General features: G+C 40.3%; 3 protein-coding genes across 3 annotated transcripts; 2 read left to right on the forward strand and 1 right to left on the reverse strand.

Annotated features, from left to right (window-relative positions):
- Positions 1 to 6,324: 6,324 nt before the first annotated feature.
- LOC308339268 (olfactory receptor 10C1-like) lies at positions 6,325 to 7,287 on the forward strand (the record flags this gene model as incomplete). Its single annotated transcript, XM_080797751.1, has 1 exon — positions 6,325 to 7,287. The coding sequence occupies one exon, from the start codon at positions 6,325 to 6,327 to the stop codon at positions 7,285 to 7,287; it is 963 nt and encodes a 320-aa protein (XP_080653877.1).
- A 29,044-nt stretch (positions 7,288 to 36,331) lies between these two features.
- LOC308339270 (olfactory receptor 2B6-like) lies at positions 36,332 to 37,276 on the forward strand (the record flags this gene model as incomplete). Its single annotated transcript, XM_080797753.1, has 1 exon — positions 36,332 to 37,276. One exon carries the CDS (start codon positions 36,332 to 36,334, stop codon positions 37,274 to 37,276), a length of 945 nt encoding a protein of 314 aa, XP_080653879.1.
- A 16,966-nt stretch (positions 37,277 to 54,242) lies between these two features.
- LOC308339020 (olfactory receptor 2H2-like) lies at positions 54,243 to 55,187 on the reverse strand (the record flags this gene model as incomplete). Its single annotated transcript, XM_080797376.1, has 1 exon — positions 54,243 to 55,187. The coding sequence occupies one exon, from the start codon at positions 55,185 to 55,187 to the stop codon at positions 54,243 to 54,245; it is 945 nt and encodes a 314-aa protein (XP_080653502.1).
- Positions 55,188 to 72,089: the final 16,902 nt, after the last annotated feature.

Consider the following 72,089-nt stretch of genomic DNA (forward strand, 5'->3'; position numbering starts at 1 on the left):
CCTGGCAATTGCACTACTGCATATTTACCCCCAAGATATAGATAGAGTGAAAAGAAGGGCCAACTATACCCCAATGTTCATAGCAGCAATGTCCACAATAGCCAAACTGTAGAAAGAGACAAGATGACTTTCAACAGATGAATGGATAAAGAAGATATGGTCTATATATACAATGGCATATTACTCAGCCATCAGAAAGGATGAACTCTCAATTTTTGCATCATTATAGATGGGACTGGAGGGGATTATGCTGGGTGAAATAAGTCAAACAGAGAAAGTCAATTATCATATGGTTTCACTTATTTGTGGAACATAAGGAATAGCATGGAGGATGTTAGGCAAAGGAAGGGAAAAGTGAATTTGGGGAAACTGGAGGGGGAGATGAACCACAAGAGACTGTGGACTCCGAGAAACAAACTGAAGGTTTTAGAGGGGAGAGGGGTGGGGGGATGAATGAGCCTAGTGATAGGTATTAAGGAGGGCACAGGTTGCATGGAGCACTGGGTGTTATATGTAAACAATGAACCTTGGAACATTGAATAGAAAATTGATGATGTACTGTACTAACATAACACAATAAAAACACAATAAAAAATCATATTCATATTCAAGCATTCAGGCTCTAATTCAGGAGAACTAAAAGCTAAAAGTATAAGCCAGAATATATACAGTTGGATCAATAAGCTCTTTATGTGGAATTCCAAAGAAGCTATTATACACATTTCATTTGAGGGGCTAGCAATAAGGGGAAATTTTTACCTAAATAACACTTTCTTCTTTCTTCTCTCCCCTTCACCTTTGTAGCATGACAATAATGAGTATATAGTACCTTACTCACTGTTTTGTATCACTTAAATAATAAGCATCACTTAAATAATAAGCATTCAGTACCTTACAGTTTTTTCCACTGTCTTAATATATACCCTTTGACTTTTGACCATTTTATTATTAGTTTTGATAGAAAACAGTAGGTACTTTATCAAACTCATGTGTAACTAAAAGATTATTATGACTTATTAAAAGACTGTTATGACCTATTACTTGAGTATTTTATAATAAGAAGAATAAATAATAATTGCATCAATATAATATGATATGAAAGTTACTGATGTACTTTTCATAACTGTATGTCTTGATATGGTTCACAAATTGTGCAATAAATTTTCTTTGTTTAATCAGACAACAAATTTAAAATCTGAAGCTTTCATATTAATAATTTAGAGTCACCAAAGATTTGGTTGCAACAATGCACTTTATTGTATTGATACCATACTCTGTACAAAGACTGTAATAGCAGTTACCTGTAATATAAGCTATTCATTATATTTAACTATTGAGTTTTCAGTCCTTTACATTCACTTCCGTTGCCCTAAATGTTAGCATTCACCAACAGAGAAAGACCTGCCCATGAAAATTCCTAAGAGACAGAATCAAACTTCCTGACACTCTCCAGTGAGAAGGAAATGTGCCTCCTGGGGGAGGGGGAAAGGGAGGGTACAGATCCAGAACAAGAAGAATTAAAATATAACATGTTCATACTCCACTGTTAGTTAAGAAAGAGGAGGGCTCAACTATATCACCCTGTGATTGGCCCAGCCTTCCATGCTTTTTGTGGGGGGAGTGGGGAGATTTGCGTGTATGGCTTCAGGGACGTGATGCTCTCCCATGAGACATACAGGCTTCCTGAGACCAGATGTGGCCCTGACTACCACAAAAGCTTCTGGGTACACAGTCTTAGAGGACTGGCGGACTTCCATCATCTGGAGTTGGAGAGGCTGTAAGGTAGGGGGAGGGTGCAGAGAAAATCAGGGAGTGGCTCATCAGAAGCAACAACCATCCAGTTTTTCCCTCAAATGTTATGATTACAGGTACGTGGCACAGTGGCTGTCTTAAGAAATGAGGGCTGTAAAAGACAGTGGATTACAATGGAGACATGGATAGCCAAACTCAAAGCATTCTTCGCTGCTGACCACAACTTTAATCAGTGGTTTTCTTCCTACTCTGAAGAGTATAACTTACTCAGTTTACCAGTATTCCTATCATAAGATTCCTGTGAGTTGTTCTAAATTAATTATTTCAAAGGAAATATCTATTACTGTTGGGGAACGAAATATCTGGATTCTCTAGCATACCTGAGTCTGATCAAATGATAAAATAGTTTCTGCTGTGCCATGTTAAGGCATCACCTTGTTATCAGGTCCTCGGTACGGTGACTGCAGGGAAATTGTGGAAAGCAATGAGTAAACATCTCTATAATCCATGAGCCATTTACATAAATGCTGTCTCCTATTAAGAGATTCAGAAATGAAAATTTCATAATAATGAGGACTAATATTTACTAAATGTCTCTTGTACCCCAGGCACTCAGAATTCTAAGTGTTTCAGATACAATATCTAGTAACATAGAACATGTTTTCCTTTGGTTGATAGGAAGAAAAGAAACATTTTGTTATGAAAACAGAGATTCAGAAGAGGCTGAGTCAGTCAAGGAATATTTCTAACTATGTGGAGATGACCCAAAATGAATCAATCACTTATGCTGGGTTATTTCCAAACCAGAATGGCATACTGAGAGCTTGTCTTGGCTCTGAGGTCTGGGCAAGGCAGCACGTGAAGCTGAGCCAGTAAAATTGCCTTATTTCCCTCCCAATTCTCTCATATATGCAACTGACACTCAAAGTGCACCTCGATACTTAAAGCTTCAGAATCTCATCGGTATTTAGGGCCACTTAATCTTTATTACATTGGAAAGGAATCTACAAATAAAATTTCTCACTGGGCATGAAACTCCTATATCTTCAGGTTATATGACAGTACCATTTGCTTAGTCATGGACTCTTGATAGGACAATTCTTTCTTTATTTTTTCAGTGTCCCAAGATTCATTGTTTATGCACCACACCCAGTGCCCCATGTAATACGTGCCCTCCCTAATATGCACCACTAGGCTCAAATAACCCCCCAACCCCTCTACCCTCCCAAACCCTCAGTGTGCTCATCACAACATGTGCCCTTCTTAATGCCAATTACCTGGCTACCACTTTGCCCCACCCACCTCCCCTTTGAAGCCCTCAGTTTATTTCCCAGAGTCCACAGTCTCTCGTGGTTTTTCTCCCTCTCTGAACCCCCCCAACTCCAGTTTTCTCTCCTTTTGCCTATGGTCCTCTGTGCTATTGCTTATGTCCCACGTATGAATGAGACCATATAACATGATGTTTAAAAAAACAAGAAGTTTTGACGCTGATAAATTGCATTTTAACACCATTTCTTACTTTTTTATTCATGGTTTGCCTCTACAGTGTTTGCATTTTTAACTCAAAACAACACAGTAGGAAAGATAGGAAGGGCTTTGTCATCCTTCCTTTACATGGAAATGATGAATCAGAAATATTAAGTCAAGAAACTGTGTCAGGGGAGAGACAGAAGCAATATTCAAACCCAGTGTTTCTACTGGCTTGATGTTCTTTCTGCAGACACCTGGCACCTGCTTTGAGTATCTCACTCTTTCCATAGTAGTGATTACAATAAAATGTTCTTCCTATGTACATGAAGCTGGACTCTACTATGTGGACCTCAGGGTTCCCGGGCTAAGGTCCTTGGAGAGTAACTCCTGAAAGCAATAGGAAGTATGATTTTTAAAAACTGGATTTTGCCTGTTTCAGTATCAAACCAAGTGACAAGGGGGAGAAGAGATCTGACTATTGAAGAGTCAGGATGTTTAAGAAAATCTTGTGGGTCAAAAAAAAAAAAAAAGATAAGTAACTATTGTCTGTTTTCTTTGCTTCAGCCTTAACTGATATACATTACTCCATGGGATCTATACGTATTAATTACAGTGCAAGTAGAATGCTTACAAATGCTTTAATATACATGTAAATACATTATAATAGACTACCTGATGTATGAGCAACTTTTCAATAGTCACATGCATTGGGACTCTGTCACTTTGCAGAGTTGTTATTTCATATTTCCCAGGTTTGAATTGGTCCATTTGTTCCCATCCTTAACTTGGGGCAATTTTGCAAGCAGCAGATTAAAATGATCCATAATGCAAGGGTTTTATCTCAAGACATAATTTTCATGTGTCTATGTCTGTCTGTATATATTTTCTACTGTTCTTCTCTCCATCATGGCAGGTGCAAAGCAAAACATGAGAAGGGAATGAAAATAATGAATCAGGAGAGATGGTTAAAGATTGGGATAAAAGATTCCCCAAGAGGGATTATATGAAGGAAATCTATGGTAACATAAACATGGACACAGGCATGATGATGACCAATACTTACTGCATACTGAGTCACTTTTCTAAGTGCTTTTATAGGAATTAACTCACTTAATCCTCATAGCAACACCATTAGGGACATACCAGTATCACCTCCTTTTTTAAGTGGAAAAACTGAAGAAACAGGTAGTTTAAGTAAAGTTAACTTTGATCCAGCATTAGATGGCTGTATTTGGATTTGAACCCAGATAGAATATCCCCAAAATACTCTTAATCCCTATGCTACTCAGTATGGAATTGAATGTGTGTGTTTCTGTGTGGAGGTACAGATGTATGTGCAAATGCAATTTTTTTGTACATATATTTTTGTGAATACACCTAATACATTTGTCTACTCTAGTAACTTGGAACCTCAAAAAGCATACTTTTGTGTTTTACATATACTGGCACCAAATGTTACTGTGGAATAAACAGTGATATGTTCTGAGCAAATGTAGGATAAACATGGTCTCCAGTTTTGCTAATAAACAGATGGCATCCAGAGCAATGGACACCCAACCTCCTCCTTATTCTGCCCTTTTCATGGCAAACATTGTGTAGAATCTTGCTTGATGACATTCCAAAAGAACAAGCCAAATGGCAGTACACCCACAAAAAGAACAATGAATGCTTTGTCAAGAATGTATTAGGTTGAAAGACAAATAACTCTCTCATTTGGGACATCTGACAGAGATGAGCTTTATCACACTTAACTTCAGAAAGTAGCCTCAGCACCCCTGGGCAGGTGTTCCAGCAGCCAGAGTAAAGCTTAGCATTCCAGCATTTCCTTGTTACAAAAGAACTTACTCACTGGTAATGGTGGTGGGTATAATGGTAAGAAAAGGTAAAAAATACAATTCTGATCTCTGTGTCTGTGTCTGAGGCTATGCTCAGGAAGAAATGAGCAATTGATTGTCCTCGAGAGGTGTGAGTGTGCTCATGGACGTTACCAAATTGTGGGAACACGCCGGGGGCATGCCCACACATAGTATGGGGACAAGGCAGAGCAGGCGTGGGGAAGACGTTTCCAGGAAGGAGAAGATGCCATCCTGCAATCTGAGTGCACTGGGCAGGTGACTGTGTGGACAATCAGGGAGGCAGATGTCAAGTCCCTGCAAGAAAAAGAGCACAAAGAGAAGGAACTCTGTGCAGGCATGACACACTCTGGAGGCTGCTAGTGTGTGTGTAGTTGGAAATACTCTAACATGAAGTCCTTTGTTAAGGGGTAAGATCAAAGTTTCATCAATAATCAGTGAGTCAATCCATGGATTTTCATGAATTACATAAATACATTTGAATTTGAACTTGAAGACAATGGTAATTTCCCGTTAGCAAAGAACCCCATGATGGGGAAAGGCTGGCATATGAGAAGTATTAAAGGTAAAGAAGCTTGTCATCTTGAGCAGTGAAATCAGCATGCAGTGTAGACATGGTGTGAGTGGATGTGGGGATCCTCACATCCGGGCTCCTGTTTCTCTGTGCTCCAAGCCCCCTTCCAACACCCAGTCCCCAGGACACACCTGGCTTTAATACTTTGCATTAGAGCCATTCTTTATTCATTGAATACCCATTTAATTTCTGCTTTCTTTCAGTAAATAAGTTTCATTTGGGGAGAAATGGTGTGTTTTTATGGGTTTTTGTTGTTATTGTTGTTGTGAAATCTCGGGACTCACAGCAGTAAATGCAGAGTACTCTGTGCTCAATAAGCATCTGCTGAATGAATTCAGTGACAACAGCAACAGGAAGAAAAAGACATGTGTGAGAGGACCTTCGTCTGGCAGTATTTGATGACTGATTAAAGGAAGAAATGAAGACAGAATTGAGCTGATGTTAATTTTTTTTCAATTTTATGCTTCGTGACTAGGTGTGTTTTTTATTGGATCCCCTGGCTTTGTGAACACAGAACAGGATTTGGTTGGTAAAGGCATGAGGACGTATGTTTTGAATTTTAAACTTGCAGGTAAGAAGTGTGTCTCTCTGGCTTACTAGAGCTCATTAAAAGCAATATAGAGATTTGCATTTATAGCTGAATGGCATTTTCCTTGCTGTCCTCTTCCCCAGGTCATGAACCTCAGCTGCTCCTCGTGGCAGGACAACAGCCTGTCTGTCAAGTACTTCGTGTTTGCCAAGTTCTCTGAGGTCAGAGAACAGTGTTTCCTTTTATTCACCCTCATCCTCCTCATGTTTTTATCCTCCCTCATGGGAAATGCCCTCATAGCCCTTGCCATCTGGACCAACTCAGTCCTCCACACACCCATGTACTTCTTCCTGGCCAACCTGTCTCTCTTAGAGATTGGCTACACATGCTCAGTCATACCCAAGATGCTGCAGAGCCTCGTGAGTGAGGCCCGGGGGATCTCCCGGGAGGGGTGTGCTACACAGATGTTTTTCTTCACATTATTTGCTATCAGCGAGTGCTGTCTTTTGGCAGCCATGGCTTTTGACCGCTACATGGCCATATGCTCCCCACTCCACTATGCAACACGAATGAGCCGTGGGGTGTGTGCCCAGTTGGCAGTCATTTCCTGGGGAGTGGGTTGCATGGTAGGCGTGGGCCAGACCAACTACATTTTCTCCTTGAACTTCTGTGGCCCCTGTGAAATAGACCACTTCTTCTGTGACCTTCCCCCTATCCTGGCTCTTGCCTGTGGTGATACATCCCATAATGAGGCTGCAGTTTTTGTTGTGGCCATTCTTTGCATTTCCAGTCCATTTTTACTAATCATTGCTTCCTATGGCAGAATCCTAGCTGCTGTGCTGATCATGCCCTCCCCTGAGGGCCGCCGTAAAGCTCTTTCCACCTGTTCTTCCCACCTGCTTGTCGTGACGCTCTTCTATGGCTCTGGGTCTGTCACCTACTTGAGACCCAAGGCCAGCCATTCACCAGGAATAGATAAACTCCTAGCTCTGTTCTACACAGTGGTGACATCCATGCTCAATCCCATCATCTACAGTTTACGTAACAAGGAGGTCAAGGCAGCTCTCCAGAGAACGCTGGGTAAGAAGAAAGTTTTGACTCATGGGTAGATCCCACAGGACCATGAAAATCTGCTTTTTTAAAAGATGCACACACAACCCAGGAGTAAAGAAAGAAAACAAAACTGATCTCTGCAGTATGCTCTCTGCAACCTATTTTGTGAGGACCTTCTTTAATAATAGTATCTGTAATTTTGGAGACATCTCTATAGTCACAGTCAAACTGCTGATTGCCAAATTCTGGAAGGAAGTTGGCTACCAAAGAATTTTGATAGGTGAGTCCAATACTAGACAGGTTTTCCAAAATACGTCAGTCTAGGCTTGATGTATACATTGCCAAATTATATCTTAGAAGTCTGGCAAATTCTCATTCTTTATTCTTAGGCATTTTCTAGCCCCTGAGTGTCTCCTGTGAATCTTCCCTGGTCTCTGGAGGCAGTGTTCCCACATATGTCCGTCCCACATGACTCTCAATTCCCTAATAACATGGAGCACATTATTTCTTTCCACAAAAAAAAAAGTTTTAGACGCTTCTACCTTAATTATCATTACAATGATATAGAATTAATTCTGTGAGTTGCATGTACTATAAAAATATTTAAATGTGAGGAAAAAAAGCAAACACATTCCAGAGGCATTTGTTGCAGAAAATTAAAAGAAAAAAGTGGGAAATTTTTATCAAAAGTCTCCATGGTGAAAATCTTTTTAAAGGAAAATCATATTTTAAATTCAAGAAGGAGAAAAATGAACCAAAAATAATTAACATATATAATTAAAAGATTTTATGTAATTTATAAAATTTGCATATATGCAAATGAAATCTGGCTCCATATATTTGGAAATCTTCCATACACTTGCTCTGAAGGGAAATGAGCTGTAAGCATCTAGAGAGGCATTGCCTGGAATGTGAGCACCTAGTTCTCAGGGAGGTGCTGTGGGTTGTGAGGAGTTGGTAACTGCTCACGTAGTAGCTGTAATGGGACAGAACAGAGGTCTATGACTTAATCACTGTGTACAATGGACAGTCCTGAATGTGATGGACAGCTTGGTCCCCTAGTTAGCAATGCTCTATGTACTCCTGATGTGTGCTGAGAGAGTAGATCTTAAGTGTTCTCACCACACACATAATCTCTGTGAGGAAAGGGGTGTGTTAATATAATCACTTCACAACACATGTGCATATCAAATCATCATATTATACGCTGTAAAGACATGCAGTTTTGTTTGAGATCTAAATATCAATTAGCAGGAAAAGATCAAAAGATGTGATGATTCTATTGGGGGTAATGGTGATATTAACTAATGACCACGATGTGCATTTTGCCAGATATCCCTATTTTACCAAGAACTACCCAATTCATTCAAACACATAATTTATGTATAATATAAATGTTAAAATATTTGTGGACATTTCTATTAAAACAAATATAATATAATACATGCTCTTCAGAGCAAATGTATAAAACATATAAAAATGTACAAATTAAACTTTAATTCATTTATATTCCTTCCATGCAATAATAACCAATGTAAATATTTCATTTATTTAATTTAGCCTTTTTCTTTCTGCCACCCACACATGCACACACACGCACTGAAGTCCCTTCTCATGACAGATTATGTTGAAAATATAAAAGGTATGAAAAATGCATCTTCTAGAACATTTAATGTTTGTTTTAAACATCTACATTGTCATGAATTAATTTATCCTCCATATTTTCTGTATTAAATCCTCCTGAATATTGATAAGGGAGAAATTCTTTGCTAACTTTGATTGTCAAACCCTGTGCCATCTATTTCCAAGAGGCCTTGGAGTGCATTCTCCTGAGCACCAGCTCTGACAGCAGCACCGACCATAGGATAACCACCATTTACTGGATTCTGAATACATGAAAGGGCAGCTCAGACTCCTTTAATGTTTGTCTAATATTTGACCTTGAAAACCACCCAGGTACTACTGTTCTCATTTTACCCTCGTGGAGCACAAGGAAGAGAGGTAAAAGCTGCTCGCCCCCAGGAGTCGGTAAGGACTAACATTGGTTACAGAAGGTCTGATGCAAGATCCATGGTTCTTGGCCACAGTTCCAGGAGAGTTTATTCCATTAATTTGGACTCCCTGTGTACGCTGTCCCCAGGATAAGTAAGAGTGAAAAGACCATAGAATGTCTCTGCTGATAAGGGACAGCCCTGGTGTTCAGCCTTCTTTCTAACTTGTGAGATTTTTTTTTGGAGGAGTGATATTCTTTTTCTTTTTTGAAAGCCTATTTTTTGGTTTTAATCAGCATATGCAGTATAAACAGTAACTTCTGATTTGTATATTTTTTAAAAGATTTTATTTATTTACTTGACAGACAGAGATTGCAAGTAGGCAGAGAGGCAGGCAGAGAGAGAGAGAGAGGAGGAAGCAGGCTCCCCGCTGAGCAGAGAGCCAGATGCGGGGCTCGATCCCAGGACCCCGGGATCACGACCCAAGCCGAAGGCAGTGGCTTTAACCCACTGAGCCACCCAGGTGACCCTCTTCTGATTTATATTTAACAATAATCCCAAAGAAAACCTAAATATATATGCCTACTATCTTGAAAGTGCACACATTACTGTTTAGCTCCTGTTTACATGAAAATCCAGTCACAAGCATGTTTTCTTAGAGCAAAATTCTCAAATAGATTTTTAGAATGTGCTAAAAAGTTTATTTGATTCAATAATGGATGAACCAGCAGAAGATCAAAGCCAGGTAGCCCAAGGCCGAACAATAAGGAAATACAGGCCGAGAGAGAGAGTTTGAAAAAGAATTTATTAATTTTATAACTCTTAGAGTTATTTTCTATAACAAGTTGCAAAATCATAACTTACCATCAGCCCCTCTAGGTCAGCCTGTCTCCTTACAGAATGGCCAAGCCGGGCTTGGTTTGCCAATTGTCAGCAGTGGACCAGACCTGACCTGGCACTTGCTTGTATAAATAAGGTGTAATTGAAGCCCAACCATCCCTCACTAACAAACTGCCTAGGGGCTGCTTTCCTGCATTTCCTGCTTTCCTGCCTGCAGAGTGCAGTGCTAGCTTCAGAGATCACAGACACCATGGACCTACCCCTTACAGGATACCTCCACACATAACAAACATACCAACAAAATGCAAGGTGTGGAAATTTGTGGATCCTGATTTGAACAAACCAAAGATAAAAAAGACATTTTTAAGACAGATAAGAAAGCAGAAACATGGGCTGATGGATTATAATTAGGAAGTATTGTTCATTTTCATTCTAAGTTACTTACATTTGCAATAATATGATGTCTGGGATTTACTTTTAAAAATTACAGCAAAAAAAAAAAAAAACTATGGGAGGAAATATTTGAAACAAAATTGGTGTGATGTTGATAATTGTTCATGTTTCCCTGCTGTATCCCTGGGTTTATCTCATGTTATCCTACTTCTGTTTACTATGCCTGAAATGTTCACACATGAAGAACAGTCATACTTTGTCCATTATGTGTTACTGATTTTATCTTGATTTCACTTTTCTCAGATAAAATGCTTGTATGCATTTAACTCCAAAATGCGTTCAGACTTGCTTTGTCATTCACTACATGGCCAGCCTATTGTGGAGGTTCTGTGTGTGAGTGAGAAATGACCATGTATGCTTTTTAGCTGTGGTGTTCTCTCTGTACTTGTGAGGTGAAGTCTGCTGTGTTGGTCATACTTCCTGCATACTCCCTCACTCCTGTGTGTGTCTTTTCTACAAGTGATTCATCCAATTCTGGCTGTGGATTTCTCTAGTGCCTTCATTAATTGTCAGCTTTTGCTTTGTATTCAAAGCTATGTTACAGGATGTATATAAGTCCAGGAGTATTTTAATTTCCAGGTAATTAAATATTTTAGCAGGATGAAACTTCCTCCTTATTCCTGGTAATAGTTCCTTCCTTAAGCTCTCCTACGTCCAGTAGTAGCATGCCTGTACCAGCTTTCTTTTGGCCCCGATCAAGGGCGTGTCTTTTTGTATTCTTTTTTTTTTTTATTAAATTTTTTATTTATTTTCAGCATAACAGTATTCATTGTTTTTTCACCACACCCAGTGCTCCATGCAATCTGTGCCCTCCCCAATACCCACCACCTGGTTCCCCCAACCTCCCACCCCCCGCCCCTTCAAAACCCTCAGGTTGTTTTTCAGAGTCCATAGTCTCTCATGGTTCACCTCCCCTTCCAATTTCCCTCAACTCCCTTCTCCTCTCCATCTACCCTTGTCCTCTATATTATTTGTTATGTTCCACAAATAAGTGAAACCATATGATACTTTTTGTATTCTTTATGCTGAATCCTCAAATGATGTTTTTATCTCAGTCTCCAAAAAAAAAGAAATATGAAAATGTTTATATTTCTTTGGATGGTTTGGGCCATTTACATTTATATAATTTATACAATATAATTTAAATACATAATTTATATAATTTCTGGAGTTGATAGCCACTATTTTTCTATGTGATTTCTATTTTATTTATTGCTTGACTTTTCTTCTATTGTAATTACATTTTTATAATTAATCAAATAGTTTTATGTGACACTTCCTCACCTTCAAGTTTTAGCAATACAATAGTATATTATTCTTTTAGTGGTTATCTCAGACATTCCAAGATATATCTTTGATCTGTGATAGGCTGAAGTAAGTTGGTGTTTTTCCCATGGGTTTTCTCCATGAAATGAGTTTGAGTGATTTCCAATCTAAGCTCTTAAATTAAAAAAACAAGCCTTAAGATAGATGGGGCAAATCTTTCAGAACTACTGGGTGAAAATGACAAAAAATTATTTTAAAGGACTTTTCTCAGATTATAGTCATGATCACATAGAGTAAAATAATAAATCAATAACAATATAATAGGCATATCATTCATAAAATCATAGTCAAACATCCCATGAGTTTGGATTCTACAAATCATATTCCTAAATAATTTCAAGTTACAGAATCAATAGAAATTAAATTTGCAAAGCATTTATAACTAAACTTCAACAAAAACATACATAAAAATGTATGGCTTGCAACAGTTCTTAAAGGGAGATTATAGATTTAAATGCATTTATCGAGAAATGAGGCTGGTTGGAGGAACACAGACTAACCATTCAAGTTACAAAGTTAAGGAAAGAGCAAAATAAACCCAAAGAAAATAGAATAAAGAAAATAATAAAGATAAAAGGAGAAATGAGTGAAGTAGAACACTTATACAGCAAATGTAATAGTGTTTATAAATTTAAAAAACTGATTCTTTGATTAAACTAATAAAATAGTAAACCTCTGGCAGTTTACATGAGTAAATATCTTTAAGATAGAGTGACACACAGTATGACAGAGATTTAATGACACAAGACATCATTTCAGGAAGAATGCAAATGACACTACAGACAAAGGGCTGATACTCAAGATCTATAAAGAACTTCTCAAACTCAACACCCAAAAAACAAATAAGTTAAAAACTGGGCAGAAGACACAAACAGACACTTCTCCAAAGAAAACATACAAATGGCTACAGACACATGAAAAACTGTTCACCATCATTAGCCATCAGGGAAATTCAAATCAAACCACATTGAGATACCACCTTACACTAGTTAGAATGGGAAAAATTTATAAGACAAGAAACAAAAAATTGTTGGAGAGGATGTGGAGAAAGGGGAACCCTCTTACACTGTTGGTGGGAATGCAAGTTAGTGCAGCCACTTTGGAGAACAGTGTGGAGATTCCTCAAGAAACTAAAAATAGAGCTTCCCTATGACCCTGCAATTGCACTACTGGGTATTTACCCCAAAGATACAGATGGAGTGAAAAGAAGGGCCATCTGTACCCCAATGTTCATAGCAGCAATGGCCACGGTCACCAAACTGTGGAAAGAACCAAGATGCCCTTCAGCAGACGAATGGATAAGGAAGATGTGGTCCATATACACTATGGAGTATTATGCCTCCATCAGAAAGGATGAATACCCAACTTTTGTAGCAACATGGACAGGACTGGAAGAGATGATGCTGAGTGGAATAAGTCAAGCAGAGAGAGTCAAGTAACATATGGTTTCACTTATTTGTGGAGCATAACAAATAACATGGAGGACAAGGGTAGATGGAGAGGAGAAGGGAGTTGAGGGAAATTGGAAGGGGAGGTGAACCATGAGAGACTATGGACTCTGAAAAACAACCTGAGGGTTTTGAAGGGGCGGGGGTGGGAGGCCGGAGGAACCAGGTGGTGGGTATTAGGAAGAGCACAGATTGCATGGAGCACTGGGTGTGGTGAAAAAACAATGAATACTGTTACGCTGAAAAGAAATAAAAAATTAAAAAAAACAAAAAAGAATCCCTGAAAAACAATGCGGCAGGCCCCTCCCCAGAAAGCCAGCTTAAAAACAAAACAAAACAAAACAAAAAAACAAAAATACAAGAGGACAACCACCACTACTTCATAGATACAACTTTTATTTTTAATTCATTCCCACTATTCTAGTTCTTTTCATTTTTATATAACTTTTTAACCTATTTACCATCTCAATGAGATGTTCAGTACATCAAATTCCATAATAATCTTTTAACCTGAACTTTTTTGATACATATACCCATGTTTTTCTTTTGCTTTTCTATTTTTTTTATTTTTAAAAATTTTTTTAATATCCACATAGAGATAAGCTTCAAGGTAATCCCCTTTCCCCAATAATGCTACCCCTATATATAAAACAGTTTCAATCCCCCTTTATCTCAGGAAAGTTGAGTCCTTTAACAAAAATATCAAGATAACCTTCCATCCAGGAGGAATCAAAATAACCTTCCGCACTCACACTAAGAATTCATAACCATCCTCCAGTCTTTTTCTTCTGTCAGTGTTTCTGTGTATTTGTTTTTGTTCTGGTAGTATATAAATCTTATACTTCTGGTTCATTTTCATGGGGTTTATTTATTTATTTATTTATTTATTTATTTTTCTCTGGTCATCTACTTTTGTCCGTCCTTTTGTTTGTCTGTTTTTGTTTGTATACTTTATAAATCTTACCTTTGGGGCCCATTGGTCTGGGCCTTCTCTTTTATTTTATCTTTCTTTTTTTCCCTGTCTCTCTCTCTCTCTTTCTTTTTCTTTTTTCTTTCTTTTTGGTGGGGACTCTCTATTGCTCAGAAGCATTCCAGAGTGCACCTTGCCTACACCATGGTTGATACATTCAGACACACATCCCCTCAGCCATCTCTCATCAAAATGACTAGGAGGAGGAATGTCCAACGAGGAAAAATTCAGAGACTGGGCCCTCCCCATCAGAGCTTTTGGATATGGACATAAACAGTATGTCAGAAAGGGAATTCAGGCTAACAATTATCCAGGCAATAGCTAGGTTGGAGAAAGCTTTTGATGACAAAATGGAATTGATTAAGGCAGAAGTGAAAATCACCAGGGATGATGTTAACAATGCTCTCAATGAGTTCCAATCGAATCTAAATTATCTAAATTCTCTCTGAGTAGTAGACAGATCATTGAAGCAGAAAATCAATAAAGAAACAAGAGCATTGAATGACACATTGGTCAACATGGACCTCATAAATATATACAGAACATTCCACCCTAAAACAACAGAATACTCATTCTTCTCAAGTGCACATGGAGCCTTCTCCAGAATAGACCACATACTGGGTCACAAATTAGGGCTCAACTGATACCAAAAGATTGAGATTATTCCTGCATATTCTCAGACCACAATGATTTGAAACTGGAGCTCAATTACAAGGAAAATCTCAGAAGGAACTCAAATGCCTGGAAGCTAAAAACCACCTTGCTTAAGAATGCTTGTATCAAACAGGAAATCAAATAAGAACTTAAACAATTCATGGAAACCAATGAGAATAAAGACACTTCACTCCAAAACCTATAGATACAGGAAAGGAGGTCCTAAGGGGGAAATACATAGCCATCCAAGCCTCCCTCAAAAAAACTGAAAAATCCAGAATACACCAGCTGTCTCTATACCTTAAAGAACTGGAGAATCAACAACAAATCAAACCAACTCCACACATAAGAAGGGAAATAATCAAGATTAGAGCAGAGATCAATGAGGTAGAAACCAGAGATATAATAGAAGGCATAATGAAACTAGAAGTTGGTTTTTTGAAAGAATCATTAAGCTCAATAAACCATTGGCCACACTAATTCAAAAGAAAAGAGAGAAAGCCCAAATTAATAAAATTATGAATCAAAAGGGAGAGATCACAACTAACACCAAGGAAGTAGAAACAATCATCAGAAGATATTATCAACAGTTATATGCCAATAAGCTAAGCAACCTAGAGGAAATGGATGCATTCCTGGAAAACTATAAACTCCCAAAATTGAACCAGGAAGAAATTGACAACCTGAATAGACCGATATCTAGTAACGAGATTGAAGCAGTGATCAAAAACCTCCCAAAAAACAAGAGCCCAGGACCTGACAGATTCCCTGGGGAATTATACCAAACTTTCAAAGAAGAAATATTACCATTCTCTTGAAGCTGTTTCAAAAAAATACAAACCGAAGGAAAACTTCCAGACACGTTGTGTGAAGCCAGCATTACCCTGATCCCAAACCAAGCAAAGAAAGACACCATCAAAAAGGAGAATTTCAGACCAATATCCCTGATGTATATGGATGCCAAGATTCTCAACAAGATCCTAGCTAATAGAATCCAACAGTACATTAAAAACGTTATCCGCCATGACCAGGTGGGATTTATCCCTGGGATGCAAGGGTGGTTCAACATTCACAAATCAATCAATGTGATAGAACAAATCAATAAGAGAAGAGAGAAGAACGACATGGTCCTCTCAACTGATACAGAAAAACCATTTGACAAAATGCAGCATCCTTTCCTTCAGAGTTTCTGGTACACTGAAAAGAAATTTAAAAATTTAAAAATAAAAAAAAAAACTCTTCAGAGTACAGGGATAGAGGGAACATTCCTCAACTTCATAAAATCCATCTATGGAAAATCCACAGTGAAAGTCATTCTCAATGGGGAAAGCTGAAAGCCTTCCTCTTAAGATTGGGAACATGACAAGGATGCCCACTCTTGCCATTATTGTTCAGTATAGTACTAGAAGTCCTAGCAACAGCAATCAGACAACAAAGAGAAATAAAAGGCATTCAAATTGGCAAAGAAGTCAAACTCTCTTTCTTCACAGATTGCATGATATTTTATATGGAAAACCCAAAAGACTCCACCCCCAAACTACTAGAATGCACACAGCAATTCAGTAATGTGGCAGGATACAAAATCAATGCACAGAAATCAGTTGCCTTCTTATACATTAACAATGAAAATACAGAAAGGGATATTAGAGAATCGATTCCATTTACTATAGCACCAAGAACCATAAGATACCTGGGAATAAACCTAACCAAAGAGGTAAAGGATCTGAACTTGAGGAACTGCAGAACACTCATGAAAGAAATTGAAGAAGACACAAAAAGACGGAAGACCATTCCATGCGCGTGGATCAGAAGAATAAACATTGTTGAAATGTCTATACTGCCTAGAGCAACCTATACTTTCAATACCATTCCAATCAAAATTCCACCGGCATTTTTCAAAGAGCTGGAGCAAACAATCCTAAAATTTGTGTGGAGTCAGAAGAGACTCTGAATTGCTAAGGAAATGTTGAAAAAGAAAAAACAAAACTGGGGGCATCACGTTGCCTGATTTCAAGAATTACTACAAAGCTGTTATCACCAAGACAGCATGGTACTGGTACAAAAACAGACGTATAGACCAGTAGAACAGAGTAGAAAGTCCAGGTATGGACCATCAACTCTATGGTGAACTAATCTTCAACAAAGCAGGAAAAAATATACAGTGGGAAAAAAAGACAGTCTCTTCAATAAATGGTGCTGCGGAACTTGGACAGCTATGTGTAGAAGAATGAAACTTGATCATTCTCTTACACCATACACAAAGATAAACTCGAAATGGATAAAAGACCTCAACGTGAGGCAGGAATCCACCAGAATCCTAGAGGAGAACATAGGCAGTAACCTCTTTGACATTGGCCACAGCAAGTTCTTTCAAAACACACCTCCAAAGGCAAAGGAAACAAAAGCAAACTTGAACTCTTGGGACTTCATCAAGATCAAAAACTTCTGCATAGCAAAGGAAACAGTCCACAAAATGAAGAGGCAATGCACAGAATGAGAGAAGATATTTGCAAATGATACTATAGACAAGGGGTTGATATCCAAAATCTATAAAGAACTCCTCAAATTCAACACTCAAAAAGAGATAATCATGTCAAAATATGGGCAGAAGACATGAACAGACAATTCTCCATAGAAGACATATGAATGGCTAACAGACACATGAAAAAATGTTCATCATCACTAGCCATCAGAGAGATTCAAATCATAACTACATTGAGATGCCACCTCGCTTCAGTTAGAATGGCAAAAATTAACAAGACAGTAAACAACGTGTATTGGAGAGGATGTGGAGAAAGGGGAAGCCTCTTACACTGTTGGTGGGAATGCAAGTTGGTGCAGCCACTTTGGAGAACAGTGTGTAAATTCCTTAGGAAATTAAAAATAGAGCTACCATCAGAGAAAGATAATTATCATATGATCTCCCTGATATGAGGAATTTGAGAGGCAATGTGGGAGGTTTGGGGGGTAGGGAAGGAAAAAAATGGAACAAGATGGGATCGGGAGGGAGACAAACCATAAGAGACTCTTAATCTCACAAAACAAACTGATGGTTGCTGGAGGGGGCGTATGGAGAGGGTGGTTGGGCTATGGACATTGGGGAGGGTATGTGATATGGTGAGTGCTGTGAAGTGTGTAAGCCTGACAATTCACAGACCTGTAATCCTTGGGCAACTAATACAGTATATGTTAATATGTTAATAAAATAATTAATAAAATATGTTAATTTGTTAATATGTTAATAAAATAGTTAATTAAAAAAGTAAAAATAGAGCTAACAAAATAGAGCTACCTATCACCCTGCAATTGCACTAGTGGGTATTTACCTCAAAGATACAGATGGAGTGAAAAGAAGGGCCATCTGTACCCCAATGTTCATAGCAGCAATGACCACAATTGCCAAACTGTGGAAAGAACCAAGATGCCCTTCAACGGATGAATGGATAAAGAAGATATGTTCCATATATACAATGGAATATTATGCCTCCATCACAAAGGATGGATACCCAACTTTTGTACCAACATGGACAGGACTGGAGGAGATTATGCTGACTGAGATAAGTCAAGCAGAGAGAGTCAATTACCATATGGTCTCATTTACTTGTGGAGCATAAGAAGTAATGCAGAGGACTTTGGGAGAAGGAGAGGAGAGGGGAGTTGAGAGAAATTGGAGGGGGAGATGAACCATGAGAGATTGTGGACTCTGAGAAACAAACTGAGGGTTTTGGAGCAGAGGGGTGTGGAGGGAGGAGTGAGCCTGGTGGTAGGTATTACGGAGGGCACGTATTACATGGAGCACTGGATGTGGTGCATAAACAGTGGATTTTGGAACACTGAAAAAATAAAATTTAATTTAAATAAATAAAGATGAAAAGGGGATGGGAGTCTGTAATGCAGGTGTGCAGACATGGTTGTCTGTGTCACAGAGATGCCTTGCCAGCTACAGCCTGATAATGCACCACACTCCTCTTGTTTGGAGATGTTGGTCAACTTAGATGAGTGACAGTTTTAGGCCACTTGTTCTTTCTTTCTCACACTTTTAGTTCCCAGTCCTCTGTTTTCACCAATAAAGAGTAACTCCATGTCACCCTAGGCCCCACCTTGTACCCCAGTAAAAGCAGAACCCAGGCCTGTCTTTCTGGAATCACGCTCTGGGGTCCCAGACATACCGTGTGCCCTCCTCGACATGTGGGGATTGAAACTTGCTCTTCATTCAGAGCTCCCTGAGGGCTTTTGCTGAAGGCATCTTGCAAACTGCCAAGCCCCACCCAAACACAATATTGGTTATTGGCGGGCTGAGATCAGCACAATCAAGTAAAGAAGTGACCAACAAGTATCAGTGAACACCTTTTCAATCTCGCAGCCCTATGATCATAGCTCTCCTCCCACTGAGGTCTAATATATGCTATTTCTCTCAGTTGTTCCAATACAGATTCTTATTCAGTAAATAGTTGCCCTCTTAAGCTGATATCTGAATGGAAAAACAATCACCTGAAAATATGGGGAAAATAAGTAAATCTTTTTGGCCTTTATAATATGGTTAAAAAAAGACATAGGATTTATTTTCTCCACTTACTTATTCATAGTGTGACACAAGTGCATTTAATAGTGATTAACAGAGCTGAGGCTGTCAGTGCTGAAAGGCATCTATCCCTTGGGTTTGGAATTGCTCTCCACAGGAAGGCTGCTCACTAGAATTAACCTGGACAGCACTGAATTCTAAGTAGGTGTCCCTTAAAATAAAAATATCATCTCAAATGTCTCCTGGTAAAATACAACCCAAAATATAGTCATTGGAGAATGACACAAGCAACATATAACCGTCCTATAAAATACATTATTTGTGAATGAGAAGCCAACGTAGGGTCTTAATAGATGCACATAAAACAAGAGCACAAGTACACTGAACGCCTCTGTGTAAAGCACAGACCTCCTGAACGCTGAGTAGCACAGTGCAGACACAGAACTGCAAGCACATGGAGCAAAAGAGTCACTTTTCAGGAAAGAATGACCTGGACAAGCTAGAGAGCAGACAGCATCATCTCTGAATGATGGAAATCACATCACTGACACCCAATGATATACATCAGGAATAAGCACTGGAAAGCACCGTATGTCTTTATAATGGCACAAATCTTCACTGAATCAAAAGTTGAGATGAATTTGTCAAGCTTAGCCACATTGCTCTACTGGTTTAGTCTCATAACCAGCAACCTAAACAGATTTTTAAAAAAGAGTTCTGATTGAGCACGGTAAGTTTAATAAAAATTCTAACTCCCATTCCTTTCTAAATACCATAAAAATTACCCTAAATAGAAAGCGATGTGAATCTGTAAAGAGGAGTAGCCCTGGAGAGGGATGGATAGCCTGGAAGAGAACTTTTGGAATATGGGAAGATGGGAACCGGGGATGGGAGGAAGCCAGTGACTTCGGGGCGACCACGAAACCCCACTGCTTTCAGAGGCCTGGAGCTGGGGAGCCCCTGTTAGTAACAGGCTGCTGCGGCAGCACAGGCCTAGGGAGGCCAGGGGGACGCCAACCCCATGCTCAAGTCAGACCAGTTCCGAGATCTGCCTAAAAGGTGGCCTTCCCCCCAGCCTGCACAACCAGGACCAGCAGGATGGGAGAAGAGGGAGCCAGGCCAGAGTGAACCCAGCGACCAAACAAGACGCTGAAGCTCCCAGCGTGGGGCTGCACAGTCACATCCAAAAGCAGACAGAAGGAACGTTGCTCAGGTTCTCAACAGAAGTACTGGACTCCCGACCCGCGAGGCAACAGCTTCAGAGTGCCAAGAGAAATGGATTTCCTACTCAGAAATCCATGCTCAGACAAAATCTCCAACCCGTGGCCGTACAGGGATACATGAATGTTATAAATGAATGGCCCGTGATCTGGCCAGGGGCTCTCGCTTCCCTTGCAGTGCACTGTCTCAGGAGCAGCCAGAAGGAGGAAGCAAGTCACCAGCCCCAGGAGGGGCCAACACGGGATCCCAGGCTGGAAAGGAAGGGGGAAGAAGCTAGGGAGGGAGTTCAGAACTCGCCACCCAAAACCGGCCATGCCGGCATAGGTGGTTTTGAGTTAAAGACCCTTGAAAAGTACCCAGTACAAGAAAAGCACACTGACCTTCCTTCTGCCTCTTAAAAGCAGGAGGTGAAGTTCCCATTTGTGTCTTCCCAACTCAAGAAGGGCAACGATACTCTTGTCATCGCAGAGGAGAGCTGTTGAGAGGGAGAGGATCCCACACAACTGAGCTTGTTAACATTCCTCTCGTCTTCCTGCAGCCCCTGCTGGCCGCCACTGATCCTTCTGTCCTGTTCCCACAACTGCCTCTTTGCTCAACCAAACGTAAGGTTGAGGAGGTTGCACCACCTGAGTCTTCCTTCCCTGGGAGCGCTCCTCTGCCAGCCGTCTTCCGTGCGTTTGTATGGTCTCCCTTGTCCATCTGTCTTATGCCAATTTAATCCTCACCTAAGAACTTACAAGAGAAAAGGTAGGAGTCTGCCCCCTTGCCCAGGTCTGCCACAAGGGTAACCTGGAGGAGGGCATGCCCATGGAGATGCAACTTGGAGCCTGAGCTCCAGCTCAGCCCATCAAGGCGAGCCCAGGGACACCTGATGTGCTCCCTCCTTAGGAGATGAACCCTACACAGGTGAGCCTGTATTAATGAAAAGTGCAGAGAAAAATTACACACACGTGTAAGACATTTATTAACTGAAGGAACAAGAAAAAGCTATGTGGGGAAAGAAACGTGATCACAGGGCACCCTCCAGCTCAGCTATGAAAACTACCTTCGTAGTTGCCCTAATAAACTCTGAGTTACTAGAAATGAACATCTGTACTGCGGGGTTGAGGAATCAAGGTGTGTGTGTAAGGAGGAATTAAATATCATGTAAAAGAAAGCTATATTCTTATCTCCCATAGCAGGAAGCTAATAGAGAAATATGAAATGGAACATAGGGGAGGGAACAGGAGCCGGCATCCATGCCACAGAAAATCCTGTTCCCTCCACTCTCACACATCCCTGGGATTTTGCCACTTCTCTTGCTAAAGCCCTGCCTAGGTCCCCCTCATCTCTCGCTCGATTACTGCTCCAGAGTTGGTTCAGTCTCACCACTCCACGCTTCCATAGGGTTCTTCTGAGACCCAACGTAGGCTCCTCTGCAGAGGCCCAAACACGGACTCCATGCACAGGAAGAGCTGAAGTCCTCACGGGGGCCTGCAGAGGCCTCGCCTCTCCTGCAGCGCTCATCCTTGTTCCCCTCCTGACTCACTGTGCTCAGCCCTGCTGACGTCCATGTCGTCAGTGAGATGCACCAGGCATCCCACTGCTGGGCATCCTGGGCTGATCTCTGGAGGGAAAGCTGGAGCCAGACACCTGCTTGGCTAACTTCTGCCCCTCCATCAGGATTCAGATCTCACCTCTGCACAGAGAGCACTCCTGACACTTCATTGCAGCACTGGTTGGACTCACCCATGTGGTGTTCCCACCTGCTCCACGGTTTCTGTCTCAGCATCTCTGGACATACACTACAGCGTCTTTATTAGGCTTTTTTAAATTATATTTTGCTTCTTTTTTTTGTGTGTTATGTTAGTCAACACACAGCACATAGTATGTTTTGTCTGCACCTTTCCCCTGGAATTTTAAACTTCTGAGAGACAAGAGGCTTTGTTTTGTTACCTGATACATCCCAGGTGCATGAGCAGATTCTAGCATGCATAAGCACTGAATGAGAACATTCTGGAAAAATTGAGTTAGTTTAGAAATAGCTAAGAAAAATGCCAGATAAAAGCTAAAGGAACCAAAAATGCCCACCTTATGAGAACACAATGGGATTCCAGCTCCTGCTTTGTTAATCTCTGTAGAACCATTTGACTTTTAATTAGTTACCTATATTACTTTGGGACAGAAGTTCAAATCTTAGTTTATTTTTTTAAAGAGTTTATTCATTTACTTGACAGAGAGAGAGAGAGAGAGAGCAGATGCAGGGGGAGAGGCAGGCAGAGAGGGAGGGAGAAGCCCACTCCCTGCTGAGCAGGGAGCCCGATGTGGGGCTTGATCCCAGGATCCCAGGATCATGACCAGAGCCACCCAGGTGCCCCACATAAGTTCAAATTTTTAATTCAAGTTTGAAAATAAAGAGATGCATATAACAAATTAAAATTTTGATTAGGGTGTTGGTTTATTTAGTTTCAGACTTTAAGCACATTTTTCCATAGTTGTGACCACACTCTATGTATACTCCTCAAGAGACTGCCCAGTGATATTTTTTGCTTTGTCCTCACTGTTGTTAAAAACGGAAAAAATGTAAAAAAAAAAAATTTAAAAAAAATATATATATATATATGACAAAAGAGAGGGGGGCCAAGATGGCAGAGAAGTAGGAGAGGCTATTTCAACCGGATCCCTAAAGTGAGCTGATTATCTACCAGAACACTCTGAACACTCACGAAATCAGCCTGAGATGTAGGATTATACACTTCCGGATCTCTACAGGGGCAGAAGATGCCAGTGGACAAGTAAAGTGGAGTGGTAACAAGGGACCGATATCGGAATATAAACAGAATGGGGAGGGAGCCACCAGAAGTGACCCATTGGAAAGTAATACCCCAGCATGAGAGTGCCCTGTGATTGGGGACCAGGGTTAACTTGGAGTCTGGTTGAAAGCACTCAAAAAGAGAGAAAGATCTTAAGGGGCAACTGGTGGAATTGGGCAGTCAGGGACATGGGCATAAGGCCACGGACCCAGGACAGCCACCGCCGGTGACCACCCTTGCCAGAGAGAGTGTGGCAAAGCCTCCAGGCCATGGTCCCTGAGCCGCTGGCCCATGTGAGAGAGTCTGGGTGGATGTCAGCCATGCTCTCTAGAACCACAGCCTTTTGCACTCTACCCGCACATTGCACGACTGGCACATGAGCCGCGCTCCACACCCTCCCCTGAGAGAGGTCTGTGTGGGTGCTAGCCAGTGGGCACTAGGACAGGCCTAGAGTCTGAACACTCCCAGCCCCGGTGCATGAAAATCTCAGCGCACTGTCTCTGTTTGGGATCTTTTGGGTGGTCTGGACCTGCCCAGACAGGAGCCCAGCAGAGACAGCCACTGAAAGCAAGCTCCCTGGACCAATATCACGGTTTTAGTAGCACGGGGGTGCAGAGACAAGCTGGAGCTCCTGCGACCCCTGAGAAGCTGGCTGAGGATGTGCTCTGCTGGTGGGAGGTGGCAGAGGGGGAGTCTGTGTGCTCTGGAGCACCCAGAGGGGAGCAGACTGAGGCTTCTCTCTGAGACAGAGATCTGGGTGCAGTTTGCTTTCCTTTAAACCTCCAAAGAGCCACCAAAAGCTGCCAAGGGGAGAAAAAAAAAAAAAACAGAGAACAAAAGCCTGAAAAACTGGTTTCCTCAGAGCCCAGCCCCTTGATAGGGGGCAGGAGGACTCAACCCAAGTAAGACTGCCTGAAAAACAACACAGCAGACCCGTCCCCCAGAAAGCCAGCCCAAAACAAACTAAAACAAACAAAAACAAAAACAACAAGAGTACAACCACCACAGGGTCCTTATAAAAAATAAAACACCAATATCAGGGGAAAAGGAGATATTAAGCTCCTGGTATTGCCCTAAAACCTGTATACTTCATAGATACAACTTTTATTTTTAACTTGTACCGCTATTCTCATTCGTTTTAAATTTTTAAAGTTTTTTTTTAACCTATTTACCATCACAATGAGAGGTTCAATAGAATAAATTCCACAATAGCCTTTTAACTTGAATTTTTTGGATACATATACCTAGTTTTCCTGTTGCTTTTCTATTTTTTTAATATTCATATAGAGATAAGCTTCAAGGCAATCCTCTTCCCCCAATCAATACTACCCTTATATATAAACTAGTTTTAACCTCCCTTTATCTTGGGAAAGTTGAGTCCCTTAACAAGGATATCAAGATACACCCAAGAAGAATCAGAATCACCTACTGAGGTTTTATAACCACCATTGAGGTTTTATAACCATCCTACCATCTTTTTCTTCTGTCAATGTTTCAGTGTATTCGTTTTTGTTCTGGTATTATAGAAATCTTACTCTTGGGGTTCATTTTGGCTGGGTTCTTTTTTTTTCCTGTCATTTACTTTTGTCAGTCTTTTTCTTTGTCTGTTTTTGTTTGTATACCTTATAAATCTAACCGTTAGGGCCCATTCTGGCTGGGTCTTCTCTTTTTTTCTTTTTTCTTTTCCTGTCTCTCTCTTTCCCTCTCTTTTTTTCTTTTTTCTTTCTTTTTGGTGGGGATTCCCGATTGCTCAGAAGCATTCCAGGGCACACCATGCCTGGATCATGGTTAATACATTCTGCTACACGTTCCCTCAGACATCTCTCAACAAAATGACTAGGAGGAGGGATGCCAAACAAGGTAAAAATTCAGACTGCACCCCCTCCATCAGAGCTATTGGGTATGGACATAAACAGTATGTCGGAAACGGAATTCAGGGTAACAATTATCCAGGCAATGACTAGTTCGGAGAAAACCACTAATGACAACATGGAATCGATTAGGGGAGAAGTGAAAGCCACCAGCGAAGAAGTGAAAAATGCTATCAATGAGTTCCAATCTAATCTAAATTCTCTAACAGCTGGGGCAACTGAAGCAGAAGATAGAATTAGTAACCTAGAGGACAAACTGATAGAGAAAAAGGATGAGGGAGAAGCCCTATAACAAGCAGCTTAGAAGCCATGAAAACAGAATTAGGGAAATAAATGACTCCATGAAATGTTCCCATGTCAGAATTATTGGAATCCCTGAGGGGCAGGATAAAGAAAGAAGACTAGAAGATATAGTTGAACAAATTCTCCATGAAAATTTTCCCAATCTCGGGAATGGAAGCAGGGTCTGCGTCCTAGAGGCAGAAAGGTCTCCCCTAAGATCATAGAATCTAGAAAGACGTCATGACACCTTATTGAGGAACTGATGAATCATAATTTTAGACAGGAGCTCTTGAAAGCAGCTAGAGGGAAGAGACTCCTTATCTACAGAGGAAGGCCCATCAAAAGAACATCAGATCTGTCCACAAAAAATCTGGCAAGCCAGAAAGGGCTGGCAAGATGTATTCAGGGCACTAAATGAAAATACTATGCAGCCAAGAACACTTTATCCAGCAAGGCTGGCATTCAAAATGGATAGACAGACAAAGAACTTCCAAGACCGGAAAGGTTTAAAAGAGTATGTCACCACCAAGCCGGCACTGCAAGAAATATTAAAGGGGGTTCTATAAAAGAAGAAAGAACCCAAGAGTGTCATAGAGCAGAAATTTACAGAGACAATCAATAGAAACAAGGACTTCACAAGCAACACGATGTCAATAAAAATGTATCTCTAAATAATCACTCTCAATGTGAATGGCCTAAACACTCCCAGAAAATGGCACAGGGTTCCATACTGGATAAAATGACAGGACCTGTCCATATGTTGTCCACAAGAGACCCATTTTGAACCTAAGGATACATCCAGACTGAAAGTGAAGGGTTGGAGAAGCATCTTTCATGCCAATGGGCCTCATGAGAAGGCCGGGGTAATGATTCTCATATCAGATAAATTAGATTTTAAACTAAAGACCGTAGTCAGAGATACAGAAGGACACTACATGATTCTTAAAGGGACTATCCACCAAGATGATCTAACAATTGTAAATATTTATGCCCCCAATACGGGAGCAGTCAATTACATAAGAAAACTGTTAATCAAGATAAAGAGTCATATTGATATGAATACATTAATAGTAGAGAATTTTAACACTCCACTCTCAGTAATAGATCATCCAAGCAGGAAATCGATAAAGAAACAAGAGCATTGAATGACACATTGGACCAGGTGGACCTCATAGATATATACAGAACATTCCACCCTAAAACAACAGAATACTCATTCTTCTCAAGTGCACATGGAAATTTCTCCAGAATAGACCACATACTGGGTCACAAATCGGGACTCAACTGATACTGTAAGATTGAGATTATCCCCTGCATATTCTCAGACCACAACGCTTTCAAACTGGAACTCAACCACAAGGAAAAGTTTGGAAGGAATTCAAACCTGGAAGCTAAAGATCACCTTGCTTAAGAATGTTTGGATCGGGGCGCCTGGGTGGCTCAGTGGGTTAAAGCCTCTGCCTTCGGCTCAGGTCGTGGTCCCAGGGTCCTGGGATCGAGCCCCGCATCGGGCTCTCTGCTCAGCGGAGAGCCTGCTTCCTCCTCTCTCTCTCTCTCTGCCTGCCTCTCTGCCTGCTTGCGATCTCTGTCTGTCAAATAAATAAATAAAATCTTTAAAAAAAAAAAAAAAAAGAATGTTTGGATCAACCAGGAATTCCAAGACGAACTTAAACAATTCATGGAAAACAAAGAGAATGAAGACATATCGGTCCCAAACCTATGGGATATGGCAAAGGCGGTTGGAAGGGGGGAAATACATAGCCATCCAAGCCTTCCTCAAAAAAAATTGAAAAATCCAGAATACACCAGCTGTCTTTACATCTAAAAGAACTGGAAGCAACAACAAATTAAGCCAACCCCACACACAAGAAGGGAAATAATCAAGATTAGAGCAAAGATCAATGAAATGGGAACTAGAGATACAGTGGAACGCATCAATGAAACTAGAAGCTGGTTTTTTGAAAGAATCAATAAGATCAATAGACCATTGACCAAACTAGTCCAAAAGAAAAAAGAGAGGACCCAATTAATAAAATTATGAATGAAAAGGGAGAGATCACGAATAACACCAAGGAAATAGAAAAATCATCAGAAATTATTACCAACAGTTATATGACAAAAAGTTAAGCAACCTAGACAAAATGGACGCATTCCTGGAAACCTACAAACTTCCAAAACTGAATCGGGAAGATACTGACAACCTGAATAGACCAATATCTAGTAACGAGATTGAAGCAGTGATCAAAAACCTCTGGAAAAACAAGAGCCCAGGACCTGAGAGATTTCTGGGGAAATTCTACCAAACATTCTTCTGAAGATGTTTTAAAATTGCAGCAGAAGGAAAACTTCCAGACTCTTTTTATGAAACCAGCATTACCCTGATCCCCAAACCCGGCAAAGACCCCACCAAAAAGGAGAATTTCAGACCAATATTCCTGATGAATATGGATGCCAAGATTCTCTAAAAGATCCTAGCTAATAGGATCCAACAACACATTAAAAAGATTATCCACCATGACCAGGTGGGATTTATCCCTGGGTTGCAAGGTGGTCCAACATTCACAAATCAATCAATGTGATAGAACAAAGTAATAAGAGAAGAGAGAAGGACCACGTGGTCCTCTCAATTGATGCAGAAAAAACATTTGACAAGATACAGCATCCATTTCTGATTAAAATGCTTCAAAGTATAGGGATAGAGGGAACATTCCTCAACTTCATCAAATCTATGTGAAAAACCCACAGTGAATATCATCCTCAATGGCAAAAAGCTGACAGCCTTCCCATTGAGATCAAGAACATGACAAGGATGCCCACTCTCACCACTCTTGTTCAACATAGTATTAGAAGTCCTAGCAACAGCAATCAGACAACAAAGAGAAATAAAAGGTATTTGTTAGGGTCAGTTTAATGTTAAAACCTGTTTAACTATTAGGGCCTGCTTAGCCAGAGCAACTCCATATTGCCTAGATAGCCATATTGTTGTTTTACATCCATGGACTTCATTCCGGGAATAAATGCCCCCGTAGTTCCTGGTATGGTTCCGGGTATCGATTCCGGGAGTAAACACCTTAACAATAGAAGCCACATACCTTGGGTCTGCGGTTATGCCCTATAAAACCAGCCTGTGAGATCGGGAGGGGGTCGCTCTCTTCAAAGGCGGCCCTGGCCGGTCAGTCTAACTTCTAATGCTTGGCATAGAATAAGGCTTTGCATAACTTTCACTTTGTCTCAGTCTCTTTCCTTTGATAACGGACCCCAACAGTATTCAGATTGGCAATGAAGAAGTCAAACTCTCTCTCTTCCACAGATGACATGATACTTTGTATGGAAAGCCCAAAACACTCCACCCCTAAACTACTAGAACTCATACAGCAATTCAGTAATGCGGCAGGTTACAAAATCAATGTACAGAAATCAGTTGCTTTCTTATACACTAACAATGAAAATACAGAAAGGGAAATTAGAGAATCAATTCCATTTACTATAGCACCAAGAACCATAATATACCTGGGAATAAACCTAACCAAAGAGGAAAAGGATCTGTACTTGAGGAACTACAGAACACTTCAATGGACAAATGGTAAAGAAGATGTGGTCCATATATACTATGGAGTATTTTGCCTCCATCAGAAAGGGTGAATTCCCACCTTTTGTATCAACATGGATGGGACTAGAAGAGATTATGCTGAGTGAAATAAGTCAAGCAGAGAGAGTCAATTATCATATGGTTTCACTTATTTGTGGAGCATGAGGAATAACACGGAAGACATGGGGAGATGGAGAGGAGAAAGGAGTTGGGGGAAATCAGAGGGGGTGATGAACCATGAGAGACTGTGGACTCTGAGGAAGTAACTTAGGGTTTTGGAGGGAGGTGTGGGAGGTTGGGTGAGCATGATGGTAGGTATTATGGGGGGCACATATTGCACGACCACTGGGTGTGGTGCGTAAACAATGAATTCTGGAACACTGAAAATAAATAAAATATGACAAGAAATACATACAATAGGGACAGTCGCGGGGCAGACAAATCTCTCCCCTAGTCCTTATTCTGTCTCCCCATTCCCTTTGCCTCCCGGGATACACTCCACACTCACTTGTGTATGTGGAGTATTTACTCGGGTGTCATATCTATACTGATTTGAGGATATATGTGGTAGAAGAAGAGATAATGTAACATTCATGTTATGTTACAAATATCCTCCTTTAGCTTTTTTTCCCTTTAAATATATATGTGGGAGACCATTTTAATTTTGTAACTAGAGCCCTGCTTTCTTGTTTTCAATAAATGCACGATATTACATTGTAAAGATGTATTTAACCACTTAGGAACTGGTGACCATCTATGATGGTAATGCAAACAATGTTGCAGTGAGGGTCTTTTTCTCCCATCTCTCTCTACAGACACATGCGGGAGCATATGTCAGGTGGATGTCTAAAAACGGAATTTCTATGCCCATAGGCACGTTCATTTTTACACTCGGTCTATAATTCTAAGATTTATAAAATAATTTATGTTATATTTATTTACAAAATAGTTCTTGTTTGTAAAGTAATTCTAAGGTTTATAAAAAGACTAAAGTGGCTTTTCTATAACACATTAAAATATTTTGCTCTTGGTCAATTTCATAAGTAACATTGTATCTCACTGAGATGAAAGTTGCCTTTAGGTACAGGGACAAACCATATTTGGAAAGGCCTGCAATGCTGTCGTTTCGGTTGGATTGTTGCTCTTTTCCGTACTGATTCATAATAACATGTATACATGAAGGAGTATAGCCTCCTGTTTTTCACATCCTTCACAATTTTTTTGAACTTCATCGCTTATTTCTTTTTGTTTCATTTTGTCTATAGTATTTGTCTCGGCAGAAATTTTACTTTTATGTATCATATACCTCAGTCATTTTAAGGCCACTGAGTTTTTAGTGATTCTGCATGATTGTGGATTGTTTGCATGAAATCTTCTTCCTACACTTACATTTTTCAGTCTTGGAATGAATTTGAAGGTAGGAATTTGTGTTTTTTTTTTTCCAAGACTTTAAGCCCATTGGCACAACCACATTTCTAGGTTCTCTTGATGATATGAACTTTCACCCTCAAGGTAAAGTAAATCTCCACACACAGTTGGGTTCATTTCTGAAGCCCATTATAAAAATACTCTCAAAATCTCAGACAGTTTGTTTCACATGATAATGTGAGATCAAGTTAACTCAGGAGTTCTCATAACGGACATCTTGTGATAAAGAAGCACAGAGTTTGACAGATGTGGTGTATTTGGACAATCCTAGCAGTCTCACGTCCACTGTGCATTCTACAGTCCAAAGGTGTAGAAAGAAGGGAAAAGAAGGAAGGAAAGAGGGTGTGAAATGGTGTAAAGAAAGGAGATACAGAGAAAAGCATATGTTGAATGCTAATTTTGATGGCTCAACTAAGGAGTTTGGGTTGGTAATGCTCAATAACTTGGAAGAACAAAAACTAGATGAAATTTGGAAGCATTTGTTTTATTTCCAGTCCACCCGGTTGTGATCTTGGGCAAGTTCTTTGATTTTTTTGGAGTCTGGGCATTGCCTTCAGCTAAATATGCAGGTGAATAATTGGAATATATTTCCCTAACTTATGCTGTGACTATGACTACCAAATGAATTAATATATACCTTACATTTATTAAATATCCTATATGATAAATATAAGTAAAGGGAATGAAGAGGGAGGGAAATATGAAAATATCATATTTTAGAAAGATTCCTTTTATACCTGAATAAAGCTGTCCCATTTTTCTCAGAATAGTAAGCATATATAAAGGATAATTTTACCTACTTCATAACCAATATTATAAAAATAATTTTGACAACTGCTAAAACCAAGTTTTAATGGAATTAATTTGATCCCTCTGAGGTAACTCTGAACTCACCCAAAGTTTGTATTTTGTTAAAAACATTGTCCTGATTCCTTCTTATGTTGTCTCATCTTCTGGTCCCTCTGGTTCTTCTCTCCTGGACATGTTGGCAGTGGCAGGCATTAATTATGCTGAATCTCAGAGGCTTACATAGAAGTCGTGGCATGGAGACTCATGGGAGAGTGCCCTGCAGGACCACAGTTCTGAGAATGGCCATAACTGGGAGTTAGCATCATGGTGTTTACACTTCAGAAGGTGAGGAGAGTTGGATTGAGACTCCACAGAACATGGAAGAAATCTAAACAACAGACCAGGGTTGGGTATCACGTTTGAGTCTGAGGTCAGTCTTTCATAACCACCCATGTCTTTGTCTCAAGCAAACAAACAAGAGAGCTTATAACCTAGTGCCAGCTAAACACAGAAAGGGTTTGGCGAGGAAGGAGAGCCAAAATCAAAGGTTACTGTGCTTTGTTGTCCATACAGTGGGTTAAAGGAAACATCAGGGATAGAAATGTAATGAAAAAAATAACTGTTGATTTCACAGCTACTTACATGTTGATGTTGATTTCACAGCTACTTACATTTTTGCTTGAGAGAAGAACAATGGAATTATGGAAACTGTACTGATGTAGAATTCAAAATCATGTATCATTCAAATCTTTGCTTCTGAATTTACCAGATCTATGTTCTTGGGCAACTCCTATAACTTCTTGATGGCTGAGTTTCCTCTGGTCCATCATTAAAAAAATTTACTTACTTTAGAGGATTATTATGAATACAAAACAAACACCCACATAAGGAGGGTCATATACATGCAAAAAAGTAAATATATATATGTGTGTGTGTGTGTACACACACATATACAAATATACATAAATTATATATATATATATATTTTTTTTATAGAGTGTTAGATATAAACATTCTAGTATTTGCAGACCTTAGTATAAATTATTTTGTTATAAGGAAAGCTATGGAAAAATGCAGTTGTTACTATTAATGTTACTTACCTTTGTAACCTTGTATTTTCATTTGAATATTTTTTATTTATTTCTTTTCTGCATAACATAATTCATTGTTTATGCACCACACCCGGTGCTCCATGCAATACGTGCCCTCCTTAATAACTACCACCAGGCTCACTCCTCCCTTCACACCCCTCTGCTCCAAAACCCTCAGTTTGTTCTTCAGAGTCCACAGTCTCTCATGGTTCATCTCCCACTCTGATTTCCCCCAATTCACTTTTCCTTTCCTTCTCCTAACGTCCTCCATGTTATTCCTTATGCCCCGCAAGTAAGTGAATATTTTAAGATATGCCTTTTTACCGCTCCTCTAGACTGAAACTGCTATATACATTACAAAGTTTGTGGGTAATAAGATACTGATTTTGTGTAGAAATTGATTTTATGTAGCTCTGAGAGGGCTACCATTCAAACAAATCAAAGACAGCTTAAGTCTGTGACAATTTAGAACAAGGGAATCCAATGGACAGCACTGCATTAAACCAAAGAGAAGATTTTTAGACAATCACATTAAGAATAAATACCTAAAGTGAATCAGAGGTGAAATAAATACCTAAACATGGGGGAAAAAAAAACCTTGCAATGAGTAAATTAAGACACATGTAAACTCTGCATAGGCTTCTTGGTCTTGGAGCAAAAAAGTAGATGGTGTATCAGTGAGACCTACTGAGGTCATGAGTGAAAGGAAATCATAACATCAAGATGCTAACAAAACCTAACATATCAGAACACCAAAGGGAAGAGTTTCAGGACTGCAGGTTTCAAAGAATTAATTAAAATGTGGTAAATGCCTGTCAGCTAACCTTACTTCTACAAGTCACATCCTTACTCTTGGAGAGTATATACTCAATCCAGTCAGGAAAGTAGGCCAGGAATACAACAGAAATGATAGATGATAGATAGATGATAGATGATAGATGATAAATAGATAGATGATAGATGATAGATAGATAGATAGATAGATAGATAGATGATAGATATGTATCAAAGGAGTATTGCAAGTAGTGTTCTGGAGGATTAGTAAAGAAGAGGGAAGAGGGTGGGAAATACTTAGGGACCCTTTTCACTTGAGATGATCCCTACAGGATGGAGTGTAGCAGGAGTTCCCACAAAGGGAGAAGTGTAGATGGTCTGGATTGTGGGACTGTCCACGTGGTTGTAGCCATTATGACTGCAGTATGATTCTTGAATCTAAGGTGCATTATAATATAATCTGCTCGATATGGAGATTCGCTGAAGAGTTTTGAGCTGACATGTGCATGGTAAAATCTGAATTAAGAAAGACTCTTCTCCAAACATGCTAGGTTGCTATGAAGATGAGAGCAATTGTAAGCAGGAAGACTGGTTTGGAAGCTAGAGACTATGGAACATTGAACTGTAGTCTACTTGTCTGTTGTGTTGCGTCTGAATAGATACAGATTTAAAAGATTGATCTGACAGAGAGTGTGAAAGAATGAGCCTAGCTTGACAACCTGACACACAGGCAATTGCAATTCAAAGATAACCGCTGGGCTCTGGGCACTGAAACAACTGTGGCTCCATCCATAAAACAAAGATGCTGTATGTGAGAAGGATGGGTAATGAGCTCAGTTTTGGATTTAGTGATTCTGAGGTCGGGCTTGAGGCAAACACATCTTCCTGCCACCTGTCATTCATGTCCCCACTGTCTGATTCCATAACTCAGTGAAACCAGCACAGGACACTGACCTGGTGCCCAGGTGCACTAATCCTACCTGTTGGATGGCAAGAAGAGTAAAAGTAAACAGAGGTTCCTGGGTCATCGTCTTAAACAATCATCCATTTACTGCAAATACCACATACACTGTGTACACATGCACAGAAAAAAGGAAAATCCTGTACTTTAGGGAACTCATAATTAGGGAAATAAATAATAACTATTAATAGCTATTGAAATGTTAACGTATGAAAAGAACTGAGTTACATACACAATTTACATTATATCACTCAGTCCTGTGAGAAAACTATGCTCGTTTTAAAGAGGAGGATACAAAAGCACAAAACAGATGATGTGACATCTCCAAAGTCACACAGCTGGCAAATGGAATGTCCAGGTTTGAAGGAAGGAAAATGCCTTGTATAAAATAACTAGAAAGAAATACTAGATGAATTTGCCATGATATTGGAGCAAAACTGAAAGGAATTTAGGATTTTTAGAAAACAGAAAAATTAGTCATTGGATTTTTTTTTAATTTTAATTCAGGCATAGTTAACAGGCAGTGTGATATTAATTTCAGGTGTATAATATTATAGTGATTCATCATTCCCATACATCATCCAGTGCTCATCATGACAAGTGTCCTCCTTCATCCCCAGCACCTATTTCTCCCATTTCCCACCCACCTCCCCTCTGGTGACCCTCAGGGTGTTCTCTGTAGTTAAGAGTCTGTCTCTTGGTTTTCCTTCCTCTCTCTTCTTTTACCCCTAAGTTCATCTTTCTTTCTTAAATTCCACATAGGAGTGAAATCATACGGTATTTGTCTTTCCTGAATGACTTACTTTGCTTAGCATAACACCCTCTAGCTCCATCCATGTCACCAAATTGTTTATAATAAAGAAATTGAGTGGTCTGTTTGGGGGAGTGGTCGAGAGGCCTCCAGCAATAGGCATATGTAACAGTGAGTAAGAGGGGAGAATAAATGGGGAGCTTTACATTTAAATGATTATCCTGAGTTGTTGGAGATTCATATTCAGACCCGAATTTCAGGGAGCCAACTATCTGAATCTCTTTCTTTTTTTTTTTTTTTCCTGAATCTCTTTCTGGAGATCTCCCTCGGAGGTAAAAATCATGTCACATTCATCCAGCTATTTTTTTTCTTTTTCTTTTCTTTTCTTTTCTTTAATTTCTTTTCATTGTTCCAGAATTCAGTGTTTATGCACCACACCCAGAGCTCCATGCAATATGTGTCTTCCACAATACCCACCACCAGGATCTCCCAACCACCCACCACGCTCCACTGCAAATCCTTCAGTTTGTTTCTCAGAGTCCACAATCTCTCATGGTTCATGCCTGGAGCACTGGTTGTGGTGCATAAACAATGAATTCTGGAACACTGAAAAGAAATTTTTAAAATAAATTAAAATTTTTTTAAAATTTTTTGAAAAGAAACAAGAGCATTGAATGACACATCCAGATATTTTAAAGCAACATTTTCACAGCAAGCAAGGTTTTGTGGATTGTTTTGTGTGTATGCTAACTTTTTGTTTCTTATCTCTATTTTAAAATTTTCTGAATAGGATCAGCATTTTGCTGGGAAGGGATGAGCAGGGTCTGAAACTGCATCCTTTCAACCCATAGAATGTGTGCAGTGCTTCAGTTCCCGTGAAGATTCTGACCAGGTCAGTCTGAGGAAGACAGAGATCCACCTGCCCCTTCCAGCTGATCTTTGTTTGACTTGTATCTGAGAAGCTCTGCTTTAGTCCATAATCTGTTGTTGCCATTAAATATCGGTGTCAAGTACAGTTGATAGGAGTTCTACTGAACCTTTTTAGAAGATCAAGAATTGTAAAAGGAGTGAGTAGCTAACTGAGAGGCACCCATAAAAGAAGCCAAGTTTCCCATTTTGCTGGTGCTCTCTTTATTCTTCCCTTAGTAATCTTTCAAAGTTACATTGGCAATGTTGACTCACCATCTTACCATACTCAAGGTATGGGTGCAGATTACAGCTGAAATGAGAATTTCATCTCACCAGCTCTTGTCCCTACTTCTCCGTGGCTTCCTTTTACCACTGACACCCATCCGTAGCAGTGGGTATTTAGATGTTCCAGCTAGAATTTCACCTGTTAGCGACAATATGTGGATCAACAATCAGAGCTCACAAGATGATTTTATCTTATTGGGATTCTTGGACCGTCCCTGGCTGGAGACACCACTCTTTGTAATCTTCCTGGTGGCCTACATCTTTGCCCTATTTGGAAATACCTCTATTATCCTTGTTTCCTGCCTGGACCCCCAGCTTGACAGTCCCATGTACTTTTTTGTCTCGAATCTATCCCTACTGGACCTCTGCTACACTACCTGCACTGTGCCACAGATGTTAGTCAACCTTAGGGGAAAAGATAAGACCATTAGCTATGGTGGCTGTGTTGCCCAGCTGTACATTTTCTTGGCCTTGGGTTCTACTGAATGTATACTGCTAGCCATCATGGCCTTTGACCGTTATGCGGCTGTTTGCAAGCCTCTTCACTACCCAATCATCATGAGTCAGAGACGCTGCATCCACATGGCCACTGGGACCTGGATCAGTGGCTTTGCCAACTCCCTTGTGCAGTCCACTCTCACTGTGGTGGTCCCACGGTGTGGACATAGGGTGATAGACCATTTCTTCTGTGAAGTTCCTGCCCTTTTGAAACTAGCATGTGCTGATACTCATGTGAATGAGGCTGAGCTCAATGTGCTGGCGGCATTGCTACTTCTGGTACCCCTCACCCTCATCCTGGGCACCTATGTGCTCATTGCTCGGGAAGTAATGAGAATCCACTCTGCTGAAAGTCGCTGGAAGTCCTTCAACACCTGTGCTTCACACCTGCTGGTGGTGTCTCTCTTCTACTTCACAGCCATCAGTATGTATGTCCAGCCTCCCTCTAGCTACTCTCATGACAGGGGGAAGATCATGGCTCTCTTCTATGGGATCATCACGCCCACACTCAATCCATTTATCTATACACTGAGGAACAAGGATGTGAAGGCTGCCCTGAGAAGGGCACTGACCAAGGAGTTTTGGATCAAGACGAGATGATCTCTGGAAAGGAAACCCACAAAGCACAGATAGATGTGTTTTCCTCCCTGAGAGGGTCCTGGGCATGAAAGTGATGAGAGAATGGTACATCAAGTGCCACAGAGTTCACAGATGGAGCAGGACTGGAAAGAAGCAATAAGTCTGGGTGATCTCGCAGTTGTCATCAACTTATGAGAATACCTGGCTTACAATATGAATCCTATCAGGTCTTGTCACCTTGATTACCCTAACTACTAGTTAACCCTAATGGCTAGCTAATTTAGTGTCGGGAGGAAATTGGTGTAATAACTAGAGAAAAATATATTTAGAAAGTTTAGAAAAAACATTTGGTGTAAATTATTTCCAAATGAATCCCAAATAAATTATAAATAATCATATATTTTTTAAAATGTCACTGCTGGGACACCTGGGTGGCTCAGTTGGTTAAGCGGCTGCCTTCTGCCTGGGTCATGATCCCAGCATCCTGGGATCGAGTCCCACATCGGGCTCCTTGCTCAGCAGAGAACGTGCTTCTCCCTCTGCCTCTACCTGCCATTCAGTCTGTCTGTGCCCTCTCTCCCTCTCTCTCTCTCTGACAAATAAATAAATAAAATCTTTTTTAAAAAAATAAAATGTCACTGCTGTCCTGAGTCAACTTTAATCAACATGTGTTGACCACATTGGGGCATCCTCCAACATTCAATGTCCAACTGTATCTCATCCACAAGGGCTTTGGCCTCAAAGGTAAGTGAACTCAAGAGGCATATAGGTCAAAAGCATATAAAATAGAAATGTGCAAAGGGAAAATCCATGAAAAACTTTAGAGTCAGTGATTTTAAGTATACGTTATTTTGACCATAAACCCAAGTCGGTCTTTGTTATGATAAACAATGATGTCATGCTCAATAAAACAGAACTTATCCTGGGTCAAGACAGAAAACAACGGACAGTGAAGATGGTAGGAATAGCTAAGGTGGAAAATATTCTAACCCAAAAAACTTTACTAGCGTTTGATGAGTTTGACAAAGTAGCTTCGTTCACCACATGAATGGGTAAGTTAGTCCTATTTCAATGTGGGAGTTATGAGAATATCATGTTGAAATTAAAAGCCTTAGTTGATCTATTAGATTCTTTTTCTTAAGAAAAGGTTTTATAACTCCTAGCTATAAACTGCCTCACAAATACATTTTAGTCAAGACAAAGTGAGTTCAGCAAAAACTCAACACTATTGTCTGAAATGAAAATTCAATCTTGTATTTCATTACTGGTATATGTACCTTCTCAACAGAGTAATGTACAAGCTGTATGCCTTTTAGGGACAACCATTCATTATCTTTGACTACAGTTTCTTTACCACAAAATAGGGATACTAATGCCTTAATTCAAAGGCTTGTGAAATTTTTTTCCCCCACAGGACACTGTGGGAAACACATTTAGTATTGTAGCTCTATGCCCCATAAAGAAAATATAGACAACAAAATTAAATTCTAAGTTCATAGAGCTCTACAGAATGTTTGATTTCAGATTTTAAAAATCATGGACTTAGCACTCATTCTGAGTCATCAGCACAATTTCTAAGTCATTCTCTCCATTCTAATAGATATCCTCAAGTTTCCTGATAAAATTATCCTTCCCAAAGTCCAGTCTGTCCATAAATACATTTAGTCATTTTTACTTGTTTCAGTTTTCTGTAGTTATTTCAAACTAATGGATCAGATTTCCTCAAAAATATGTGCTCCAATTCGAATTTATCTTTGTGTACAGTGTAAGAGAATGGTCGAGTTTCGTTCTTCTACATATAGCTGTCCAGTTTTCCCAGCACCATTTATTGAAGAGACTGTCTTTTTGAGACAGGAATCCATCAGAATCCTAGAGGAGAACATAGGCAGTAACCTCTTTGATATCAGCCACAGCAACTTCTTTCAAGATATGTCTCCAAAGGCGAAGGAAACAAAAGCGAAAATGAACTTTTGGGACTTCATCAAGATCAAAAGCTTCTGCACAGCAAAAGAAACAGTCAACAAAACAAAGAGGCAACCCGCGGAATGGGAGAAGATATTTGGAAATGACAGTACAGACAAAAGGTTGATATCCAGGATCTATAAAGAACTCCTCAAACTCAACACACACAAAACAGACAATCATATTAAAAAATGGGCAGAAGATATGAACAGACACTTCTCCAATGAAGACATACAAATGGCTATCAGACGCATGAAAAAAATGGTCATCATCACTAGCCATCAGGGAGATTCAAATCAAAACCACATTGAGATACCACCTTACACCAGTTAGAATGGCCAAAATTAGCAAGACAGGAAACAACGTGTGTTGGAGAGGATGTGGAGAAAGGGGAACCCTCTTACGCTGTTGGTGGGAATGCAAACTGGTGCAGCCACTTTGGAGAACAGTGTGGAGATTCCTCAAGAAATTAAAAATAGAGCTTCCCTATGACCCTGCAATTGCACGACTGGGTATTTACCCCAAAGATACAGATGGAGTGAAAAGAAGGGCCATCTGTACCCCAATGTTCATAGCAGCAATGGCCATGGTCGCCAAACTGTGGAAAGAACCAAGATGCCCTTCGACGGATGAATGGATAAGGAAGATGTGGTCCATATACGCTATGGAGTATTATGCCTCCATCAGAAAGGACGAATCCCCAACTTTTGTAGCAACATGGACGGGACTGGAAGAGATGATGCTGAGTGAAATAAGTCAAGCAGAGAGAGTCAAGTAACATATGGCTTCACTTATTTGTGGAGCATAACAAATAACATGGAGGACAAAGGGAGATGGAGAAGAGAAGGGAGTTGAGGGAAATTGGAAGGGGAGGTGAACCATGAGAGACTATGGACTCTGAAAAACAACCTGAGGGTTTTGAAGGGGCGGGGGTTGGGAGGTTAGGGGATGAGGGCACGGATTGCATGGAGCACTGGGTGTGGTGAAAAAACAATGAATATTGTTACGCTGAAAAGAAATAAAAAAATTTATAATAAAAATACTGAACATTAAAACTATTTTGAATTGAAATGATCATGATTATTTTGTGGATGTTGTATACATTTTTATTTTTTTAACTTTATTTTATTTTTTCAGTATTCCAAGATCCATTGTTTATGCATTGCACCCAGTGCTCCATGCAATACTTTCCCTTCTTAATACCACCACAGTCTCATGTAACCCTCCACCCTCCTCCGCTCCAAAACCCTCAGTTTGTTTTTCAGAGTCCACAGTCTCTCAGAAACATGGCTTCTCAAAGAAATTTAATGCTGATAGGGGAGGTTGTTCCAGATATGTTCCCCAAACCCTAGGGATATATTTTGATTCACTTTCAAGATAATAGATATAATAGAGCAAAACACTCAGATTTAAGCAAAAAAAAAAAAGAGAGAGAGAGAGAGAGAGAGAATTGAATATTTAACTTTATAAATGCAACTAATACTTCTGCATGAATTCTGCCTGCTATCTTAAAAGTTTATATATTGAAATACATTGTTAAATGATTTATAGCCCATGCATGATAAAGCAGGCAAATCAATATAGTACAAAGTTAAAAATGGTGCTAATGAAGAAATCTTTTTAATACTCCTGAAAGTATTACTGAAACATTAGTAATTTAGTCAAATATTACATTAGTAAATTTTATAAATAACAGTAAGTCATTAAATAGAAAAAGGCTTTGTGATATAGATGGAACAATAGGGAAGCTTATTCAGTAGGTATATCACAAAACAAAGTTGTACGTACTATTTACCGCCTATTAACCACTTTCTATAGACTGAATGTTGGTGTTCTCCCAAATTTCACAGGAGGAACTTACTTTCCATGGGATACTAACTACACACGGAGCTCTTGGGAGGTGAATTGGTGGTGGGGGCAGTCCCCATGAATAGGACTGGAGCCCTGTTAGGCAGCCCCAGAGAGTCCCGTGGCCCCTTCTGCCCTGTGAGAACACTGTGAAATATGGCTGTCTATGAACCAGGAAGCCCTCACCAAACAAGGATCTCTTGGCTCCCTGGTACCAGACTTACCAGACTCCAGAACTGTGGAAAAAAAAAAAAGTTTCTGTTATTTATAAGCCATAGTCTACGGTATTTTGTTACAGTAGCACAAACAGAATAAGATGCCACCCATTGCCTTAAAAAGTTAATAGATTATTTAAAAAATATTTAAGAAACATTGTAAAACAAGGAAAATGGCATTTTAATTAGCTGTTCCTTTGGTGAGGTTTCACTCATGCTGAAAATATTTATTCCTTGATACTTAAGTATTTCATAACAGTTATTGATGTCAAGTGTGTATGTAAGTCACCGAACTGGAAAAGAAAACTGGAAGTAAGACATTGGCATGTTCTCAAAGACTACAAGTCCAGAAGAAAACAGATATGAATTAATAAAGATGGACACAGAGATGAGAGTCCAGAAAGACTCAAAGTGTTTGCTGTAAAAAGGGTCAGAGAAGAGAATGTTAAACAGAAAATCTCTGGACACCTGCAGAGGGCCCTCCCTGGGTGCCCCCCTGAGCCATGATTAGCACAAGCCTGCTGGAAACTCTCCAGGCTTAGAAGAGGAGGCCTGATGGAGTGGAAGACATGGTGCCTGAGCTTACACCAGGGCTGAGGATGTGGGGTCAGCATTCCAAACCCCAATGGTAGGCAATAATTAGCCTGAGACTATACACTGCTCTAGTCCCACCTAGCAAATCCTCAAACAAGAGCCAGAGTATCACACTGTTTCTAAGTAATTGAATACCTAGCATCGGGGGGGGGGGGTGGAATCAAGAATACTTATAGGAACACAAATAAATCTGCTTTCTTTTTTTTAACTTTTTAAAAATTTTATTCCATTTTTTCAGTGTTCCAAGATTCATTGTTTATGCATATATCGACTTTCTAATTGTATTAGGGCCACATGATTCAGGGAGATAAAATGGGAGTGTAATTAATGACACAATTTTAAAAATCTTTTTTTTTAAGATTTTATTTATTTATTTGGCAGACAGAGATCACAAGTAGGCAGAGAGGCAGGCAGATAGAGAGGGGGAAGCAGCTCTCTGTTGAGCAGAGAGCCCGACGTGGGGCTAGATCCCAGGACCCTGGGATCATGACCTGAGCCAAAGGCAGAGGCTTTAACCCACTGAGACACCCAGGCGCCCCAATTTTTTTTAATTTATTTTCATCATAACAGTATTCATTGTTTTTTCACCACACCCAGTGCTCCATGCAATCTGTGCCCTCCCTAATACCCACCACCTGGTTCCCCCAACCTCCCACCCCCCGCCCCTTCAAAACCCTCAGGTTGTATTTCTTTTTTTTTTTTTTTTGTCAAGTTTTTTTTTAATTAAATTTTTTTATTTCTTTTCAGCGTAACAGTATTCATTGTTTTTTCACCACACCCAGTGCTCCATGCAATGCATGCCCTCATCCCCTAACCTCCCAACCCCCGCCCCTTCAAAACCCTCAGGTTGTTTTTCAGAGTCCATAGTCTCTCATGGTTCACCTCCCCTTCCAATTTCCCTCAACTCCCTTCTCCTCTCCATCTCCCTTTGTCCTCCATGTTATTTGTTATGCTCCACAAATAAGTGAAACCATATGTTACTTGACTCTCTCTGCTTGACTTATTTCACTCAGCATCATCTCTTCCAGTCCCGTCCATGTTGCTACAAAAGTTGGGGATTCGTCCTTTCTGATGGAGGCATAATACTCCATAGTGTATATGGACCACATCTTCCTTATCCATTCATCCGTCGAAGGGCATCTTGGTTCTTTCCACAGTTTGGCGACCGTGGCCATTGCTGCTATAAACATTGGGGTACAGATGGCCCTTCTTTTCACTCCATCTGTATCTTTGGGGTAAATACCCAGTCGTGCAATTGCAGGGTCATAGGGAAGCCCTATTTTTAATTTCCTGAGGAATCTCCACACTGTTCTCCAAAGTGGCTGCACCAGTTTGCATTCCCACCAACAGTGTAAGAGGGTTCCCCTTTCTCCACATCCTCTCCAACACACGTTGTTTCCTGTCTTGCTAATTTTGGCCATTCTAACTGGTGTAAGGTGGTATCTCAATGTGGTTTTGATTTGAATCTCCCTGATGGCTAGTGATGATGAACATTTTTTCATGTGTCTGGTAGCCATTTGTATGTCTTCATTGGAGAAGTGTCTGTTCATATCTTCTGCCCATTTTTTAATATGATTGTCTGTTTTGTGTGTGTTGAGTTTGAGGAGTTCTTTATAGATCCTGGATATCAACCTTTTATCTGTACTGTCATTTCCAAATATCTTCTCCCATTCCGTGGGTTGCCTCTTTGTTTTGTTGACTGTTTCTTTTGCTGTGCAGAAGCTTTTGATCTTGATGAAGTCCCAAAAGTTCATTTTCGCTTTGTTTCCTTCGCCTTTGGAGACATATCTTGAAAGAAGTTGCTGTGGCTGATATCAAAGAGGTTACTGCCTATGTTCTCCTCGAGGATTCTGATGGATTCCTGTCTCACGTTGAGGTCTTTTATCCATTTCGAGTTTATCTTTGTGTATGGTGTAAGAGAATGGTCGAGTTTCATTCTTCTACATAGAGCTGTCCAGTTTTCCCAGCACCATTTATTGAAGAGACTGTCTTATTTCCACTGGATATTTTTTCCTGTTTTGTCAAAGATTATTTGACCATAGAGTTGAGGGTCCATATCTGGGCTCTCTACTCTGTTCCACTGGTCCATGTGTCTGTTTTTATGCCAGTACCATGCTGTCTTGGTGATCACAGCTTTGTAGTAAAGCTTGAAATCAGGTAACGTGATGCCGCCAGTTTTATTTTTGTTTTTCAACATTTCCTTAGCAATTCGGGGTCTCTTCTGTTTCCATACAAATTTTAGGATTATTTGCTCCAGCTCTTTGAAAAATACTGGTGGAATTTTGATTGGAATGGCATTAAAAGTATAGATTGCTCTGGGCAGTATAGACATTTTAACGATGTTTATTCTTCCGATCCAAGAGCATGGAATGGTCTTCCATCTTTTTGTGTCTTCTTCAATTTCTTTTAGGAGTGTTCTGTAGTTCCTCGAGTCCAGATCTTTAACCTCTTTGGTTAGGTTTATTCCAAGGTATCTTATGGTTCTTGGTGCTATACTAAATGGAATCGATTCTCTAATTTGCCAGGCGCCCCAATTTTAAAAGTCTTTTTTTCCTCCTAGTTTTAGCACTTATTCTATGCTTTGGCAGTCTTGGAGGTAACATTTTGAGAAGTCTGTGTCCCCTCATTATTGGAAAGAATGAAACACCAACTTTCCAAGTCAGATTTGATGTGAATAAGGAATATACTATTTTGTTCTAAACCATTGATATTTGGGATTGACTTTTACTGAAGCTGAATCTAATTCACTTGAATAATAATACAAGTAGAGTAATCCCAACTGTAAGGTATTATTGTGAAAAAAGTTTAAAATTGATACCTGGAGAAAATACTACAAATAGGTAAAATAGAAGTATTCCCACCATAGTCCATGAACCAATTGGAAATGTAAACCAACTTTGTTTTTCTTCTGCAAAAAAAATATATATATATTTGAGAGAGAGAGAGCACATGCACAGGGGGAGGAACAGAGGGAGAGAGAGAATCTCAAGCAGATGCTCCACTGACTGCAGAGTTCCATCCCAGGACCCCAAGATCATGACCTGAGCTGAAACCAAGAGTCAGAAGCTTAATGCACCCACGGGTCCCTAATTTTGTGTTACCCCTTAACTAACATAAACTAGCACATGATTTTCTGAGTTAGGTTTATAAAGAAAAAGTCTTATTAGTGTTTTTTTCCTAAATATACAGCTTCGTTGGTGGGAGGGGTGTGTGATAGAGAAAAAGCAGGAGAAGGAGAGGCAAAATGGCAAAGTAGGAGACTCTGTTTCAACCTGGTCCCCTAAACTGAGCTAAATATCTACCAGAACACTCTGAACACCCGTGAAATCAGCCTGAGATGTAAGATTATACACTTCTGGATCTCTATGGGGGCAGAAGACATCAGTGGGGAGGTAACATGGAGTGGGATCACTCGGACTAATATCAGAGGATAAACAGAAGGGGGAGGAAGCCACCAGGAGCAACCCTTTGGAAAGTAATACCCCAATACAAAAGTGCCCTGAGCTTGAGGACCAGCATTAACTTGGAGTCTGGTTAAAAGCACTCAAAAAGAGCAAAAGATTTTAAGGGGCAATGGTGAAATTGGGTGAGCATGGGCATGGGCCTAAGCCCATGGACCCAGGATAGTCACAGCTGGTGACCACCCATGCCAGAGACTGCAGCGGATCCGCCAGTCCACGGACCCTGAGCCTGTGGTTTTCCATTGCTTGCTCCACCACTCAGCTAGGCACACTCCCACCTGGGAGTGTGGGTGCCAGCCAAGGGTCTCTAGGACTGCAGCCTTCCATGACCAGCATGACTGCAGGGTCTGAGCGCGCTCCCACCCATGCCTGAAAGAGTCTGGTATGGGTGCCAGTGGGCAATCTCTAGGACCGCACCCTTCCACGACCAGCCACAGGATCTGAACAATCCCAGCCCATTTCTGAAAGAACCCCACATGATATCTGGTCACTATCCCTTGGTGGCAGCCTTCCATGACCTGTGTCACCACTGGGTCTGAGCACACCGTGCACGGGCCTGATCCCCAGACAGCAAAGGCAGCCACCGGAAGTGGGCTCCCCATACCAATATCACTTCTGGTTTAGAGGCAAGGGGGTGCAGAGACAAGCAGGGGGCTCTGGTGACCACTGGGAGGTGGCTGGGGATGCGTGCTGCCTGTGGGAGGTTGCACTACTCAGCAGAGTTTGCAGAGGGGGATTCTGTGTATTCTGGACCACCCAGAGGGGAACAGAACGAGGCTTCTCTCTGAGGTGGAGGTCTGTGTGCACACAAATTCTTTCTTTGCTATGACCCTCTGAAAAGCTGCAAAAAGCCACCAAAGAACAAAAACCTTCAGAGAACAAAAGCCTGAAACCGGTTTCCACAGAACCCAGCACCTTGATAACCCACAGGAAGACTCAACCTAACCAAGACTGATGGGAGAATATCACAGCAGGCCCCTCCCCCAGAACGCAAGCCAAAAGAATGGGAAGACAAGCACCACAGGGTCCCCATAAAACTATAAAGGCCCAACATCAGGGGATAACAATATATTAAGCTCCCGGTATTGCCACAAAACCTGTATATTTCATAATACAACTTTTCTTTTTTTTTTAATTCGTTCTCACAACCTTATTTTATATTCTTTTAACCTACTTACCATTACAACTAGAGATTTAATACAACATATTCCATAATAACTTTTTAACTTGCACTTTTTCAGATGTATACGTGTGTTTTTCTTTTTCTTTTCTTTTTTTTGTTAATATATATATAGATATAAGTTTCAAGGTATTCCTTTTTCCCCATTCAATACAACCCCTATATATAAACCACTTTTAATTTCCCCTTATCTCTGGGAATTTGAGTCCTTTAACAAAGATATCAAGACATACCCAGGAAGAACCAAAATAACTTTCCTCGCCCACAACAAATTAAACCTACCCCATGCACAAGAAGGGAAATAATCAAAATTAGAGCAGAGATCAATGAGTTAGAACCAGAGATACAGTAGAACACATCAATGAATCTAGAAGCTGACTCATTGAAAGAGTTAATAAGATTGATAAGCCACTGGCCAAACTAAGTTAAAATATAGAGGATTCAAATTAATAAAATTATGAATGAAAGGGGAGAGATCATCACTAACACCAAGGAAATAGAAATAAACACCAGAAATTATTACCAACAGCTATATGCCAGTAAGTTAAGCAACATAGAAGAAACAGATGCATTCTTGGGAACCTATAAACTTCCAAGACTGAAACAGGAAGAAATTGACAACCTGAATAGACCAATATCTAGTAATGAGATTGATGCAGTTACCATAAACCTCCCAAAAAACAAGAGCCGAGGAGGATCTGATGGATTCCCTGGGGGAATTCTACTAAACATTCAAAGAAGAAATAATACCTATTCTCCTGAAGCTGTTTCAAAAATACAAACAGAAGGAAAACTTCCAGACACTTTGTATGAAGCCAGCATTACCTTGATCCCCAAACCAGGCAAAGAAAGACCCCAGTAGAAAGGAGATGTTCAGGGGGAGGAGTCAAGATGGTGGAGAAGTAGCAGACTGAGATGACATCAGGTAGCAGGAGATCAGCTAGATAGCTTATCAAACCATTCCAAACACCTACAAATCCAACAGGAGATCGAAGAGAAGAAGAGCAGCAATTCTAGAAACAGAAAATCAACCACTTTCTGAAAGGTAGGACTGGTGGAGAAGTGAATCCAAAGCGACAGGAAGATAGACCACGGGGGGAGGGGCCAGCTTCTGGCAAGCAGCGGAACAATGGAGCATAAAATCAGAACTTTTAAAAAAGTCTGCTCCACTGAGGGACATTGCTCCAGAAGCTAAGCCGGGGTGAAGCCCATGTGGGGACAGCATGGCCTCAGGTCCCACAGGGTCACAGAAGGATTGGGGTTGTCTGAGTGTCACAGACCTCACAGGTATTAAAGCAGGGAAGCTGGCTACAGGGATGGAGCCAAGGACTGAGCTCTCAACTCAGGGTTACCTTATCATGATCCGTGGCACAGGTCACTGCTCTGTAAGCAGGGACCCCAGAAGCCCCAGGGAGATTCCCCTGGAAGAGCTCAGGGATCTGCAGGTTTGGAGACTCCAGGCAAGGCTGTTGCCAGAGACAGACACACTTGGTCACAGGCTGGGTGAGCCTGGAGTGCAGCTGGAGGTTAGGGACATGGGAGTGACTGAGTGCTTTTCTACAAGGATGCACGGAGGAGTGAGGCCCCAAGCTCTCGCCTCCTCCAGAGCAGGGATTGGGAGGCCACCATTTTCATTCCTGAACTCCATAACTCTACGGAAAGCATTCAGGGAACAAAAGCTCCCAAAAGTGAACCTGAGCGGATTACTTAGCCCAACCCCTGGTAAGGGCGGTGCAATTCTGCCTCGGGCAAAGACACTTGAGAATCCTTACAGCAGGCCGCTCTCCAACAAGATCAGCAAGAAATCCAGCCATGACCAAGTTCACTTACCAAGGAGAACAGCGGAATTCCAGAGAAGGAGAAAGCAAAACATGGAATTCATAGCTTTCTCTCCATGATTCTTTAGTCTTGCAAAGCTAATTAATTTTTTTTATTTTATTTTTATCTTCTGCTAAATTTTTTTTAAATTTTACCCTTTCCTCTTTTAATGTTTTTTAACTAGTTTATCTTAACAGTACCTTTCAAAAAAATCTTTTTTGAACCTTCACTATTATAGTCACATTTTATCCTTCATTGAATCTAACTTTATTTTTTGTACACACATAGGGTTTTTCTCTTCTAAAAAATTTTGGGATACAACTTCTTCTAATAGATCAAAATATACCCTAAATCTAGTACAGGGCTTTGTTCTAATGTCCAGCCTGAGCACATTCTCTCCGCTTTCTTTTTCTTTTTTCTCCTAACCAATTTATCTTATCAACTCCTTTTTTAGAAATTAAAAAAAATTTTTTTTCATCTCTATAGTCATATTCCAACCCTTCATCATGTTGACCCTTATATATGTTTTTCATTCTTTAAAATTTTGAGAGGTAGTTTCTCCTAAGGACCCAAATACTCCCAAAACTAAGTGGGTGAACCTGTTCTATTCACCAGTCTAATATATACATATTTTCTTTTTTGTATTTTTTCTTTATTTTTTCTCTTTTTAATTTTTTTTCTAAACTTTTTTTTTCTCCCTTTCTTCCCCCCACGATTTGGGGTCTCCTCTGCTTTAGTTAAAGCACATTTTACTGGGGTCTTTGCCACCCTTTTAGTATCTTATTCGCTCCTTCATATATTCTCAACTGGATAAAATGATAAGGGAGAAAAACTCACCACAAAAAAAAAAAAGAACAAGAGGCAGTACTGAAGGCTAGGGACCTATTCAATACAGACATTGGTATTATATCAGATCTAGAGTTCAGAATGATGATTCTCAAGGTGCTAGCCAGACCCCTAAAAAGGCAAGGAAGATATTAGAGAAACACTGTCTGGAGAAATAAAAGCCCTTTCTGGAGAAATAAAACAACTAAAATCTAACCAAGTTGAAATAAAAAAAGCTATTAATGAGGTGCAATCAAAAATGGAGGCTCTTACTGTTAGGATAAATGAGGCAGAAGAGAGAATTAGTGATATAGAAGACCAAATGACAGAGAATAAAGAAGCTGAGCAAAAGAGAGACAAACAACTACTGGACCACGAGGGGAGAATTTGAGAGACAAGTGATACCATAAGACGAAACAACATTAGAATAATTGGGATTCCAGAAGAAGAAGAAAGAGAGAGGGGAGCAGAAGGTATATTGGAGAGAATTTCCCTAATATGACAAAGGGAACAAACATCAAAATCCAGGAGGCACAGAGAACCCCCCTCAATATCAATAAGAATAGGTCCATACCCCATCACCTAATAGTAAAATTTACAAGTCTTAGAGAAAAAGAGAAAAATCCTGAAAGCAACCCAGGACAAGAAGTCTGTAACATACAAGGGTCAAAATATTAGATTGGCAACAGACTTATCCACAGAGACCTGGCAGGCCAGAAAGAACTGGCATGATATATTCAGAGCACTAAACGAGAAAAACATGCAGCCAAGAATACTATATCCAGCTAGGCTATCACTGAAAATGGAGAGGTAAAAAGCTTCCAGGACAAACAAAAACTAAAGAGAATTTGTAAACACCAAACCAGCTCTACAGGAAATATTGAAGGGGTCCTCTAAGCAAAGAGAGACACTAAATGTACTAGAGCAGAAAGGAACAGAGACAATATACAGTAACAGTTACCTTACAGGCAATACAATGGCACTAAATTCATACCTCTCAATAGTTACCCTGAATGTAGATGGGCTAAATGTCCAAATCAAAAGACACAGGGGATCAGAATGGATAAGAAACCAAAACCCATCAATATGCTGTCTACAATAAACTCATTTTAGGGCCAAAGACACCTTCAGATTTAAAGTGAGGGGGTGGGAAACAATTTACCATGCTAATGGACATCAAAAGAAATGGGGGTGGCAATCCTTCTATCAGATAAAGTAGATTTTAAGCTAAAGACTGTAATAAGAGATGAAGAAGGACACTATATCGTACTCAAAGGGTCTGTCCAACAAGAAGATCTAACAATTTTAAATATCTATGTCCCTAACATGGGAGGAGCCAACTACATAAACCAATTAATAACAAAATCAGAGAAACACATCAACAATAATACAATAATAGTAGGGGACTTTAACACTCCCCTCACTGAAATGGACAGATTATCCAAGCAAAAGATCAACAAGGAAGTAAAGGCCTTAAATGACACACTGGACCAGATGGACATCACAGATATATACAGAACATTCCAACCCAAAGCAACAGAATACACATTTTTCTCTAGTACACATGGAACATTCTCCAGAATAGATCACATCCTGAGTCATAAATCAGGTCTCAACTGGTATCAAAAGATTGGGATCATTCCTGCATATTTTCAGACCACAATGCTCTGAAACTAGAACTCAATCACAAGAGGAAATTTGGAAAGAATCAAAATACATGGAAACTAAAGAGCTTCCTTCTAAAGAATGAATGGGTCAACCAGGAAATTAAAGAAGAATTGAAAAATTCATGGAAACAAATAATAATGAAAACACAGCAGTTCAAAATCTGTGAGACACAGCAAAGGCAGTCCTGAGAGGAAAATATATACTGGTACAAACCTTTCTCAAGAAACAAGAAAGGTCTCAAGTACACAACTTTACCCTGCACCTAAAGGAGTTGGAGAAAGAATAACAAAGAAAGCCTAAACCCAGCAAAAGAAGATAAATAATAGAGATCAGAGCAGAAATCAATGAAATAGAAACAAACGACAACAACAACAACAAAACAATAGAACAAATCACTGAAACTAGGAGCTGGTTCTTTGAAAGAATTAATAAGATTGATAAACCCCTGGGAAGACTTATCAAAAAGAAAAGAGAAAGGACCCAAATAAATAAAATCATGAATGAAAGAGGAGAGATCACAACCAACACCAAAGAAATACAAACAATTATAAGAACATATTATAGGCAACTATACACCAGCAAATCTGACAATCTGGAAGAAATGGATGAATTCCTAGAGACATATAAACACCAAAACTGAGCCAGGAAGAAATAGAAAACCTTAACAGGCCCATAACCAGTAAGGAGATTGAAGCAGTCATCAAAAATCTCCCAATAAACAAGAGCCCAAGGTCAGATGGCTTCCCAGGAGAATTCTACCAAACATTTAAAGAAGAATTAATTTCTATTCTCCTGAAACTGTTCCAAAAAATAGAAATGGAAGGAAAACTTTCAGACTCATTTTATGAGGCCAGCAATACCTTGATCCCAAACCCAGACAAGGATCCCATCAAAAAAAGAGAATTACAGAGTAATATCCCTGATGAACACAGATGCTAAATTCTCACCAGAATTCTAGCAAATAGAATCCAACAGCACATTAAAAGGATTATTCACCACGACCAAGTGGGATTTATTCCAGGACTGCAGGTTGGTTCAACATCTGCAAATCAATCCATGTGATACAATACATTAATAAAAGAAAGAACAAGAACCATATGATACTCTCAATAGATGCTGAAAAAAGCATTTGACAAAGTACAGCATCCCTTCCTGATCAAAACTCTTCAAAGTGTAGGGATAGAGGGTACATACCTCAATATCATCAAAGCCATCCATGAAAAACCCACCACAAATATCATTCTCAATGGAGAAAAACTGAGAGCTTTTCCACTAAGGAACATGGCAGGGATGTCCATTATCACCACTGCTATTCAACATAGTACTGGAAGTTCTAGCCTCAGCAAGCAGACAACAACAACAACAACAAAATTAAAGGCATCCAAATCGGCAAAGAAGAAGTCAAACTATCACTCTTTGCAGATGATATGATACTGTATGTGGAAAACCCAAAAGACTCCACTCAAGGGCGCCTGGGTGGCTCAGTGGGTTAAGCCTCTGCCTTTGGCTCAGGTCATGATCTCAGGGTCCTGGGATCAGGTCCCGCATCGAGCTCTCTGCTCGGCAGGGAGCCGGCTTCCTCCTCTCTCTCTCTGCCTGCCTCTCTGCCTACTTGTGATCTCTCTCTGTCAAATAAACAAATAAATTCTTTAAAAAAAAAAAAAGACTCCACTCAAATCTGCTAGAACACATATAGTAATTCACTAAGTGCACAGACATCAGTTGCATTTCGATACACCAAAAACAAGACAGAAGAAAGAGAAATTAAGGAGTAAAACCCATTTACAATTGCACCCAAAACTATAAGATACCTAAGAATAAACCTAATCAAAGAGGCAAAGAATCTGTACTCAGAAAACTATAAAGTACTCATGAAAGAAATGGAGGAAGACACAAAGAAATGGAAAAATGTTTTTATCATGCCATTTAACTGACTAAATTCTGTAAGAGTTATTTATCTATATTAAAGTGATTCCTTTTGATTAATGTTCATTAAAAGCATTTGTTATTTACAAAGACACATTTACAAAACAATAGCATGTTTTAAGTATGTCTAAGCAGGCTCTAGGATTAAAATCAATAAGGGTTTTGACCATATTCTATAAATCAATAACTACTGTGAATGTAGGGAAAACAAGGTCAATATTTTCAAATTTTAAAAATTACCAACATTTTCAAGTATCTCATTAGAACAGGTAAAAACTTTATATCCAATATAAAGAAAACAATTCTATAAATTCTCTGCAGTTACATTAAGGACAGTCAGTGTTGTAATGAGCACTGAGTGTTATATGCAATCATTGGACCATGGAACAGTACATCAGAAAATAATGAGGTACTGTATGGTGACTAACATGACATAATAAAAAAATTCTACATAGTTATAATATCAACCAAAGGGAGTATTGTCTGTGACAAAGACAATCACTTTTATTTATAAATAAATCTGCTTACTTTACTGAGATTTAAATATTCAGATTTAATGACAATAACTAAAATGTGTTTGCCTATTTGCCTTAGATTCAGACACAGCACAAAAGGGTCAAACAAAGGAGATTGGGAGCTACTCTGTGATGACAAGAGATGCACAACAGAGAATTCTTGAGTCTCATGGCCCATTTTCCTTGGTGGCTTTCTTTGCAGGAGGGAGAGACCAGGAAAATCCCAGAGTGTACTTAACCCCAGATGCTCCTCCGCATGCGCCAGAACCAACAACACCCTACCTAAATCAAACTGTCAGGTGGCTGTGGATTTTGGAGCCCTTGCCCTCTGGCAAGCCACAGATGGAGCACCTGCTGCAGAGTCATGTCCTCAGGTGGACTCAGCCTGACCCAGCTGTGACCAGAGCTCTCCCTCCAGGAGTTGGAACATTTACTTCTATCATGAGACACTAGATTGCCATAATTGTTCAAGTATGGCATTAGCTAATTACTAGAGCAATAACCAAAATTTATGAAAGCATAATTCAGATATGCAGGCACATGCCTATAAACATTTCTTTATTCATAGAACTTTACAAAACAGCCAGAAAAATAGGCATGACATTTTCAGAAAGGAAGATAAGAAGGGTTTAGAATAGTAACTTCAGGAAATGCCATTGAAAGGAAAATTTACACCTTTTTTTTTTAATCTGACAGAGAGAGATCACAAGTAGGCAGAGAGACAGGCAGAAAGAGAGAGAGAGAGAGGAAGGAAAGCAGGCTCCCTGCTGAGCAGAGAGCCTGATGCAGGGCTCAATCCCAGGACCCTAGGATCAAGACCCAAGCCGAAGGCAGAGGCTTTAACTACTGAGCCACCAGATGCCCCTACACCTACTTTATTTAGGAGATTAAGCTGTGAACCTTATACATGTGATGAAAAGTAATAATTAGATGATGTTAAAAGTCCTTGGTCTCTGGGGGATTGCATGAGTATATTTACATTTCCCCCTGATGGGGGTCTCTCCCCAGTAATTGTCTCAGAGCCCACTTAACCTCTTTGTTTCTCAGGGTGTAAATCAAAGGGTTAAGTGAGGGAGTCACTACAGTGTAGAAGAGGGTGAGGAATTTACTGTGGTTCTGTGTGTACTTGCTCTTGGGTTGGATGTAGACAGAAATGATCGTCCCAAAGAACAAAACCACAACAAGGAGGTGGGACCCACAGGTCCCAAATGCTTTCCTCCTGCCTTTGGAAGACTTTATCCTCAGCACACTCCTAGCAATGCAGCCATAAGAGACCAGAATAAGCCCCAGAGGTATAACCACGTAGAGGACAATTGCTATGGAGAGCTCATTTTCCAGGAAGGTGGTGTTCACACAGGCGATTTTAATCAGGGCAGGCTCCTCGCACATAAAATCATCTACCCGGTGGTGGCTGCAAAGAGGCAGCTGGAAAACGAGGATGGTCTGAACCGTGGATTCCACAAAACCACTGATCCAGGCCACAGCTGCTAGGCGCTGGAGAAGCTTCCAGTGCATGATGACGCTGTAGTGCAGTGGTCGGCAGATGGCATTGAAGCGGTCATAGGCCATCACAGTCAGGAGGATGCACTCCGTGGAGCCCAGCCCCAGTGCAACGTAGAGCTGGATCACACAGCCAGTGTAGCTGATGGTCTTCTCAGAGCCCTTGAGATTCCACAGCATCTGTGGAACAATGCTGGTGGTGAAGCAGAGGTCCAGGAAGGAGAGATTGGACAGAAAGAAGTACATGGGCTTGTGGAGCTTGGGATCCAAGTATGAGACCAGTATGATTGCTGTGTTCCCCACCAGGGTCAGAACATATACGATAGAGACAACCAGAAGGAGGATCATCTCCACCTGGGGCTGGTCAGAAAAGCCCAGCAAGATAAAACCTGTGGGATTGCTAAAATTTGTCCCTTTCATTCCTTCTTAATTATGAATCACCTTTCTTCCTCATTCCTGTTCTATTCCTACAGGAAGAAAATCAGGTATCATAACCAATAGAAAAATAACAAACTGAGTAATATGGGCATTTGAACCCCAGACTTGTAGAGAGAAAGAACAGACAAGGATAAAATTATGCAAAATAAAAATATAGTAAGTTGACTTGTTAGGTAGACAGAAAGACAAAACCCATAGTCATTAAAACATTAAATGCATTGAAAGGAAATATGCAAACATAGAATAGATATTACAATTGTACACCAAAACAGATTTGAAATGTATATCAAACTATCTGAAGATAAAATACATAGACCACCAATGCACATACTGTGAAAAAGCAAAGAAATTGAAAAGATGGTTGTTTTATATACATAGATACATGATAGACGATAGATGAAACAGATAAATCGAAAGATACATCTAGTGAGCAAGAATCTGAGAGAGGAGGTATATGGAATGGGAGACACCACAAATATTAGAATTTTCATACAGGAACAGCTAGGCATGATCATCATTAATATTCATTCTCTTCCTATGAAGGAAATAGACTGACCTGATAATAGCATTAAGAACTTCTGTGATCTTCCTATTTGAGTCAAGGTCTACTGTCTCTGTAAATATTGATTTCTAGAAAAATCTAATTCACAATCCCCAAAAAGCAAGCTCTCTCACAGTAACACACATGGCCCAAGTCCGTTAATATGTTTTCATTACAAGAACACATGAATTCGACCATCTAATGCAATCCACTGACACTTCATAAAATCAATTGTATAAAACTCATCAGTTCCCTTTAAACTATTAGCTTGCACAGATTAGAAAATATAGTTCTGAACATTTGTCCCTCTGAATGGTTGGCTCTGTGGTTTCCAAAATGACTATGGTAGATGGATAACATGTGGCGTCAAATCTAAAAAACTTTCTTACAAATTAAAAAAAAAATCAAATAAAAATCGCCAATGAAAATTTCTGATTTTCTCTTAAATACCTTGACTAGAAAATAAAAACATATTTCTAAGAGCCCTCGGCCCTTATATCTGGTCTCAGGTAAACATTACATAATCCCATTCAAAGGGAATAAAATATTTATTTTCCTTGGCATTCATGGCAATGATCAGTACATTTCAAACTTTTGTTGAGGTGAAAGCATTATGTGTTTCCAGTAGAGGACAACCCTTCTTCCAGAATTGTGACAACAGAAGGAAATGGACACTGGAAGTCACATTCTTTAGCATTCTTTTCCCTGACCAAGTACTTTGGTGCTAAAATCAGACCCTGAATGCCCCGATGCCCCCAGACAGACTGTGGCTTCAACTGCTGGTCTTCATTACCTGCACAGTAAGGAGCAGAAGTCAGGTCTGCTGTGTGTCTATAAGAAAGACAGCAGGTGAGTGGCCTCACTTGGCTTGATACAACTCTCCATCACCATGATGTTTTCCTGGGGTATTTCTATTCCAAGAATAACCATTATTTTCCAAGGAGACTCCACAGTGAAACTCTGCTTTCACATTTCTGTTACTCAAGATGCTGATAAGGGGATTTACATCTGCAAAGAGAAGGAGGCAGTCACTTTCCCATGGCCAAAAATATAATAAATGCTGGGTCACATGCACACCTGATTCCGTTCACTGCTAAAGGGAACCAGCTCTGAATTCCCTCCAATTTTAAAATAAATTTCCTTTATTTTTTCCATACATGAGAAAAAAAAAATCCCCACCTTCTCAAAGAATGACCACCAAGCAGCTGTTTGTGGTTGTGATGCAAAGTTCAATCCTGATCCCAGATCTGGGATAGGCAGTGGAGAAGCCCCTTGTGAGTGGTTTGTCACCTCAGCCTGTCCTGTGGGTGGAGGGAGGCTGGCTTATTCACCCAGCACACATCTCTGGCACTCCTTCCCAGGCAGCTTCCCATCTATATGAGAGACAGAGGCGGCTCTCTAGAGAGAGAAGAGTCTCAGGGGCTTGTGGTGCTGTTTCACAGGAAGACAATTGATTAGATGTCACCTTCTGAACATACTCATGGGTACTACATACACACTTTGTCATAAAGGTACCTGTTACCATAATGGCAACCTCTGTCATCAGTGACAGGATGGCAGATGGAGGTGCTGTCAGAATGTACTTCATCTGTACTCATCATGCACTGTGCAAGGCCAGGAAAGTCACTCACCTACTTTCTACAACATGGGTTAGTATCTCCTTGCTGACACCAAGATCACCAGACTTTGGGATTCAGCAGGATGGGAGATGGGGCTATTTTAGCTGTGAACATGTTTTTTTCCTCCAGGAAAAGTGGAGAGTGACTCTAAAGACAATTTGGAGATCAGCAGGGCTGCCCCTCCCACCACAGGCCTGGAGGATGGGGGCGAGGCTGTCTCCTTGGCAGTCTCAAAGTGGGGGACCAGCTCTGTGGTGGACATTGCCTGGGCAGGGGGGTAATACCAGGGCAGACACAGGGGCTGAGCACTGATGTCCCAGTCAGTCTGGAGCCCAGAGCATCAAGACAAAAAAGGCCATTTGAACCTTTAAATTTGAATGAAATTTGTCTCTTGTTTTTGTGGGCACTCAAACACTGCAAAGAGATGGGTGTAAACCATCTTTGAAACCATAAAGAAAGCAATGAAGTTGGAAAAGTGTTTCTGCTTCCTTTGCTTGCAATGGTATTATTCCTGAGCACAGGATTGCATTTATATTTGCATTATGGAATGTGTTTATGTATTCATGTCATGATTACATGGACATGATTGCTATTAAAAATAAATCTTAGTGGGGAGCAGGATGGCAGGAGAGTAGGGGACTTCATTTCATCAGGTCCCTCGAACTTTGCTGGATCTCTATCAAACCATTCTGAACACACGTGAATTCAATCTGAGATGTAAGATTTATCTAAATCTCTACAACAGAAAATGACTACTTTTTTCATGGTAGGAGGTGGGGAAACTTGAATCTTCAGGGGAAATATCAGAAGACAAATGAAGTGGGGGAGGGATCCTCCATAAGCCAGCCACCAGAAAGTGATATAACACCAGAGCAAAAAATTAGGACACTTGGAAATCTGCTCTAGTAAGAGGCACCCCCTTCTGAAAAGGTCACAGGGGATAAATAAGGCAGAATTCTCATGTATCATTGTGGTCTCGGGAGTCCAGGAGACTCAGAAAAAAATGGGAAAACCTGAACCAATAGAGTGACCAAGCAGTGGAGTGGAGAAACTGGTTATGGTTAGTGAGTCCAGAAGGGACTCCCAGCTCCAGTCACCATAACTGCAAGTTGGGCTGGTATGGAGACAGCCCACTGCCTGACCACCCTGAATAAAGCCTGAAGGGTGCAGGCTGTTTAACATCCTAGGGGAAATATAAAATGTCTTATGCCCACCATAGAGCAACAGCTCTCTGGGCAGTGTGGCCCATGAAAGGGGTCAGCAACCAGCCATGACCTGGGAGCTGCAGAAGAGGGTACACACCCATGCCGGATCTCAAGCTTTAGTAAAAAGCTGAGATCACTAAGACAGCATGGTACTGGCACAAAAATAGACACATAGACCACTGGAACAGAGTAGAGACCCCAGATATGGACCCTCAACTCTGTGGTCAAATAATTTTCAACAAAGCAGGAAAAAAATATCGAATTGAAAAAAGACTGTCTCTTCAATAAAAGGTGCTGGGAAAATTGAACAGCTATATATAGAAGAATGAAACTCGACCATTCTCTTACATCATACACAAAGATAAACTCAAAACGGGTGAAAGACCTCAATGTCAGACAGGAATCCATCCAAATCCTAGAGGAGAACACAGCCAGTAACCATTCAACATCAGCCACAGCAACTTCTTTCAAGACATGTCTCCAAAGCAAGGGAAACAAAAGCAAAAATGAACTTTTGGGACTTGATCAAGATTAAAAGCTTCTGCACAGCAAAGGAAACAGTCAACAAAACAAAGAGGCAACGCATGGAATGGGAGAAGATATTCTCAAATGACACTACAGACAAAGGGCTGATACCCAAGATCTATAAAGAACTCCTCAAACTCAACACCTAAAAAACAGATAATCAAGTCAAAGAATGGGCAGAAGACATGAGCAAACATTTCTCCAAAGAAGACATACAAAATATCTAACAGACACATGAAAAAGTGCTCAGAGTCACTAGCCATCAGTGAAATTCAAATCAAAATCACATTGAGATACCACCTTACACTAGTTAGAATGGTAAAAATTGACAAGGCAAGAAACAAGTGTTGGAGAGGATGTGGAGAAAGGGGAACCCTCTTACACTGTTGGTGGGAATGCAAGTTGATACAGCCACTTTGGAAAACAGTGTGGAGGTTCCTCAGAAAATTAAAAATAGAGCTACTCTATGACCCAGCAATTGCACTACTGGGTATTTTCCCCAAATATACAGGTGCAGTGAAAAGAAGGGCCATATGCACCCCAACATTCATAGCAGCAATGTCTACAATAGCCAGACTGTGTAAGGAGCTGAGATGCCCTTCAACAGATGAATGAATAAAGAAAATGTGGTCCATATATACAATGGAATATTACTCGGCCATCAGAATGGATGAACACCCAACTTTTGCATCAATGGATGGGACTGGAGGAGATTATGCTGAGTGAAATAAATCAAGCAGAGAAAGTCAATTATGATATGGTTTCACTTACTTGTGGAACACAAGGAATAGCATGGAGGACATTAGGAGAAGAAAGGGGAAAATGAAGGGGGGAGAATCGGAGGGGGATGCAAACTATGAGAGACTGTGGATCCCATGAACAAACTGAGGGTTTCAGAAGGGAGGGGTTTTGGGAGGTGAGGTAGCTGGGTGATGGGCATTAAGGGGGGGTATGTGATATGATGAGCACTGGGTGTTATATACAACTGATAACTCTCTGAACACTACATCCAAAATTAATGATGTACTTAATGTTGGCTTATTGAATTTAAGGGGGGCACATATGCATGGAGCACTGGTGGTGCATAAACAATGAATCTTGAAACACTGAAAAAATAAAATAAAATTTAAAAAATAAATAAATAAAAATATTTTTTAAAGTAAAAAAAAAACAAAAAAATTAACAATTATTAAAAGTTTGTGTAATCTAGTTTCTGATGGACCTAGGGCAAATTCTATCTTGTATTCAGTCCTGTTTGATGCTTGTGACCATGAGGCTAAACAACCCAGGAGGTACTCGTGCACCCAGGTATTCATGTCAGTCAGCATTCTCACCTGTACTACACTGATGCCTAAGTTACTGGACTTGGTGACAACGAAATCTACATTTAGCCCAAATCCAGGTACACATTAACAGCAGCACGAATAATTAAGTCTCCTTCCAACCACATACATGTTTCCAAATGCTTTGAAAACTTCGTGGAATTTACTTACCCATTTCATGATCTTCTCATACCCTTAGTTCCTGTCTAAGACTGTACCAGTAGCCTTTGGATACAGCATCCCCATCCTTTCTGATAACTCCTGCAACCCAGCATCAGCTCAACAAGTGGTTCCACATTACATTCAGGGCACAGGACTTGTGCGTGCACATGGAGGCCCTCTCCTTCTGTCCCACTCACATTCCACTGCACTAATTTACATCCTCTCGGTTGCTCCTAACAAAGCTGGCACAGGCACAGCCAGGGCTGCGATGGGTGTCTCGGCCTATCTGGTCTGAAGATATGGGTTAATGTGATGCCTGTGGTGACCTCAGCTGTGCGGCAGTGCCTCTGTTTTGCAGCAGGCCTCACCCACCCAAGGGGTTCCCGGCTCACCTCCCAGCCTGGGAAGCATTTCCAGTGATGGGCTCTCAGCTGCTGAGTTTCCTAAAATCTCCAAGCTGTTTTTTTCATATCTTATTTTTTTCTCCATGACAAGTTTGATTATTCTGTAAGGATTATTTTCCATCCATGACTCTCCTACTCTGAGTGAAATGGCTCCAAGTGATTAAGAAATAGTCTAACTAGGACAAAGTTCAGTTTCTCCACCATTTTGTCCTAATTTATCTCTTCCACAGCATGCCCTTATTCATCCTAGGTTCAGTTAATATTTAAATATCCAGTAGTTTCTGACTGTTTTTTTCCCTTTATTAAGCTTATGAACTTGCACCAAATTTACTTCTCAAAGTCTAACTTAAAGCTTCTCTGAACTGCTCTGTCATCTTTCATGTGCTAATCAATGACTGTGTGAGACAATAAAGGCTCTTCCAAGGAATTCAAGTACTCCTTGAAAGCTGGGGGAGAGAGGATAAGAGGCAATGATGAGAAGTGACCCCAGGAAGATAAAAAGGACCAATCACAAAAGGATTCCTCTGCCCTACTAGGGAGGTTGGACTTGCCCGTGAACTCCAACACCACATCCTGTGTTGTGTATTATATCACAGACCACAGAGTCAGACCAACTGTTACAGGATTTGTGTCCCTTTAGTGCCTGGGTTCTTGGCCATGGCCCTTTGAAGAAGAAGAGGTAGACTAGTCAAAGAATGGTGGGCAGCAAAGCAAAGTTTATGGAGCAAGAGTGAAAAGCTCCTGGTGAGGGAGGGGTGCCTAAGTTGGTGGCCCAGAGTTTCTAAGTGTTGGGGGGTTTATGAGTTCTTTGGCAGACTACTTAAGCAGGGTGTGCTGAGTCATGCCAATCAGGGTTTTGGTCGTGTATCTGTCTGCCTATTAGGTTAATATCCATGTGCTGATGGTCTTTTTTTTTTTCTGACATCTGGGGGCTCAGGTCTTACCTGCCCCTTGCCCATGATAGTGACAAATGCTTTGTGGTTATTTGTTTTATTTTAGGATGTTCTGCAGAAGTCATTCATGTAAAGGCTGCAGAGCAGAATGTCAGTGCTGTTCGATCCTCACTGTCCTGACTGCACATTTCCTTGTTGGGGTCCCAAGCCCTGACTCCCTAACTGTCCAACTAACTCCTAACCCAACTTGCATTCCAGGTCCTCTAGAAGATACACTTTCCACATGTTTCAAGAGTGGAACAGCAATTCCAGCTTCACAGAGTGGTGAGCAATAAGCAGAATGATGAGTGTAATGTGCTCCGGGTGGGAGAACGCCATAACAACTACCCATATAAGGGCTGGTGATGTCCTCAACTGCCACTTCTCCACCTTGAGAATATATGAATCCTTGAGCATGAGTTTCCTGACACAAGCCTAGAAGACCTCATGCACCATATGGTGATGAAGACAAGCAAAGAAAGAGAGGCAAGAAGTCGAGGCTAGTTAAGATGGCAGAATTCAGGGCATTTACTGACAGGAAACAAGAAATCTACAATGAACCTCATGTCTCCTCTGGGAAGCTGCTGGAAGGTTATTTCCTTCATAGAAAGAAAACTCAGAAAAAAAAAAAAAAGAAAGAAAGAAAGAAAATTCAGCCCTGGGACTTGCAAAGCTTTCACTGTGCCCTCCTTGGGTTCTCCAGCCTCAGCACAAGTGCAGTCAGTCCCTCTTTTCAGGTGAGCCTCCAGCTGGGTTCTGGTTTCCACCTTTTCCCACCACCACAAGGACCTACATTCTTGTGTTATTATTACCTTCTCTCTTTTGTCTTTCAACTTTTGCTGTTTGTGGCTCTTTGCCCTGATAATACAAAACACTAAGGTCTCTGCAATGTTTGGACACATGTGTACATTTATTCTTTACTTCCCTGTAGTCACTCCCCTGTGTTTCCCTTTCAATCACAAACTTCTCAAAAGACTACCTTTCTTTCTTTGTATCTACTTCTTCAGGAGAAGTCATCACCAGAACTGTGTCCCTCCCTCATAAAAATGTAGCTGTCTAGAGCCAAAAGACTTCTTGCTTCTGCTCCTGATACGTTGTTTTCCTCTTGGGGTACTAGAATCAAATTTTCACAGAATTGCAGGTCCTATCTCACAATCCATATTGCAAACTGGCATTAATTACTACAAGGACACTCTCTTACTTTTGCTCTTTTTATTTTTAAAGATTTTATTTATCTGACAGAGAGAGAGAGCAAGAGAGGGAATACAAGCAGGGGGAATGGGATGAGGAGAAGCAGGCTTCCTGAAGAGCAGAACCCTGATGCAGGATTTGATCCCAGGACCCTGGGATCATGACCTGACCCTACGACAGACGCTTAACCCACCGAGCCACCCAGGCACCCCTCTTTTGTTCTTTTTTTAAACTTTTCATTTCTTTATTTATCACTACATTCTGCCTACAGCTTTCCGCTTGGATGGATTTACATATGTCCTTGTATATGAGTTTTTCCTTGAGAGAAAATACACAAAGTTGCTATTTACTTATTTGTCTTTTGCCCAAACCATAATGACCAAACATTACACGTAGATTGGAGAGTTTGCCTATATTTGGTAAATTCAGAAAGTTTGCTCTTGGGGCTACATTAATTAAGGAATTTCATTTTAATCAATTAGTGTACTTTTTTTTCCTTTTTAATTCCTTGCCAGCATTTGGTGGTGTCAGTGGTCCAGATTTTGGCCATTCTTTGGTTACTGTTGTTTTAATTTGCGTGTCCTTGATGGCACATGATGTTGAGTGTGTTTTCATGTGCTAAGTTTCCATGTGTCTCTCTTCTATGGTCAAGCATCTGCCAGGTAATTGTGCCATGTTTTAATCAGATTGTTCATATTCTTATATTGGTGAGTTTTAAGAGTTCTTTGGATATTTTGTACATCAGTCCGTTATCAGGTGTGTCTTCTGCAAATATTTTTCCCCACCTGTGGCTTGTCTTTTCATTCTCTCAGAAGTACTTTCTAGAGACAGAGCTTTTAACCTAAGTGACGTTCCTTTCATCAATTATTTCTTTCATGGATTGTGCCTTTGGCTCTGTATCTAAAAAAGCATCACCATACCCAAGGTCATCCAAATTTTCTCCTATGTTACCTTCTGGAAGTTACATAGTTTCACTTTCACATTTAGGTCTTTGATCTATTTTGAGTTAATTTTTGTGCAAAGCATAAGGTCTGAGTCAAGACTCATCATTTTGCATGTATGGTATCTAGTTGTGTTTTAAAGGAAAGGAAAAGATTGAGTAATTAAGGTAACATTCTGGTGATGAGATTGTGAAGGTATAATTTTTTCCCTTAACTACATCTTAATTCATCCAGAAACAGTGTTTGTGGGTGATGTGAGTTAGTGGTTCAGATTTTACCTTTTCCTCATGAGCAAACAATTACCGCAGTACTATCAATAGAAGGTATGTCTTTCCCAAGGATCTGAAAAGCCAAGGTGATTTACTTAAATGAGGGACCCATACGTCTGTTGGTCTTGTTTTAGGCTCTCTATTCTATACCCATTTATGCATCTCTCCTTATGCAAATATTGAATAAGGAAAAGTATAGGATGGGAGAGATGGGGGCCCCTGGCTGGGCTCTGAAACTGTCCCCGGCAGGCAGAAGAGCTAAGACAACATGAACAAAACATGAGAAAACTGACCACCTGGCCTCAGAGGGTCAGGAGCATTTTTCCTTGGTGGTTACAGTTTATCACAGAAAATGACCAGACCTCAAAGAATTAAGTCATGAAGGGTGTTATGTGGTTTGAGTCAGTGCTCAAACTGGAGATGGCATAAGAAACTCAAGGCCACAAGCTTCCCAGTTGGTTCTCAATGAAAGACCAGCCACCAAAAGCCCTCCTTGGCCACCCATTCGGGACCCCTCTCACTCTAAATAGCTTCTTCCTCCCTTTCTGCTCTCACCTTCACTTAAAGTGTTTTTACTTCACATCACTCTTTTGTGTCCCAGAGATTCATTATTTGATTCCATGAAACAAGAACCTGAAATTCCTGTAACAACATCACATTTTCTAATAAAATAAAGCTTTGTTATTGTATCTTGATAGGCAACAGAGCACTTCTTCATATGCTCTACTTTGTCTTCAAGAGTAACTTGGCATTTTTGGTGCCTTACATTTCTATATACATTTTAGAATAATCTTACTAATTTCTACAAAAAATTAATGGAATTTTGATGTTTGCATTAAGTATAGGGATCAAAGCTAGAATTAACATTACTAAACTTTTGAATCTTTTGATCCATGAATAATTGTAAGCTCTCACATAGCTCTCATTTTACATTTTCTCAATAATGTTTTACAAGCTTATGTATAGATGTCCTACCTACCTTTCTTAACATTTAGTCTTAGTAGTTTATTGATGATATTATAAATTGTATCTTTATAAAATTATATTTACTGACTGTTGCTGGTATATACAAAAATTGTATTTGTCACAATTATCTTTCTAAGCATTTTAATGTTAATTTATATTTGATTCCCTTGGATTTTCTATGTACATAATCATATTATCTGTAATAATGACAATTTCATTTCTTTTTTTTTAAATTTTTTATTTATTTTCAGCGTAACAGTATTCATTGGACAATTTCATTTCTGCACCAATCTAGCACCTTTTTCCTTATCTTAACTTACTACATTGCTATAATTTCTAGAATAATGTTCATGGAATGAAAGTGGTGATAGAATGTGTCTTTGTCTTTTCCACAATTTTAAATTTAAATTTTTCAATTTTTCAATATAATGTGTAATATTTGCTGAAGATTTTTTGGGGTTCTGTTTAATTAATAGATTAGAGTCCTTCATTCTATTTCTAGTTTCCTAAATAACTTTATTAATTTTTTGTTTTATCAAACCCTTTATTTTGGATCTAGTATTATGGTGAATTATATTAATAATATAATAATTAGGAATGCATTTATTAGAAATAGAAAAAATATGTGTAAACTAGTTTGTTCCTTAGGGCCCCTTTTATATTCTCATTATAATAGCATTTCATTTTGCTTTTTTGAGAGATCATTCTGCCTATCTGCTTTCATTGTTTTTGGATACCTAGATCTTCCTCTTGATCCTCCCTTTGACTGCTTTTCCTTCCCACTAAGTATATTTTATACATGATATGTTACATGAACCTAAAATATTAATCATTAAGAATGACATATTTGACTTCCATGATTAATTTTCACAAATAATAAAACACTCTCAGGATATGCAGCTATGCTGAGGGAAGAATTCTAAGTCCTGAGTGATTTTTACTGATGACATGCAGAAAGTGCCTATTTGTCTTAAACATGATGCATAATTACTCTCTTTGGAAATATGCTTTGTATCAGTAAATGTATTTTAAATGTTTTCATTTATAACTGGACTTTTCAAAAACCCCATCACAAGTCTTGGCCTCTTTAATCTTCTAGAAGGTAAAACTTCTACATGGGTTGGCTGTACATTGAGGCAGCACCTTTCATGCCACCAGCTAAGTTCCTTTCCCTGATCCTCACTCTGCCTTGTTCAGATTCAACAACCTCATCCACATGCAGGCCCAGAAGCTGACTCCCTTCATCAACAACACACACCAAAAAAGACAAAGAGGTTTGCTTGTATTTTTTTAAAATTTGGACACAGTTAAAATATTTTATTTATTTATTTATTTATTTGTGAGTGCAGTGGACACACAATGTTACATTGGTTTCAGGTGTGCAACAAGTGATCCAGCAAGTGTATACCTTACTCTGTGCTCCCCACATATGTAGTTCCCATCCATCTGGAGACATCACTGTTACAGTACCACTGTGTGTTTTAAATGCAAACACCATATGATTTCACTCATATGTGGAATTTAAGAAACAAAACAAAGAAGCAAAGGTAAAAAAGAGAGAGAGAGAGAGAGACAAACCCAGAAACAGACTCTGAACTCTAGAGAACACACTGAGGGTCACCAGAGAGGAGGTGGGTGGGGAATGGGGGAAACAGGTGCTGGGGACAAAGGAGGGTAAATGTCATAATGAGCACTGGGTGGTGTATGGCAGTGATGAATCACTATGTTGTACACATGAAACTAATATTAGACTGTATGATAACTGGAATTTAAATAAAAACTTGGAAGAGAAAAAGAATAAATGTATCACATGAATTTACATCCTTAATAAGCTGGTGAACTAAATGAACTAACAAATCGATAAAAGAAATGTTTTTGAAATTATATCTGCATAATGATTAAACATTTTAGATATATATAATATTATTATTTTCAATTCCCAAATGTTCACCATTTTATAGGAAAAAGAACCTCTATAATCTCCAGAAGCTGGCTGTCATTTATATTACAAAAATCCTTGAGGAAAAAACACCCACTTCAAAATTATGGTTGAAGAATTGAAATGGTATTTATATATGTAAAGCATCAATTGTTACTGTGGCTTACCCATTTAGTATGAATGATTTGCCATAAGCTACAGATTAATTGAGTACATTTAATCCTTCTGACATTTATTTCTTCCTGATTTATTTTTGTGCAATAAATTCTACCTCAGCTTCTAATACTTATCTCTCAGGAAAACTGCTTTCACAGTTAGCCTCCACGTGCCTCTCCGGTCCTTTAAGTCTCTCCCCTGCCATGGCTTCTAAAGGATGTGTCCTGTTTCCTCCCAGGTCACTGTGATTCTCTCCAGCCTTCTCACCCTCCTTCTTTCTGGTCCACCTTTATGCCCTCTCTTCTCCCCTTTTGTTTCCTGTGCCTGACCACCATTCCCCAGATGCTTCTACATTATATCACTCTCCATCAATATTGTAACAATTCCTGAAAATGACTATGTCTATCTCTAAGAATAATTTCCCATTTATTATAAGAAAAGCTTTCATTTGCCTTATGGTACACAATGGAGAGATTAGATGAGAGAATTTGGATTATCCCTCCACAGCTTCCTATCTGAGTTTGCATGATTTTTATTGAACTCCTTGGTATCCAAGTTAACTCCTGAGTAGGATGGGAATGAGCTTTATTTATGGCTAAAGTGAAAAGGGGTGAGGGAAGAGGGGCAAGATGGTGGAGAAGTAGGAGACCCTGTTTCAACCAGTCCACTGAAGTGAGCTAAATATCTACCAGAACACTCTGAACACCCATGAAGTCACCCTGAGATGTAAGATTATGCACTTCTGGATCTCTACAGGGCCAGAAGAAAATCAGTGGAGAGGTAAAGTGGAGTGGGAACGCTCAGACTGATATCACAGGATAAAGAGAAGGGGGAGGGAGCCAACAGAAGTGACCCATTGGAAAGTAATACCCCATACAAAAGTGCCCTGTCATTGGGGACCAGCATTAACTTGGAGTCTGACTTAAAGCACTCAAAAAGAGCAAAAGATCTTAAGGGGCAACTGGTGGAATCAGGCGGTCAGGGGCAGGGGCCTAAGGCCACATTCCCAGGACAGTTACCACTGGTGATCACCCATATCAAAGATAGTCTGGCGGGGCCCCCCACCTGTGGTCCCTGATCCCACAGCTCTTTGATGCTTGCATCACCACTAAGGCTGGGTGAACTCCCACCCTCATCTGAGACAGCACAGTGTGGGTACCCACCTGCAGTCTCTGGGCCCACAGCCTTCCGCAGCTGTGGGGTCTGAGTTCACCTAGCCTGTACCTGAGAGAACCCAGCAGGGTCCCTCCACCTGCAGCCTTCTGCAACCTGCATGGTGACCAGATGTGAGCACACCCAGCATGGGCATGAACTCCAGACAGCAAACCTGGCAACAGAAGCCACTAGATTTGGGCTCCCCAGAACAATATCGCTCATGGTTTTAGTGGCACGGGCATGGAAATACAAGAGGGGGCCTTGGATGAACACAGAGACAGTGGCTGGGGGTGCCTACCACCTGTGGGAGGCTGTGGTAATCAGCAGAGTTTGCAGAGGGGTAGTCTGTGTTCTGGATCACCCAGAGGGGAACAGACTGAGGCTTCTCTCTGAGGTGGAAGTCTGCAGACAGATTCTTTCTTTGTTCTGACCCTCTGAAAAGCCACAAAAAGCCACCAAAGAACAAAAACCTTCAGAGAACAAAAGCCTGAAAAACTGGTTTCCACTGAACCAGCACTTTGATAACCTGCAGAGAGATTCAACCCAAACAAGAATGATGGGAGAACATTGCAGCAGGGCCCTCCCACAAAACGCAAGCCAAAAGAATGAGAAGACAACCACCACAGGGTCCCCATAAAACTGTAAAACCCCAACATCAGGGGAAAACAGTATAGTAAGCTCCCGGAATTGCCACAAAAACTGTATATTTCATAATTACAACTTTTCTTTTTTTTTAACTTGTTCTCACAACCTAATTTTAATTCTTTTAACCTATTTACCATTACAACTAGAGATTTAATACAACATATTCCATAATAACTTTTTAACTTGTACTTTTTCATATATATACCTGTGTTTTTCTTTTTCTTTTATATATATATGTGTGTGTGTGTATGTGTGTGTGTATACATATATACATATATATGTATACACACACACATACACACACACACATATATATATATATATATATTTATTTATTTATTTATTTATTTATTTCAAGGTAATCCGCTCTCCCCATTCAGTACAACCCCTATATATAAACCACTTTTAATTTCCCTTATCTCTGGAAAGTTGAGTCCTTTAACAAAGATATCAAGACATAACCAGGAAGAACCAAAATAATCTTCCTCGCTCACGTCGAGGATCTATAACCACCCTCCCATCTTATTCCTTTGTCAGTGTTTCTGTGTATTTGGTTTTTTTTCTTTCTTTTTTTTTATTTTCAGCATAACAGTATTCATTGTTTTTTCACCACACCCAGTGCTCCATGCAATCCGTGCCCTCCCTAATACCCACCACCTGCTTCCCCCAACCTCCCACCCCCCGCCGCTTCAAAACCCTCAGGTTGTTTTTCAGAGTCTGTAGTCTCTCATGGTTCACCTCCCCTTCCAATTTCCCTCAACTCCCTTCTCCTTTCCATCTCCCCTTGTCCTCTATATTATTTGTTATGCTCCACAAATAAGTGAAACCATATGATACTTGACTCTCTCTGCTTGACTTATTTCACTCAGCATAATCTCTTCCAGTCCCGTCCATGTTGCTACAAAAGTTGGGTATTCGGAGACAAGATGGCGGGGAAGTAGGAGGAGGCGCCTTTTCAACCTGTACCCTAAAGTGAGCTGATTACCTACCAAAGAACTCTGATCACCCATGAAATCAGCCTGAGATCAGAATTATACACGTCTGGATCTCTACGGGGGCCAGAAGACGCCAGTGGGCAGGTAAAGTGGAGTGGGAACGTCGGACTGATATCGGAAGATAAACAAAAGGGGGAGGGAGCCACCAGAGGCGACCGACTGGAAAATAATACCCCAATACGAGAGTGCCCTGCATCTGGGGACCAATATTAACTTGGAGTCTGGTTGAAAGCACTCAAAAGAGCAAAGGATCGCGGGGGGAAATTGTGGGAATCGGGGCGGCTAGGGACAGGGGATTAAGTCCCCAGACCCAGGACAGTCTCCCCTGGCGCTGAGCCAGAGAGAGTGCGGCGGAGAAACCTGGTCTTTGTCCCTGAGCCGCCAGTGCGCCCGAGAACGAGTGGAGTCCGGCTCCCGTGAGGGGCTGGGAGCCACACCAGACGGCAGAACACGCACCTTGCTGGAGATGCGCGCGTGCCTCACCCTCCCCTGAGAGAGGTGCACGAACGCCCAGCCTGGTGTTCTCGGACCCACGCGGCGATAGAGCCGATAGAGCCGATAGAGCTGGAGGCGCCGCGCCCCAAACCCTCCCCTGGGAGAGGTGCGCGCAAGCCCGGCGCTCTTAGCCCCAGCCAGCGGGAAAATCTCAGTGTGCGATCGCTGCTTGGAGCCTCTCTGGTGGTCTGGAGCTGCCCGGACAGCCACAGCTGCCTTGGTTTTGCGTACAAGCAGGAGATCCTGCGTCCCCAGGGACCGTGACTCAGAACCTGCTCTGCCAGCGGCCCAGCGGCTGCAGCACCTGCAGGGGAGCAGACTGAGGCTTCTCTCTGAGAGGGAGGTCGGGGTGCAGTTTTCTTTCCTCTAAACCTCCAAAAACCATCAAAAGCTGTCAAGGCGAGAGAAAAGAAGTGAACAAACATAAAAACCTCCAGAGAACAAAAGCCTGAAAAAACTGTTTTTCTCAGAGCCCACCCCTTTGAGGGGGGTGGGAGGACTTAACTCAGGGAACAGCATTGACTGAAAACCCACGTGGCAGCCCCGTCCCCCAGAAAACAAGTCAGGAAAGAAAAAAAAAAAGACTACAAGGGAACAACCACCACTACTTCATAGATACAACTTTTATTTTTAATTCATTCCCACTATTCTGGTTCATTTTTTTCTTTTTTTATATAGATAATTTTTTAACCTATTTACCATCACAGTGAGATGTCCAGTACATCAAATTCCATAATAAACTTCTAACCTGAATTTTTTGATACATACACATGTGTTTTTCTTTTGCTTTTCTATTTTTTTAATTTTTTAAAAAATTTTAGTTTAGTTAAGTCCAGTTTATTCCTTTTTTATTTTTATTTTCTAATATTCATATAGAGTTAAACTTCAAGGTAACCCCCTTTCTCCAATCAATGCTACCCCTATAGGTGAACCAATTTTTAATCCCCCTTTTTCTTAGGAAAGTTGAGTCCTTTAACAAAGATATCAAGATACATCCAGGAAGAATCAAAATAACCTTCCTCGCCCACACTGAGAATCTATAACCATGCTCCCATCTTTTTCTTCTGCCAGTGTCTCTGTGTATTTATGTTTGTCCTGATAGTATATAAATCTTACACTTGGGGTTCTTCTTGACGAGGTTCCTCCTTTTTTTGCTTATATATATATATTTTTTTTTCTCTCGTCATATACTTTTATCAGTCTTTTTGTTTGTCTCTTTTTGTTTGTATACGTCATAAATCTTACCCTGGGGCCCATTTGGGCTGAACCTTCTCTTTTATCTTCCCTTTTTTTCCTGTCTCTGTCTCTCTCTCTCACTTTTTTCTTTTTCTTTTCTTTTTTCTCTCGTTTGGGTGGGGAATCCTGAGTGTTCAGAAGCGTTCCAGGGTGCACCTTGACGGCACCACAGTCGATACATCCAGC

Source organism: Martes martes, assembly GCF_963455335.1.
Source record: "Martes martes genome assembly, chromosome: 2".
Classification (NCBI taxonomy): Eukaryota; Metazoa; Chordata; class Mammalia; order Carnivora; family Mustelidae; genus Martes; species Martes martes.